The sequence below is a fragment of the Triturus cristatus genome, chromosome 8 (assembly GCF_964204655.1).
Source record: "Triturus cristatus chromosome 8, aTriCri1.1, whole genome shotgun sequence".
Lineage (NCBI taxonomy): Eukaryota > Metazoa > Chordata > Amphibia > Caudata > Salamandridae > Triturus > Triturus cristatus.
The window spans coordinates 1,427,387,125-1,427,459,213 of record NC_140591.1 but is presented as its reverse complement, the minus strand read 5'-3'; positions in this window follow the sequence as shown (position 1 = coordinate 1,427,459,213).

Sequence of the window (72,089 nt, the reverse complement as noted above, 5' to 3'; positions counted from 1 at the left end):
CACAGACACCAGTGACAAAATACTGGCATACTGGGATTAATTCTTTAGCATAAAGGGACCAATGGTAAAATACTAGTACTGGCATACTGGAGCTAATTCTTGGCATATAGGGCATCTGTGAAAAAATACTGGCATACTTGAGCAAACCCTTGGCATGTGGACACCTGTGGCAAAATGCTAGTACCAACACAATAGAGGTAATTCGTGGCATAAAGGTGGATAACCTAGCATATAGGAGTGTGGCAACCATGACCAAATGCTGGTCCTTACATACTGAGCTAATGTTTACATAAGGGTCACCTGTGGTATATTTACAGCATAAATTGTCACATTCTGCACTGGCATATTCTAGGTCATTTTTTATATATGGGGGTACCCATGGATATGTGGGTATCAATAATTTATGGGGGCGACCATGACAAAATGCTGGCCCTGTAACAATGAAGGTATTTTTGACATATTGGAGCACCTGTACCATATTTGGAAAAGCAAATGGGTTCAACTCTTGGGGGAACCCCATGTTGCAATGGTCTGGCACACCATGAAAGGATTTGAATATTTAACTAGTGCCCTTTTTGCGTATGTGGCATTTTAACAAATGTATGTGAAGATTGTGCTTTAATATGCACCATTTCACCTCCTTCTTTACAAATTCTCGGGGGGAGAAACCTCCTAGAAGAGGCCTGGCTTACTCTCTTTGCTTGCACATTACACTTCAGGGCAAGTTCTAAGCACTAGAACTTTCATCGATCAAGTCTGCACCGTCATATAGGTGATATTTAAAAATAGACATTTTTCTGTGTTATGTTATGGAAATTCAACGATATCAAATGATGTTAGGGTCATGTGGCATACCTTCCTGGAAAAAAACAGGTTCAGGGGTTGTATGATGACACTTCCTGTGATGTCATTAAGGTCATGATGTCACTTCCGCTGCCCCAGACATTTTGATGAATCGATGCCCACGGTTACATCCTGTCACAGATCAGAACCGATGTGAAAAATGCAACTTTTTGAAAAGCCCCTGACCCACCATTGTTACGAATCTCAAAACTCTTCCCCAAGCTTGGGCCCACTCAGAAAAGGAACCCCACTCACTGTACATATTTCTGACTTGTTCCGAAGGCTTTGTCCATGCACTGCCTGCGACCTTTATTTGTGCTAAGTGGCAGCACATGCACCACATGTGCCTCACGTGCAGTTATTTCCACTTTGTGATGCGACGGGGGGTGAATACGATGGCCCTTTAAGTGGGTGTGGCCATCAAGTAGGAAAGTACTTTGGGGCGCTGGCACTTCTTGAACAGCCGCCAGGCATAAAGTAGGACCTTCACATTTTGCCGAAGGCATCTTTTCACACCACCACAAATAAATGTGTCAGTGACTTGCCTCTTATTTCCTGGAATAATTGGAAATCTGACTTGGATTTTGTGGACGCAGAGTCTCCACCATAGACCTGGGCACCTCCACAGGGTCTGGGGTTTTATCTCACTTTTACAATCCTCTTAAAGTCTCTTCACCAAGGATCTGTCAGAAAAAGTGCCAGCACAGTGGCACCTTGTGAATTGACAGGTGTGAACACATAACATACATACATAAAACATAGTTACAGCTGCTGCAGTCACTGCTGAAACCTTAACTGGATAGGTGCATTGATCTAAAATTATGTTTCCATTTATTTTCTCATGTGCAAAGATGGTGGTTTACACTGGGTATGAGGTTGACAACCATGTAAACTTCTCCAAACAACAGGATTCCTGTGACTAACCATGTCATGGCTGCTCCATGGTGTCCCTGCAATCTAATTTTTTTTTAAAATCTTTTGAACTATAAGTTTATATAAATCCCCTTTCCTGACTATTTTACCTTTGAATTCAGCAGAGCTACTTTTAAATGATCTTTAAATTTATGAAGTGCTTTGAAGGAAAGAAAATAAAGACACTTTTTACCATATTCAAATTAAATTCCGCAGATGTATGTATTAGATTCTTCGCTCCATAGAACACTTCTGAAAAAATGAGATTTAACTTCCCAAGACTTGTCGGGGATGCAGAGCGCTCCATCATGTTACACTGTTCTCTTATTCAAATTAATGTAAGCCACAATGCCACGCACCTGGCAATTTAGCAACTATCTGCCTCAGCTTTGCATATAAATCCGGACAGGCTTGGCTGAATTATAGATGAAGGCTTTGGAATACAGTGTGAAAAGGCCTCTGTTTATTCTCTCCAGTATTAATGAGCTGTTGGGCCAGCCACCCTTTGGGACTCAAAGTTTGCCTTTTGGAACCCAGAGTGCTGGTCTAATAGTATCTCATTAAGTATTTCTATTCTACTTGAAACTACTGTGAATAACAGAACTCTCAGAAATGTGATAGAATAGCAATAAATTACAAACAATTCATCAGCAGTTCTTTTCACCAGGCTCTAGGGTGGTGATTACCCAACGCCCCCTGCTGTAATATAAGCTCTGGTCTCTCTGTTTGCTTTCAAGGTGCCCTGGTTGTTAAAGAGACATCTCTTAGGCAGTGACGTTCATGCTGCCTGTGCACGCCGATTTCTTACGTGTGGAGAGTTAAAGGCTTTCTTACCTCCCTTCCCCGAACCCACTACTCTGTTTTATCGGGTTCTGCGTTCTTTTCAGGTGTATGTTTTTTTACACATATTGAGCAAGCCAAGATCTTCATTAATCATCGATTATAACATGGTTATTTATTCTTAGACATGAGGACCTATTTCATTATTCTGTTTTAATGCACATTCGTCATTAGCTTCTCAGTATATCAGGTATCATGAAATGCTTCCACAATATAAATTAGTTATACCATTGTATAAAATTGCAAAAACATCGTATAAATCATAAGCCAAACACACACCTAATCAATAAGTATAAAAAGACAAGGAATGATTAATCAATAACATGAAAAGAAAAACTAGAGTGGTTTCAACAATCAAACCCGACTGTGTTCCATGCATTACTACTACAACCTAAAGCATGAAATCTCCCCTTCTGTGGGTGCTATTAGGTGTTGTATAGTCCAATATTTAGTGGTTAAGTCCTTTTTATGTCGAGCATTGAAGACCTCTTGTATATACTTTAGTATATACTTATATGTATACTTGTATGCATTCTTCTATGTGGGCCCCAATGCTTTTGTTTGTCTGTTTGCGTCCTTTAAAAATCCTTGCTTGCTAGTGGTCAATCCTTGCTCTTGTCCCTCCTCTTATGTCTTTCGTTTCGTCCCACTTGCAGCATTGACCTAATACGGTATCCTCACGCTTTTGGGGGGACTATTTTGTTTCTTTTTCCCTGCTCGTCAAAAGATCTCCTCTCCACAAAGATCTGCATGTTCTGCTTGTTAACTACTTCCAAACTACTCATTTTGCCTCTGCAGCACTGTCCTATTTCCGAGGGGCTCAGCCACTGCTCAGACCAGGCGTGCCTGGGCCAATTTCATGCTTCGATCGATTGTACACTTCAACGTTCCCCTGGGGCACAAGCAGGGACCTACTTGTGGGCTCCCATGCTCTTTGAGCACTCTCCGGTGCCCCCGGGCCAAAGCAGGCATCAACATTCGTGTGCCTTTGTGGTGCAGAGGAGTTCCCCGAGACCTGCACGTATGTCTACCTGAGTTACCAGACTGGACTATTTCCCTCACAAATGGGCAATATTTTTCCTATTTGTGCGAAAAAATACTTTATTGGCAGGTGCCTATTTTTGGGCTTAATTTAGCCGTTGTGTGCGTTTTTTCAAGCCGGGGCTGTGCCTCAGCCTCAGTGCTACAGTTTATCATTCCTGAGCTGCCAGGTTTGCTAATGGTAAAGTGGCACTGGCATTACTGGATAATGAGTAAAAAGGTCACCTCCATAGGGTATCAGATCGATAGAGAGAGGCGCAAAGGTTGCATGGCGGACCAACTATGAAATGATGATATGTCTTCATTGGATGGTCCTGTCAGACTAGAACAGATGCCCAGTGTGCATCTTACACCACTTCACTGCCAGACCCAAAACTCCATGGCAGGACATCAGACCCATCTGAATGTGGGTGAAAAACGCATTTGTTTAAAAAAATGAACATTGTTTTCCAGAAAACACTGTAGCCACCTCATTGTGCTAATAATTAAATCAGATCAGGATGCCGAAGGAGCAGGGACATAAAGCACTTTGTCCAGGATTGCACTACGTTGGTAAAGTGTGGTGAGCCAGTATTAGTCACATTTTCAGACTCTAAAACCTGCAATGTCCCCTCTGCATAACACATAGCATTTCATTTCTTGTGCAGCTGCCAATTTATCAGTGCTACTCTAGAAAACACCTTTATTTATTGGAAATGCACTCAAGGTGTAAAGCATGCGAATTCAGTCCATCTTAAAATCAACATTGATCTGAGCGGGGATGGAAAAGTGCGTCTTGCATCTCTCATTTAGGCCCCAAAAATAACTTTAAAGTGCATACGCGCTACCTACAGTGCGAGTGGCTGTGGGCACAAGCCATCTGCTTGGAGCACCTTTTGTATTTCTTGTTTGTATTCTTTTGGATGGATACCTTCTTGAGAAGCAACACATCCTTCTCCCTCCTCTCTTGTGCCCCAAGGTGAGACACTCACAGAAGGGACTATGTGAGGGACATTTCTGCAAGCCTCACCACCACCGGGAGATCTCCACAATGGGCACGATTAGGATTCGCAGGGGCACGATGGTCTCCTGAACGCCCTATTACAATTAAGGCAGTGGGACCACCATTGCCCCACCACAGCTTCCAGGGAACCTCGGTTCCTTGGTGGCTTTGCAGTGGTCAGGAGGCCCCAATAAACTTGGCGGTACCGCTGTAGTCCCGTCAAGCATATTCCGAGTTTCCTCTCCGCCACAGTTCTGATGGCGGTTCCACCTAGAGGGCCCCCTGGTGCTCCACGCCATGTGAATGCATGCAGGGGGGCACAACATGTGCCCTTTGTATGCATGCATCCCAGTTCCTCCAGTCCATGCTGTGGAGGAACTGTTTTTGGCATTCCCATTGCAGTGCCAAATCCAGGGCACCATCGTGGGAAAAAAGGCCTGCCAGACACGAGAAATACTCGTAATCAGGCGGGCGGCCCAACCACTGATTTGGAGGTGCAGTGGTGGGGCAGACCCAGTGCCGCACCGCCCAACTCGTAATTAGGCGCCAAAATATGCTCAGAGCAGCACAAAAGGCAAAACTTGACCCGGCGAGAAGAGGCAGCGCAATGGCTCTTTTTTCCATTACAAAAAGGTCAAAAGCTGTTTTTCCTTACATTCCTTATGCACCTGACGTCTGTGATACATCGAGAATCTTTTGAAATAGCCCAGCATCTTTTGAATAGCAAGTGCTCTTTAATAGTCCAGTCCAGTATTCTTTGTAGAATTGAGAATTATTAGTGACAGTTCATTATTCTTTGACACAGTTGGGATCTTTTTCTACGAGGAGCATTTTTGTGATAGTCAAGTACAGTCAGCGGCAGTCCCTCATTTTTCAGTAGTCAAACAGTCTTCTTTGTATTAATCAAGTTAAGTAATGTTTGCAATAAGAGTATAGTTTGTGATAGCCCCACATTCCCCGCAATGGAAAAGACTGCATACCATAGTGGAATAGTTTTTTTTAGGGTCATGTTGTCTGAGTAAGTCCAGTATTAATTGCAGTTGTTGAGTGCTTGTTGTGACAGCCATGTCCTGTTTGCAATGGTTCAGTGTTCTTGAACTAGTCCAGTACTATTCATAAGTCATTCTCCTGGCATTCGAGTACTGTTGGCATTAGTGGAGCACTTAATGTGCAAAAGTCGTATATTAGTTAACCATAGTCCAAGATTCTTTGTGACAGTTGGTTATTCTTCGTCATTGTCCATTACTGTTTGCAGCAGGTGGATATTGTTTGTGCTGGCTGTCCATTATTTGTGATATGTCTGCATGCTCTGGGATAGTCCAGTATTCTGGATAGGCCTGGCTCGTTGGCGACAGATGTGCATTACTTGTGATAATCTTATTTTTTTTTTTTAAACAGTCAAGTACTAGTTGCAATAGTTGTGCAGTAGCTGTAATAGCTCAATATCTTTCTTCAGTACAGAGTTTATTTGCCATAGTTATACACTTTTTATGATGTTGCAGAATTCATCAGGGCGGTCTGGAACTATTTAAGTACTCTTTGTAAAAGAGAACCCAGCTGGATAAATCATGGCTTCGATGCTTAAATTGTGTGATCATGAAGTTGCCTCCCAAGTATCCGTGTCAATGTCATATGTAGCCCACTTGGTATTGATGAAAAATAGTACTGTGCTCCTTTATTATCTAGTCCACGATCATACATTGCCCCTTTGTATCTAGTCTGTATGCCAACATTGTTAATACAATCTCCCCATTATCCCCACCCAGACTATATCCCCTTTTAGTAACTGCACTGATTTCGAATTGTAAACCTCTTATTTTTGTGTGAATATTGCTCTTTGGCATCCTTTATAATCTTGCCACGATCACACAGTTGTTTTTTCTTTAACACCCAGCTCCTATCTATTTGTTTTTATTGTCACCAAAAAGGCAAAGCTATCCACACAGTTCTATGCCACACAATACAACTCCACACATTTCCAAACCACACCACATAATTTGACACCAAATCACATAATTCAACTCAACAACACAATTACACAATACACCACATACATCCAATCCACACCTAAGAATTACACATCATGCTACAGAATTCAACAGCACACCACATAATTAAACCCCACTACACACTATTCCACAACATAAAATGCCATTCCACTCAATTCTCCTCCATAACATACAATCCCACTCCACATAATTCCACTACACTCAATACCACATAATTACTATCCACATAATTCCACTGCACAAACCACCACATAATTCCACTAGACAAATCCACTCCACACCACACAGTTCCACACCACACAATTCAACAACTAATAATTCCATTCCAACCCACATAACTCCACTACATTCCACATAGATACCCTCCATAACACATGGCCAAAAGACATTGTCATCTACAACTCCAATAGCTTTAACTCAATTAAATGTGAGACCTATTGCCTTTCCAATGCTTGTTCTGAACTGCAGCCAATCAGTCCAACAACATGCCTACGAGTTTTGATCTCCATTAGGGATTGAATTCGATGGCCTCTTCCTCGGGGGCCATCCAATTTAAAAAAAAGGTAGGCATAGTACTCACAATGTTCAATGTTGGGTGTTTCTGCATAAAAAAAGTTTTACACAATCTTTTTAGAAGAAACATTAAGAAGGGGTGGGGGGAAACCAACCCTTCACCTTTCACCCTTGCAATGCACTTGTTTAGAACATACCCTAATTTAGAAAAACATTTATTAACATGAAGGTTGCTTATAAAACAACTCTATGTTGGAGCTAAAAAAACTGAAAAGGAGAGATATCAGTATCTCAATCACAGGTATTTACTTGTATATCCTCCATTTGGATTTGCCAGCAAGAAATTATACATCACTAAAAAATAAAACGAAACCTGAATGAATGGTATGTGTTGCTACACATAACGAACACACCAAATTAGTTGAAAGAATTGTTAAAAGGAATTGGCATTTAATCAAAAACCATGATCTCACCATGGAGTAATCCCTTTTTGCATTTCACAGAAACAAGAATATCAAAGGGTGGTGCACTCATTTAGAAAAAAACATGGAGTACCCAAGACACAGTGACAAATTATGCGATTTCCATCCATTGAAGATCACCACAAATGCAGGAACTGTTCAGTGCGCCAACTAACTATCGAGGGTACAGAAGACGTGTATAATCAATCTGTTTAGTAAAGTATAGGGAACATTTTTTTTAAATGTATTGCAGTTGTAATGTAGAACAAAGTAGAAAAAACACTAAAGCACTCTAAATTCATTTTGAATTTAAATTGTAATTATTGGAAATAAATTAAATTAAATTTAAAATAAAATTTGCACCTTAAGAAAAAAGCATTTTAATGTTCATTAGTAATTATTAAAAGTAATGTATAAATTAATTAAAATGAATGCAATTATTTTTAATGAAATTCAATGTTACACTATGTCTTCAATTAAAAAAGGGTTATTAAATATTTTATAACTAAATAATAGATATTAACTTGTATGAATTTTTTAACATTAGTTTATATTGTAAACTGTTTAAAATAATCTAATTTATCATTATTTCCTACCGAGAAGTAATAAACGTACTCAAAAGTGCGAACTTACTCAAAAGTGTGAAAGGCCCTATGTACAATATGCTTACTTGCAGGGGCATTCGGCCAGCTCTCTTCAGCCATTGATCTGTTGTTGTGTCATTCACATTTTGTATCCGCACACTACAGCATACTGCATAGAGCGATGGGTCAATGGACTTCGGCCACTGAATAATTTCACTTTGAGTGACTGCATTTTGCTCTTTAACTAGGAGCACATGCATACACAAGGTAATTCCTTTTAATGCCAATGTTTTTATTTTTACTTTATAATTACTTTAGTGTTGCCTTTGTGTTTAGAGTCTGATGTGATAGCAGGATGCTTTTGATGTGAGCATAGTGCACATTCCAGCTTTGACAGTTCCTGTTTTCGACTAATTCGAAATTCTGTGTGGGGTGTCCTTTGTTTACCTGACTGCTGCTACTTCACAGCTTACCCAACTGTGTCTATTTGAAGTTGATCTTTATAAAGTTATCTTCTCTTTAGCATGCACACCATGAAGTGCATTTATAACTGCGCTCCTGTATGTCAAGCTGGTATGTATTTTAATTGACGGTTACAGTTATACTTGAAAAACAATTTAGCCTGTATGTCCTGCTTGCATGGCTTCCTGGTTTGCTTTCAATGCTCTTGTATATGTGTATATAGACATTTCACTATTATATTAGTAATTTCAGTTGTGCTGTTTATTCCAATTTGATTACCTATCTGTCTGTCTGACTATCCAACTATATTTCTGTCTACCTACCTGTCATCTATTCATCTCTCTAAATGTCTATCTATGTATCTATGTATCTATGTATCTATGTATGTATCTATGTATCTATCTATCTATCTATCTATCTATCTATCTATCTATCTATCTATCTATCTATCTATCTATCTATCTATCTATCTATCTATCTATCTATCTATCTATCTATCTATCTATCTATCTATCTAATTTTGTATGCTTTGCAGTTTTATGACTCTATGCCTTATGGTTGCCTTGTGGGAAAGTTTACACTCAGTATGATAGGCCTGAGAGAGTTTTATGTTGACAAGCCAATTTTAAATACCTATAGGCCTGACTGATGTACAGAGAAACGTTATGCCCAATGCCATACTTCTGATCTGTTTATTAAGAAACGTAATGGCAAAGCCTAGCTTACTTATTGTGAACGCCATTTGCTAAAGCAAATAAGCCTTTAACTGTGGATAATCAAAACACTCAATTACAGGCTGTAGTTAAGTATTAATACATGTCATGTGACAGAATACCATAGTAAAGAAGTGTTTTGTTATTCGTCACCCACACCCACTCTGACAAAACCTTGGGAGTAGAAGATTTTCACTGTGATGATTCTTCTTCGGGTCTATTGAGAGGAGTTGTATATGGTTTTGCCAGCTGTAGTTGTGTACGTATTTATAATTATATAACTGTATGAATGATGTTTGTCAGTTTATGTGCATTGCCTGATGGCTAGCGATTTTATGGAAACGGTGAGTGTTTTTACTTGCAGTTTGCAGGGGAATAGTCCCACTGGTTCAAAGCAGACTGAAGGTGCTTCTGGCTTTTACAGTGGTCCGTCAGCTAGGGAGTGCTGAGTTTTAGCCACGGACGAGGATAGTTCACTCAGATCTAAGTCTGTTGCCTCAGGCACACAGTTGCTCTCTTTTGTGTTGGTACAGTGGGCAAAATTCTGTTTTCGGTGACATGGGTCTTCTCTTGATCCTTCCTTGAAGTAAGTTTTTTTTGTGATTCAACACTTTATTCGGGTATACATGTCTCGAACACTGTGAAATTGTTTACCATCTGTGTGTGTCTTACTTTCTCCCTGTGTGTGCAAGATATCCGTCTTAATGTGGGTAGGAGATGGAACGAGCCCTATAATCATACCGGAAGAGATGCTTTTCTTTTCTTCTTTCTTTTAGTTATTATTTTTATATTGGAATAGTTATTTACATAAATAAATGATTGCAGGACCACATAAGAACATCAATTAAAAAGAGAAAGATAAGCACACATTTTAAAAATGACATAATTCAGATCTTTAAAACATGTGCAGAACTTCTAAGTGATGATAATTATACCCGATCCACCAAGAACCTCTCAAAAACATAACGTGCGAAAGGTAAACAAAAGGGCTCTCATTTAATTGCATGCTTAGCCCAGAGTTTCCCGCAGTTTTATAAACTTCCTATATGACCCGGATCTTAATGTATATCTTTTTTACGATTTCTTAATCCTAGCAAGTTTACATTGTAAATGCTGAAAAGTCAGAATTTCATCTGTCCTCCTACTTTGGAGTATTAAGGATCGGGCTAGTAAGACCACTATGTATATTCATTTTTTTTTCAATAAATCTGCGTTTAGTTCAGGTGAATATCCTTAAACAGCAGTCTGGGTACCCAACGTCTGCTGCACTTTCAGTTTATTAATAAAATAGATTAATTGATTTCTCCACAGAATCTGTTTAACCTTGGGCAGCTCCATACGATATGAATCCAATTCCCTCCACCAACAGTTCGCAGAAATATGCAGGTTTATCTTATCAAGAAAGTCTGGAGTTCTATATGGGAGCCATTTGGTATAGTATTGCAGCCGTCGTAAATTGGCCCCTTTCAGTAGGTAGAAATTAAATTATTGATCTGATACCAAGCTGAGGTGGAAATCTTCTTTAGAGTGAATTGTTTTCGTGCTTTCACATAAAGTTTATGTGCCCCCTGACTGAGTAAAAGAGAAGCCCAACTACTGATTATTTTGTGGACTTTAGAGTTTACCAGCTGCTCCACTAGCTCCCTTGTTTCAATTATACGTATGGGATTCAGATCCTGAAAAAATATTTAATCCTGATATAACACCATTGCAAAGTTTTTTTACTAGGCTATATTTTATTCCAATTTTTCCAATTCACACCTAAAAAATCCCCTATTTTGCCATAACCCTGACTCATCCATTTGAGCATTCCAGACTTATCTATCAAAGGGTGTTCCTCTTTAAATACATCTGATACTAATGTTGCTTCGTTGATATTGATAATCGCATAACAGAGAAACAGAGAAAACAGTTGTTGTTTACGCTTAATTTTCCATTGTAGTATTTTATATCTAACTTTTTAGGGGGTTTTCGTTAAGCGCATTAGATAAATAATGTTGTATTCTTGATGGATTAAGTCTAAAACAAATGATCAAACCTATTGAAATTTAAAGACTTGGTTGATCTATATGTAGTGTGTGCAAAGTTTGCAAAGTACTATTTTTTCAGATCAGTAGATTTTTTCAGATCAGGAAGGGCTAAACCTCCTTCATTGCCTGGTCTGACCAAAACATCTATAGCTAATCTTGATATCAGGCTTGCCCAAAGAAAAGTAGAGAACATACCTTGCATTTCTTTAAAAAATGTCACTTGTTTGGCGTTGGGAATAGCTAGAAATACAAAATTACATAAGGGTAACATCGATATATGGATAATAGCAGTTCTGCCTAATATTGAAAGGGGCAAATCATTCCATTTTGCAAACAGCCCCTTTATCTTATTATTTAAGGAGACAGAGTTTAAAATGTACAGATCATTAACATTCTGAGAAACATATATGCCAAGATACCTCTTGGGTCAAGTATTGACCAGTGGGCTTAATTCAGTTAACAGTGTATCGGAGGCAGTGTTGCAGAGCAAGACCTCTGTCTTTGATTTATTTATCTTATACCCTCCTATCAGCTGATATTCCTGAAAAATACTAAATATTTGTTTTTGAACTTCTAAGTGGGTTTTAAAAACAGAGGAATATTGTCTGCATACAACTTGATATTTGTCATTCCGGGAATCGGAGACGTCAAACTGCTAATTGAACGAACGGCTATAGCTAGGGGCTCTATAAAACAAGCACAAAGTAATGGCGACAGAGGACAACCTTGTCTCGTTCCTCTGTTAACTTTACAACTGCCAATTTTATTTGCATTAACAATGATATGCACTGAGGCTCCTTTGTAAAACTTAGAGATCATGCAGATAAATCCAATAGGAAAACCAAATTACGTTAGAATATAAAAAAGGTTATCCCAACAAACCAAATTGAAAGCCTTCTCAGCATCTAATAGCATAATCTGAAGCAGAATTTTATTTTGACTAAAGTAATCTAAGGCTTTGACAAGAAAAGTAGTGTTAAAAGATAATTGTCGCCCTGCGATAAATCCACACTTGTCTGTATGTATAATCAAGCCATTAATTAATTCTATTTGCCAGTAGTATGGCAATTGATTTATAATCTGTTTAAAAGACTTGTAGGCCTATAAGAATTAACTTCCTCCTTGTCTTTATTTTTTTCAAAAAGCTGACTACTACTGCCGTCCGGAAGGAGGAAGGTATCTCTCCACCCTGTAGAATATGATTAGCAAGTGTTAGTACTTCAGGACTTAGTACTGAGCTAAAAAAAAAAATTGTTCTGCGGGTAACCCAACTTCTCAACAAGCCTTACCATTGGCCAGATATTGCACTATATCTTCTACTTCTTTTAATGTAGCACTGGCAATCATATTCTGACTTTGATTTACATGTATTTTTGGATTAGGAGATCTTCTGAGAAAGTCCTTTAATTTTGGCTATCAATCTCTGGGCTAACTGAATAGACTGTTTCATAATATTTTTAAAAAATCCTTCTGTATTTGTTTTTCATTTGTGATAATGATTTAAAAAGTTTTATCTACCAGAGTATTAATTCTGTTCTGTGACTGTCTTTCTTTTATTTGCCAGGCTAAAAATGTACCCGAAAACTCACTCTCCTCATACACCTTTTGAAGATAAGCAGAGTTGGCCACATACACTTTAGCATAGTAATAGTCTTGCATAGCCTTTCATGCTGTCACCAATATTGCTTCATTCTTGGTAGTTTTCTCCTTTATGTATTGTTCATTTGCGTTGCTAACGGTTGATTCCAAATGTGCTCTTTGTGCATTTCAACAACATCTAGTTGCTATCAGGCACATGCATCAAGCACAAAACCGGTCGCAAACGGGCAGATTCTCAGAATCTGTCCCTTTGTGACCGGTATTTTTGCATTTGGGATGCATCATTCCAAATGCACAAATCGCTATTTAAGGAATCTCAAAATAGCGATTCCTTAAATAGCGATAGCATTTAAGTAATCCCTAATTGAGATTCCTTAAATGCAATGCATTACAGTTTTAAAAATAGCGATTTCGCTATTAGCGTGAGCAAATTACCATGAAGCTGGACTTCATGGTAATTTGCGAAAACTTAGAAAAATGCACTTATTTGCATTTTTCTAAGTTTCATGCTGCGCACACACATGCCCTTAGAGCATGTGTATGCAACATATGTGCAGAGTTAACACACATGGGTGCAATAGGGTGTCATTTTGACACCCTTGCACCATCGAAATTGCGGGAGCAATTTGCGAGTACCTACTGGTACTCGCAAATTGCTCCCGCAATCTCTAATTCATTCCTATGGGCCTAGAGGCCCATAGGAATGAATGGGAAGACATTCCTTAATTGCGACTCGCAATTTGCTAGTCGCAATTAAGGAATTTTTGGGAATCGCTATTTCTTTAGCGATTCCTACATGCATAGGGTTTTGCTATTCCTTAATTGCGATTCCTTAATAATCGCAATTAAGGAATCGCAAAACCCTATGATGATGCATGTGCCTGTATATCTTTAGTAGTTATATAGCCTCGTATAGTAACTTTAAAAGCCTTCCAGACATTTTCTGCCTTAGCTGTATTCCTGTTCAGGTGAAAAAAACGTTCTATTTCATCTTGAATTTCCTTACACCAATCTTCATCCTCGAGATTAACACTATCAAATGACCACTTAGAAGAATCTTTACCCAACCCAACTCCTGATATCTCCAAATTTACTAAAGCATAGTCAGAGAAGCTATTTTGGATATATGAGCAATCCACTAAACTTAACTTTCGAGAAGATAAAAATAGTCCAGTCAGCAGCTGTTTTGTATTTAGCTGAAAAACATGAATATTCTATTTCATTTACATATTTTGTCTGCCATATATCTACCAAGTCAAATTTTGGCATGCATTCCGCTAGCACCTTTTTCATACTAGGTTTATTCTGTTTGAGAATGAATCTAATACCGGATCCAGCAGGAGATTAAAATCACCTCCTAATATTACTGGTCCAGGAACTTTCAAAAGTGCATGATAGAGATCCGCTAGCGGAGTAGGATTATCCTCAACAGGTGCAAAGATTGTGGCTATAGTTATCCTATTATTATTAATGAAACCACTAACCAGGCCCCACCTTCCATTTTTATCGACTTGACAATATGTAGTCTGAAAAGGGAACAGTCTATTAAAAAAATTGTTATCCCTCTGTGAGCCGCACTTGCTGATGAAAAATATCTACTGTCTTCCCGCTGTCTAAACACAGAGTATGCAGGTTTCTTTCTATCCACGTAGTGTATTACCTGAATTAGTATTATAGGTGGGGCACTCCCTTTTACCCATTCTTCTATAACCTGAGCTTTTATCTTGTTAATAAGACCGTTTGTGTTCAAGGATAGGATCCTTCTGCACCTGCTTATGAGAAGCTGTCATCAGTAGAAAGTCAAAATCAAAGTGCAATGTGCCTGTATATGTGTGAGCATTTTAAGATACCTACTAATGCTTATTATAAAGTACATAGTTCAACTATTAAAGTGTCAGTACATACAACTAGAAAAGTGACCGTGCATAACAAGATAAAGTGCATGGCAATTTTAGTACTAGTATAACTTCATAAAATTTAAAAAGCATAGGAATTTTCAGCAAGCTATCTTTTCTTGCCTTATGTAATTCATATCTATAGCAATAATGTACTTGTACCAACATTTAGAAGAACTATCTCATTTTTTCCCCTGCAATCACCTTGTGCCCTAACTAAGACCCCCGTCTCTTGAACCTTGTGTAGCCCACCCCCACCCCAATTGTGGGAGAATAGCCCACACCTCCTTCCTACCCCCTTTGGAATTCTGGGTGCCATGACTCTGCACCCACTTTATGCGTTTACCCATCCTGGAGGGATCTTAGTTCTCCGGGGCCCAGTCTCCCACCCCAGATAGCATTAAATTATTGTATATTTGAATCGTGGTGCCCCTTACCCACAGAGCCAAATACATCTGAAAGAAAAGTATCTTCACAGTTGTCACCAACCTTTCATCATTCATCATTAGACTATTATAAAGAGCACGATATCTGCAGTAATAATTCTTGCGCTTTGCTATATTTTCCAATAAATTAAATTTGCCATTTGCCACAACCTTCAGCTTTGATTGTTGGACAATAAATGCCTGCGCTCCATTGGATTTGAAGGAATCTATCATTCGCACAAATTCTTGCCATCTTTTTGCTGCCACTACAGACATGTCTGAAAAGATTTTAAATTGTGGACCTTCTTGTGTTGTAAAAATGTTCTTTTCTATTGCCTTAGAAAGAATCATTTCTTTTACTCGAAAGTCGGGAAAATTTACTAAGATGGTGAGAGGATATTTCGCATTAGTAGGGCTTTGAAAGGGTACCCGGTGGGCTCTGGTGATCGTTATACTCCTGGTAATTCTGGAATTGCTTTTCTCAGTAGGGATTCAACCCATTCCCTCATCTGAGGTCCCTCAATTGCTTCCAGAACCCCTACCAGTCGTAAATTTGATCATCTATTGTAATTTTCCATGTCCTGCAATTTAGCCACTACCTTGTCCTAAAGGCTAGAAACTTGTTCCTCTACTTCGATTAAGCCCTCTGGCATTCTTCCCATTGTGTTCTCAATTTGCGATAGCCTTGCATGTAATGAAGCAATCTCCTGTGATTGTATTATCCGCAGGTCTTTAATCTCAAATAAGATCAACTCAAACATGTCTTTGACCGTTTGTCCGGGTTCCTTTTCATTTCTGTTTCCTGTGGAGGTCCCTCATTTCCTACTGTAGTGATGAACGCCAATGAGGTTGCATAGTTACCCCTTTTGTTCTGCTTTGCTGTGGAGCTGAAGCTGTTACAGCCTGATTTGTTAACTGGCCTGAGGTGTCTAGGGCTATTGCAGCAATATATGACTTTGAAAACAAAGGATACTGTTTGCAGCAAGTGGGAGTGTAAAAGGGCTTGGCAGGGGGTGACTTTTGGAGATCTCCAGTCTTCGTGTTCCTATCCGGACTGTCAATACACTCTTGAATCATAGGGGGACTTGACCTTTGTAATCGCACAGTTTCTGAGATATCTACATAGCCCTCGCTTGTTTCAGTTTCAGGCAGAGTCACTTTAATAACCGTGGGTGCCTGCTGGCGTAGTGCCTCTACGCGTAGCTCCACAGAGTTTGAAAAAAACTCTGTGGAGCTACACATAGCTCCACTCCCTTCCCGCCCCACCCCCCTCAAATGCTTTAAAAATAATAAAAAAGAAGGTACTTACCTGTGTTTCTGCCCCCTCCCCTGCCTGGCTGCTCAACTTCCTGCTCCTCGCGCCTCACGTCAGTGCCTTCTTTTCATTATTTTTAAAGTATTTGGAAGGGGGAGGGGCGGCTAAATCCGCTCCGCCACGGAGGCGGAGTTTTGCCTATCTCCGCGTTCGCCGCTGGCGGAGCGGAGTTACAGGCCCAGGGTTACTCTTGAGCACCAAGGGACTGTAGTCTATCTGCTTCCAGCAGCTGCTGCACCTTCATATCCATTCTTTGCTGTGCGTTACGCAGGGTGCGAGTGTTCTCTATGCCCCCCCTTATTACGTAGCCTTTGAAGCGGGGTAGGTAGATTAGCCGAAAGAGAACTTGTGTAGGATTGCGTTTGAGTGTGCGCATGCTGCTGCAGCCCCTTTCTCTCCACTTTTGTACAGGTTATTTGTTTTTCTTTTTCTTCTATATTTCCCCTGCAGCTTAGCTCCACAGGAAAATATCACCTTACCCTGAGGTCCTTTATATACAAAGTCCAATCCGTAATGTTTAGCCACACAATCTATATTGTGGCGATAGCCACTGTGTAGGTATAGCTAGGTCAGCGTTTTCATAGGAAATGCATTTTTGTGTTGCTAATAACTTTGGTACCGTTTGACAAATGTCCACAAAATGTTCGATAAATGTGCTCCTTTTTGCCTAGTTTGTGAATTGAAAGTGTTGGGGTGATCCATCAAGCGTGTACAGAGAGGGGTTTTTGGGGTTCCAAAACACAAAAACCCCATGCCTTTTCCACAGACTTCTTTAGGCAGGGCTACAGCAAAAACTGTTGAACAGAATTATAGCAAATGTGGTAGGAAGCTAGATCTTGGTCCACAGATTGTCCTTTTTGTGATTGGTGTAAAGCCGTTCAGTAGTTTTTGATAATTTAAGGTACAAAACTCAGACATACGACGGAACGGAGGAAAGTAATTATTACTTTCCTCCGTTCCGTCGTATGTCCGAGTTTACTACTCCCCCACCCTGCCTCTCCCCCGCCTCACCACCCCGCAGCACACCCTATGCGAGCCACCACTGAGTAATAGGTTTTTATCCTGGAATTTAGTTGTGTTGTATTGCGATTTAAATAATTCTGAGTTAGGTTTGAGGATGTTTACTTCGCTAACATCTCTTTGATTTAAGGAGGAGTCTCTGGGAGGTAGAGGGTTTTTTCTGCACCTTCTTTCCAGAATGCAGATAGTCTCTCTTTATGCAGAATTAAAATCAAAAGTAGCCAGGCAAGGCAGCCAAAAACATAACTATTACAAATGTAGGCACGGGGCGTCATCATCCCACCACTTACTAGGGTAAAGGCTAGCTGGCTGGATGGACGGATGGATGGAGGATGGATGGATGGATGGATGGATGGATGGATGGATGGATGGTTGGCTGGCTGGCTGGCAGGCTGGCTGGCTGTGGATGGATGGATGGGGATGGATGGATGGATGTGGATGGATGGATGGATGGATGGCTGGATTGCTGTGGATGGATGTGGATGTATGGATGGATGGATGTGAATGGATGGATATGGATGGATGGATGTGTATGGGTGGATGGATGAATGGCTGGGTGGCTCTGGATGGATGGATGATGGATGGATGTGAATGGATGGATGGATATGGATGGATGGCTGTGGATGGATGATGTGGATGAGTGGATGGATGGATGAATGGATGAATGGCTGGCTGGCTGTGGATCGATGGAATTTAGATGTGAAATGCATCATTTAGCGACATTGTTTGCAGAATTTCTTCAGAAAGCAACCAAATGAGTCCCGGGCTTGTTCAACTCACTTGCGCATTCAGTGCCATTCAGGTTATGGTTCAAAGTAAGGGGTATTTTATTTTTATTTTTTGGGTCCTGCCTGGTGTATAACATGTATTGGGTGTACATATATGCCACAGGGAGTCGCGTAACCAGGTGTACTGGTAACTTGTGAGAGTTTTGAACGCAAGTACATATGCAGTATATTTTTTTCCTCATGACTGACTGGACAGTGGACATGTGCATGGGAAAGCTATGTGAAAATATTATAGTGAAGTACAGATGTTGAAAATGGGGAGCGGGAGAAAAAAAGCAATCTTGAAAGTTTCAGGTTTCTCAGGGAAGCCACACTCTTCATAGGTTATAGAAATAAAGGCCAATGATATTCTAAATTTTTGGGTAGAATTATTTTTATATGTTTTGTGTGATTTGTACAGTCTGTGCCATTACAAAATCATCATTAAAGGAAAGAGCAAAATGCAGAAGTTTGAGGCTAAACCTAAGAAATCAGGGCAAGCTTTATAGATAAGGGTGAGGGAGGCAGAGCACACAATACCATATTTTTATAAATGGTCCAAGCATAATTATTGTGTGCATTGTGACCATATAGGAGCAGGATTTGTGACTCTTCATTTCAGCAAAGAATGTCATATTATGACATGTTTTATCAGACTACTTTCTAGATCATAAGATCAGCCCTAATTATGAGACATGCCTAGACGTGATACAGGGATCTTTTCCAAGGCAACTCTACTTGAAGTTTAGATATGGTACCCTCCTCATAGCAAAGTTTAATGGGAGATTGGGGACCAATACTGGTTCTAGCAAATTCTGCCCAGTTGCAATATCCTTAAGGCTACCCAAATTGTTCTTACCACCGTAAGGCGACATAAAGGAATAATCCACTTCTTATGGGGTTTGCTGTAGTCAGAGCAGAAGAATGCAAAATGAGTAAAGGTATCAGGACTTATGTTACATTTTGAAAGAAAACTAAATGAACTTAAGGCTACCAAAAAGCCTTGGCATCTGGATAGTATACTTTAAAAGGTGGGTAGTATTATTAAAGATATTATATAACAGAAGAGTATAGTAGTGGTTGACCTGATTCAGGATGATTTATGATTTAGAGGGGAATTATAACAACATTCGTCCTGAAGAAAAAGGATATACATTTGATGGGTCATTACCCCTTCCCCCTTATTTTATGTCTATTTTAGTTGCCTCCTATGTAGTTTAAAAAAAAAAAATAATTACATTTTCAATTGACAGAAATGTTAAAGTGACCCTTGTAGAAAGGAAATGTTATTTTTAATTGTTATGTGATTTTAATCCAAAATAAACAATTTAAATGAAATGACATGTTTTGTCACATCGAAGGGACATCATTCAAAAAATGGGTGGCTTCCTGGGACTCAAGGGACTGTACACACATAAAGGCTTACGATAAGCTGAGGATGTGTTGACGTTGTAAAGGAAGCAGTCATCTCACGTGCACCACACTTATAAAGTCACTAAGATGTCCTAGGCAATTCAGGTGATCATCATTTAGGATGTTCTGACCACCATCAATCAATAACAAGACACGTTATTCTGGGCGCACAGATATGCACAGATTCATACATGTTAACATGTAAATAAACAGCATTTGGTTCATTTCTCTCCAGTGGTGTTAGTGTTTTTCTTCCTGTATGACATATTATTTCTGTTGCACACTCCAGCTCTTTTAAATAAAAAGATGTCATGTGAGGCTTTACCCGAAATTCAGTGGAATTTTTCTAGTCCCTAAAAGTTGTCTTCCCTTTCACAATGAGTATTGTGGCCACAGAAAACATTGGTTCTGCAGTCAGCATAATATTAACAAAAATATTGTCTGATCTAAATATTGTGACATAAATATTGTTTCCAAAAAGAACACTTTATTTGGGTGTATATTTTCTAAACATTAACGGGAAGATATTTTTCTGAACAATATTTAGGATATGATACCTTTGTCAGACCGTATTTAGATTACAATATTCTGATTCTGCTGAAGCAGAGTTTTCTGTTGAAAATGTATCGAGTTTTAAGCTCCAGTTTTGATTATATGTTATGATTAAAATTACTAATTTATAATCGCTAATTATTAGTTTTGTTAAAAGTCTAAATTAACCAACATTACTAATGAGAGAAACTACACGTGGGAATGCATATATGTTGCTTAATAATATGTGCAATTTAATTAAATGTGTATCGCAAAAGGGCTAATTCTTTTAAGTTTGCGCTTTTAAAATAACGTGTGCTAATGCTTCTTTGTGTTGCAGACGGCTAGGTAATTACATACACATAAGGATATTAGTGGGGATTAACACTGTATAATCATTATGATGTGGTAACGTTGTTTTGTGTTTCTTTTAATTAAGATGGTCCGTTTTGGCCTAAACAAAGATGGCTGCCATTTACAGCCTGCGCTCGAGTGATTGAGATGTGACGAGAGGCCTTGCTGAACATGGTTGAAAGTCACCTGACCACAGCCTCTGTCTGATTTAAAAGTTTCCGTGAGGACAGCAGCTCCGGGCATGCTTCCAATTGCCCTTGGAAAAGAATAAAGCCACAATGAACATTGATAAATCCGCGGTGGCTCTGCTATGGTACCAAGGAAGAGCATTCATAAATGTATCGCTTGCAAACTTGAGTTTCCTTCTTCCGTGTTTTTATTTTTGTGATTTTTCCTGAGCGGAGGTTTTCCAAATGTTACCAAGTGATTGGCAGAGTAAAAAGATTAATGAAATCTTGAGACATGCAATGTATTTCAGTGATGAGATTGAGGCAAAACAGAGAAAGCTGAAAGAAAAGGCAATGTGGGCACAGGTGAAAGTTGCTGAGAGACAAGAAGCACAGTTGGCGGAACAGGCAAATAATCCAGGAAATAGGCCCAGATATGCGGGAAAAGGAAAGGGGAATCTAGAGGAGGCCAAGAAGAAGTTCCCTTGTCACAACTGTGGACAATTGGGGCATTGGAGATCCGAGTGTACCAATCCACCATTAGCGATAAATGAAAATAAACCCTTAAATCAACAGGTGCAGAACGAGGGGTGTAATCAACAGCAGCAACAGCAGAAGGTTGTCAGACAGCAGAGTCAAGAGCCAAAACCGCCCTTGCCACAGAATAGAGGGTCCCAGAAGTATAACCAGGACTCAGGATTCTACAATGATGAGCAGGTAAACAAACCGAGACGTTCTAACCTGGTACAGCAGTACTGGTTGAAGAATGAGGGGAGTGAGTCTGAAGGGGACTATTGACGGTGCCGAAGAGAGGAGGAAGAGTGCATACTTGGTGCAACTCTAGAAATAGACCAGGCAGGACCATTTGTAGATGGGAAAATAAATGGGGAGAGTGTTACTTTTTTGGTAGACACAGGAGCGACGAGATCAACTGTCAGGTCAGCAGATATTAGAAATCTTCCTCTCTCGGACGAGGCAATCCAAGTGGTTGGTGTAGCCAATACACAGATTAAGACTCGTCTTACCGAACCAGTAAGGGTAAGAATAGGGAAATTTTCAGACATGCACAGGTTTGTAGTCTGTGACACAAGTCCAGTGAACTTGTTAGGTAGGGACCTATTGTGTAAGATGAATTGTACAATTTTCTGTACTCCGGATGGAATAGCTTTTGAGACACCAGATGAGGATGTTTTGTACCGGATGACTGTAGATAATAGAGAGAGTGAGATTGTTGGTACATATGCTGTGTTTAATCCAGATGATTTGCCTCAGGAGTTGAGACACACCGTGAAAACAGCAGTTTGGGATTTTACTGGAGAAGATGTGGGATTGATGAATAATGTAGATCCAGTGAAGATTTCGGTGAAAGAGGGGATTGTTTATCCTAATATCCCACAGTACAGATTGACACCGGAGATAATTGAAGGAATAACTCCTATAATTGACAAGATGATTCAACAGGGTGTTTTGAGAGAGTTGCTGAGTAGCCCGTGTAATTCACCGATAATGGGGCTAAAGAAACCTAATGGAAAGTTCAGGATTGTGCAAGATTTGAGAAAAGTTAACAAAATTGTGGTGGCATGTTGTCCCATTGTGCCAAATCCGTCAGTGATTTTGTATCAGATTCCTCATGATGCTGAGTGGTACACAGTGATTGATTTGTGTCATGCTTTCTTTTCAATTCCATTGCATCATGACAGCCAGCCGATTTTTGCATTTCGGTTTGGACAGCGTATTTTAGCATGGTGTCGTATCCCACAGGGGTATACAGAGAGTCCTTCGATATTCAATCAGTTGTTGAAAAAATCATTGGAGAGTTTGATCATGCCTGAAAGCTCAGTACTAGTGCAGTATATCGATGACTTACTTGTGGCATCGAAGACACGTGAAGCTTGTGAAGTAGATACCATAGCTTTACTGAATCATCTGGCAGATGCAGGGTTAAAGGTATCTCCAGCCAAATTGCAATTTTGCAAGAAAGAGGTGCATTATCTTGGACACAATATTGAAAAGGGTCTGATAAAGGTGACCGATGACAGGATCAAAATTATCAGAGGAATGAGAGCCCCGATGACCCAGAGAGAAGTGAGGATGTTTCTGGGGATGGTGGGTTATTGTCGTCAGTGGATAAGTAATTTCTCCCTGATAGCAAAGCCACTGATTAAGTTGACCAAAAGTGAGGTGAGAGATCCATTGGAACTGGATGGAGAACAAATGGGAGCATTAGAAGATTTGAAGAGCAGAATGTGTGAAGCCCCTGCTTTGGGAATGCCAGACTATGAGAAAGAGTTTGAGTTGTATTGCAGTGAGACAAATGGTTGTGCACTTTCAGTGTTAATTCAGAAGCATGGACAACTGAGAAGGCCGATTGCGTACTTCTCATCGACACTTGACCCCGTAGCTGTGGGTTTGCCAGGTTGCCTGAAAGCAGTAGCTGCTACATGCAGAAGTTTGGAACAGAGTGAGGGCATAATAATGGGATATCCTGTAAGGGTATTCGTACCTCATGATGTGGCAATTCTTTTGACACGAAGCAGGACTCAATATATGTCACATAGTCGGTTGACTAAATATGAGAAAATCATTCTGGGAGCATCAAATGTGACTCTTGAGAGATGTGTGAATGTGAATCCAGCAACGTTGTTACCAGATGCTGACAATGTGAATGTTGGAGATGATGTTGATCATGATTGTTTGGATGTGCTTGACTACTGCACGAAACCAAGACCAGACATAAGAGATTTGCCATTGCCAGAGAGTGATCATGTGCTGTTTGTGGATGGATCATGTCTAAGAACTGATGATGGTGTGCTAAGTGCAGCATATGCAGTGTGCAAGGTTTCAGAAGTTATGGAAGCTTCGCCTTTGAAAGGAGTGAGATCTGCTCAAGTGGCTGAATTGGTGGCATTGACGAAAGCTTGCAAAATTGGGAAAAATCTGAGAGTGACTGTGATGACTGATAGTCAGTACGGATTTGGAGTCGTTCATAATTTTGGCCAGCTTTGGCTACAGAGAGGTTTCTTGACGTCGAGTGGGACTCCAATAAAGAATGCTGAAGTGATTGGAAAGTTGCTTGAGGCGATACAGCTGCCTAAAGAGTTAGCAGTTGTGAAGTGTGCTGCTCATGGACAAGGAGATGATTTTGTTACTCTTGGTAATCGTTTTGCCAATGACATATCACAGTATTGTGCAAAGAACAATCATTCGATTAATAGGGCACGAGAAAGGGAGATGTCTTTTTGTTCTGTGATGTTTACTAATATCCTAGAAACGTGGGATGAAGTGAAACAGTTGCAGGATGAGGCAGGAGATGAGGAAATGAGAGATTGGATCAAGGCAGGTTGTGCCCCAAGAGAGACAGATCATGTTTGGATCTATAGAGATGGTAGACCAGTCATGCCCAATTCCATGTTGTCGACAATGGCAAGAATGTATCATGGCCAGGGACATCTGGGGAGGGATGCGATGATTAGGTCATTCAAGCAAACCTGGTACAATGCAAAGTTCAGGTTGATTGCAGAGAGCATCTGTCAGAGATGTTTGATTTGTCAGCAGTTCAATACTGGAAAAAAGACAGTGGTGAGTCTAGGAACAATAGGCAGAGAAGGAGGTCCTTTTACCAGAATGCAAATAGATTTCATTGAAATGCCCCAAGTGAACAGATTGAGGTATGTTCTAGTGGTAGTCTGTTTGTTCTCAAGATGGGTGGAGGCCTATCCGACTAGGAGAAATGATGGAATAACAGTTGCAAAGCTACTGTTAAGAGAGTTGATTCCTAGGTACGGGTTCCCAGTGACAATTGAGTCTGACAGAGGTGGACACTTCTACAATGAGCTTATGGGTTTAATTTGTGAAGCATTGAGCATACAGCAGAAGCTACATTGTGCATACAGACCAGAGGCTTCTGGCGTCGTTGAACAGATGAATGGCACAATAAAAAACCGAATTGGTAAGATGTGTTTAGCCACTGGAATGAAATGGCCTGATGTCTTGCCTCTAGTGCTGATGACTATTAGGTCTACTCCAGATAGAACCACAGGTTTGAGTCCGCACGAAATATTAATGGGACGTGCGATGAGACATGCATTTGTGCCTGTCAACAAGTTGATGACAATAACTGATGACATGATTTTGGATTACTGTAAAGGCCTGGCTGACGCAGTTCATTCTGTGTTTCACCTGGTTGGAGAAGACGCTACCACACTTGAGAAGAAGCAAGCCCATGATCTGAGTCCAGGGGACTGGGTGAGGATTAAGGTGCACAGAAGAAGAAATTGCTTGGTTCCAAGGTGGGGAAGGCCAAGACAAGTCATTCTGACTACAACAACTGCAGTAAAGTGTGCTGGTGTGAAAAACTGGGTTCATGCAAGTCATACTCTAAGAGTTCCAAATCCAAAGGATGGGACTGGTAAGGAGTATTTTGAAGAGTCAGATTCCAGTGATGATGCAGAAACTGAACCAGTGAGAAGAAAAAAGAATCCTGAAAGGGGTGAAGGAGAAAGAGAGTCAGGTGATTCTTTTTTCTTTCCAAGAGAGGCTTCAAGAGAAACATTGAGAGTCTCAGAGGAGAGATCGGATTCTGTAAGAGTGCCTGAAGTTCCAACAAGCAGTAGAGAAGAAAGAAGAGAAAAGAGCAATTCCACAGAGACTACACCTGAATCAGATGAGGAGGTTGAAAATCCACTTGAGATTACACCTGAAGAAGCAGGTTCAGAAGAAGATAGAGAGGGACAGATTGCGGAAGACCCCCGAGGAGGTGTAGGGAACATTCCTGATAAGCTAGGTGAAGGGACAAGTAGACAGCAAGAAGATTGCGTGTCGGAGACCCGAGGAGGGACAGAATTAGTGAAATCTCAATCGGTGGTGGAAAAGACTGTGGAGCAAAAGAAAATTGTTGAAGAACAAGAGGCAAATGAGACAGAATCAGATGAGAGTGAGAATGAGAAATCAGAGGGTCGAGTTCTGAGAAAGAGAACTTGGATCGGAGAAAGAAATAATAAAGAAGTGAGACCAAAGAGGGTTGTAAGAGGAGATCTTTGGCCCAACAGGATAAAGAGACTGAGGTACAGACTGACACGAGCGAATTCATCGAAAGCTGAACAGGTGAACAAGGTGTCTAGTCAGAATGAAGCAAAAGGTGAAAAACAAAAGGTCTCAAAAGAACCGGAGGAGATTAAGAGAATCAGGAAACCTAACCAGGAGTATAGGTCAGCGGAATGGACGTACGTGGCACTGTCTGAAGGTGAAGAGGCAGAGAGTCAAGGAAATCCAGAGGGGACCGTACGAGAAGTGGTTGAGGAAAAAACTGTTGGAATCCTGAAAGTTATTCTGACTGACATTGGAGAAGAGTCGGATGCACCGGATGTTGTTGAAGATCTGATACAATTTGATGTTGCTGAAGAAGAAGTGAAGAGTGATGAAAATCCAAATTGAGTGAACTAAAGGAATCACTTGGAGTAAAGTGAAAAGAGAAAATCTGAAATTAGCTGTGTGAAATAATCTAGAGTTCTAAATCTCAGTTGTGGAGTAGAAGAGGCTAAGTCAAAAGACACTGCAAAGTGGTAAAATGGCTAACACAGAAAATAATCAAAGTAGATGTGCCTTTTTGAAAAGATGGTGAAGAATGTGCTGCTGCTGTACTGGATTATTAATGCTATTATGGGGTGTACTAGCTTTATTAGTTACTTTTAGAGTTACAATAGACACTTTTGGAATACATACTGAGAATGTGACCAATGTAGAGAAGAGTTCACAAAAAGTAGTTCCAACTAGAATTAGTAACATTTACATACATAAAGATAGGTCAATTCATGATTTTTCTAGTAATGTTTTTTCAAAGTTGTTGTACGAATACGTAAAGACAATGGAAGTTAGGGATTGCTACGTTTGTATGCAATTACCTGCATCGGTTTCAGAGGGTGTTACTTATCACCATTTACCAGCTACGTATGGAATTTCATGTAGTGTGCTAAGTAGTGTTTTTTATTTGTTAGGGAAAATAGATTATGGGATGTCTAACAGAGATAACATTTTTGGGCAATTGCCTATGAATAGAAAGCTGAATCCAGCTAAAGAAGCTAACATTTTTGGTGAGATTTTTGTTGAGAAAGAAGAATTAACATTAGATTATATTTTTAGAAACAATTTAACTTGCAGTTTGAAAGAAGGAGAGAAGGCTTTCCTAGACATGGTAGAGGAAAGGAGAATGAGCATGCATGAAAAGGCAGGGAAATATAAAATGAGCGAGACAATTTGGGATATTGAAATGGGAAAGGAATTGAGGAATGGGGCCAGTCCAACTTTGGCTTTAGATGCACCACAGAAGGGTAAACTATGCATTACCAGAAGGAAATCCCAATATGATAGTCATTTTGTTGGGACTAGTGAGTGTCATGATACATACTTCATTGCGACAGGATGGGGTTTTAAAGGTGGAGAAGATCCAGTTTTCCCAGGAGTGTATTATGTTTGTGGGAACAAGGCTTATTACAAGTTGCCTGACCATTGGTATGGCACGTGTTATGTTGGTCTGGTCTGGTCTTTCCAAAGATTTTTCATATAGATAGGATAGAAGATGTAGAACACATTAATTTACTAACACGTTTTAAGAGAGAAACTTGGTCAGAAATCGTAGGTGATATTTTTGGAGCTTTAATTCCAGCAGTGGGAATTTCTTTATATGCATATGGAATTCGGAAACTGTCAACAGTGGTGGATCGCTTATCGACAAGTACCGCTGGAGGGTTTCTTTTGGTAAATACGGAGATGATTGCCGTACGTGCCATGTCTATGCAAAATCGACTTGCCCTTGATATTCTATTGGCCAAGGAGGGTGGAGTTTGTGGAATGCTGAAAGTTCAACATTGTTGCACTTACATTCCTGATGAAAGCAGAGATCTAAAGGTCTATATCAAAAATATTACTGATTTGCATGGAGAATTAGTACCACTGGAAGCTGAAAGTATCTGGACTAAAATAGCTAATAAAATAGTTGCTGTTAAGAGTTTTATTGTCAAGATAGGTAGTACCATTATTGGTAAAATATTATTTCCATTGACATGCATAATTGTTGCTTTATTGATACTAAGATTGGGGTGTTTGTGTTGTAAAAACAGGGGAGGGAAAAAGAGAATAATTTGAGGAAATGCTGAAAAGAAACAAAAGAGGTCAAGGAGAGACCCACAAGAAATAGAATTAGAAGAATTGAGGGAGAGAGTCGAAGAGGGATGATGTGAGAGAGTCTGGTGTTTAATGTTGTGTCATAAAAGACATTTTCAATTTCTCCTAAAAATTGGGACTACATTTTTTTTTGGTGTTGATTTTTGTGGTGATAATATATCACCAAAGGGGGGATTGCTGGAGCAGAGTTTTCTGTTGAAAATTTATCGAGTTTTAAGCTCCAGTTTTGATTATATGTTATGATTAAAATTACTAATTTATAATCGCTAATTATTAGTTTTGTTAAAAGTCTAAATTAACCAACATTACTAATGAGAGAAACTACACGTGGGAATGCATATATGTTGCTTAATAATATGTGCAATTTAATTAAATGTGTATCGCAAAAGTACTAATTCTTTTAAGTTTGCGCTTTTAAAATAACGTGTGCTAATGCTTCTTTGTGTTGCAGACGGCTAGGTAATTACATACACATAAGGATATTAGTGGGGATTAACACTGTATAATCATTATGATGTGGTAACGTTGTTTTGTGTTTCTTTTAATTAATATGGTCCGTTTTGGCCTAAACAAAGATGGCTGCTATTTACAGCCTGCGCTCGAGTGATTGAGATGTGACGAGAGGCCTTGCTGAACATGGTTGAAAGTCACCTGACCACAGCCTCTGTCTGATTTAAAAGTTTCCGTGAGGACAGCAGCTCCGGGCATGCTTCCAATTGCCCTTGGAAATGAATAAAGCCACAATGAACATTGATAAATCTGCGGTGGCTCTGCTATGGTACCAAGGAAGAGCATTCATAAATGTATCGCTTGCAAACTCGAGTTTCCTTCTTCCGTGTTTTTATTTTTGTGATTTTTCCTGAGCGGAGGTTTTCCAAATGTTACCAAGTGACATCCTTTCCTGCTCGCTCTGCTCAGCGGCTCAACGGACATTCAGAATTTGTTTGTAACTTTATTTTCGTTAGTTTTGTTATAAATATACTAGACTAGAGAGGGTCTGTGTCATTGCATTTTGGATTTTGAGGCCACCTCTTCCTGAACCTATGCTGAGGACGGCAGCTCGAGAGACTTTACCGAGAGACCTGTCCTGACCCACTTAGCTAGAATAGGTAACTATGAGAATAATGATTTTGCTATTGATTGACCTTCATTTGAACTGATTTAGATAAACAAGCATTTGTTTGAATTCCAGTGTCGGGTGGTTATTTCTTTGTCATTTATTGAGTTTCAAATGTATTTCCTATGTTTAAAATCATGACTCAGGACAGTGGGCCCGATTCACAGAACTAACTTAAGACAAAATCCTAAACTTACTACCATTTTGGTATTCACAGAAGGCACTTACTCATTTTGGTATTCACAGAAGGCACTTACTCATTTCGGTATTCACAGAAGTTAGGAGTCCTAACTTTAGGACTCCTAAATGGCTTCTGTGAATACCGAAAGTCTTAAAATTAGGATTTTTCTCAGTTTAGTAGTAGTATAGTTAGGACTCCTAACTTTAGGACTCCTAAATGCCTTCTGTGAATACCAAAAGTCTTAAAATTAGGATTTTGCTCAATTTAGTAGTCCTAAATCTAAATTTAGGACTACTAAATTGAGAAAAATCCTAATTTTAAGACTTTCGGTATTCACAGAAGGCATTTAGGAGTCCTAAAGTTAGGAGTCCTAACTATACTACTACTAAACTGAAAAAAATCCTAATTTTAAGACTTTCGGTATTCACAGAAGGCATTTAGGAGTCCTAAAGTTAGGAGTCCTAAACTTAGGACTACTAAATTGAGAAAAATCCTAATTTTAAGACTTTCGGTATTCACAGAAGGCATTTAGGAGTCCTAAAGTTAGGAGTCCTAACTATACTACTACTAAACTGAAAAAAATCCTAATTTTAAGACTTTCGGTATTCACAGAAGGCATTTAGGAGTCCTAAAGTTAGGACTCCTAACTTCTGTGAATACCGAAATGAGTAAGTGCCTTCTGTGAATACCAAAATGGTAGTAAGTTTAGGATTTTGTCTTAAGTTAGTTCTGTGAATCGGGCCCAGTATCTTTATGGTCGCATTGACCTCGTTTTAGATGCAGATTGGTTTAGGTTTCTCTCCTGTATTCAGTGTGGGTGAGTAATAGTGTGAATTTTAGTGTGATGGGCCCTAGCGTATGATGAGTGTATGTGCGTGCGACTGTGAATTTACTCTGTCCGTGGAAGTAGGGAGAATTTATATGCGCCGATCTGCAGCAATTCCATATAGATGTAGTAGCACCCAGATAAACCTATACTGAAAAAATAACTGGATCATTTAGACCCTGTAAGGCAGCCTACTAACCCACTAGGTCTCTGGAGGTCATATGCTCAACTCCCCAGGTGAAGAACCACCTCCCCTTTATATAGACTGACCCCCACCTACCTGGTGGGAATCTTAAAGACCTTCAGGGCGATTTCTGCAGCGAGTTTCTTTGAGGGCAGAGAGGTTTACAGAATGGATGACTTGTTTGCTGCACCCACTCAGCAAACTTTTTTTTCAAGAATAAACTGAAAAAACAGGAGTTTTGTTCTTGAGAAGCAGACAATCGGTGGTCCAATGCAAAGTAAGATTTTTCTCTGCATGAGATACTTCCTTGACAAGAACCGCCACACTGGATGGTGGTCCCTTGTACGGAAATCTACTGAAGGTCTCCTGCAAAGTAAGATTTTTCTCTGCATGAGATACTTCCTTGACAAGAACCGCCACACACTGGATGGTGGTCCCTTGTACGGAAAATAACTGAAGGTCTCCCTGCCCATCATAGTTTACACATGTTACTATGATCTGGTGGCCAAAGAACCGACAGGCTGAAGGTGCAGGTTTTCCACACCTTGACTGGCGATGAACCATAAGTCTGGCAGGTGCCAGGCAGGACCTCCACAGGTTTATAGTGTCATTCAGGTCCTAACTGTATCTCACTAGACCGACAAAAGATCAGCTAAGCAGGCACTGTGTTAGTTGTGGCATGGGAGCCCAAGAATGTCTGTCTGTCCTTCTGCTAGAATTTCTTTGTGCCCTCGGTCTGTCAGTGCCTATGCCCTCTATACTCCTACAGCAGCTGGTCCTTTTCCAGATGAACACCCCTGGTTCGGTCTGCTATTCACAATATGTAGTCCCGCAATTTTCCCACAGACTCGTGATCATGTACAAATAAGAGTAAGGCCATGCCTTTAGTGGCTGAAGGAGGCTGACTGAAACATACCAATGCTTAAGGGAACTAACCTGTACCCCCCTGAGCTGTGTTTATTTTTGATCATGACAAAAAACTCTAGCAAACAGTCAAAGCTGTCTATGCAGAGACTTAAAAATGTAATTTCACTGTTCGAGTGAAAAGCAGAGAAGTCATATTCTAACGTTGCAGTATTCAGTCTAAGAGCCTTATTACAAGTTTGGCGGTCTTGGAGTGGGTTGCCATGCCTGCGCCCCTCTCCAAGACCGCCAAACTCGACCATCGGCTGCATGACAAATTATGAGTAATCTCGTGGTCTAGTGGGCAGTCCTTTGGCGTTCCCACAGCAGTGCCTATAAAAAGCTGCAGCAATGGAAGTGTGGAAGTCCGTTCCTGCACAGCATGGACTGTAAAGTCCATGCCATAAAAGAAAGGGGGTGACTGCACACAGTGGGGCACAAAATGTGCCCCCCTGCGGGCACCCAATGGCCCTGAGGCAACTTTTTCCTGAAAATCTTGGCTCTGCTCAGCTGAGTTTTTTCCTCGCTCTACCGAGCGAGGAAAATCTTACTCCACATCACCTCCGGGTGAGATTTTTCATTGCAGACGGTTGCGGATGCCTGTTACCACTCGCGCTGAGAAACCTTCAGTTTGCATTGATGAAGTTGCCACTTAAGCAGAAAATCTATTTGAGCTGCACCCTCTTGTGCAAGGTGCTATTCGCATTGATTTCCCAGCGCAGGATAAACACCCGGTGCTACAAATCAGCGCGAATGGCACGACCCAACACACTCCACTACTTGCGGAACTCCGTGTAGCACAGCAGAGTTTTTTGGTCACTTCGAGGAGTACTGTGGAGTGGAACTCTGTGAAATCCACCCAGGCCTAGTAATTACTGAACTCACACGGGGTGGCAAACTGATATCCACAATACACAACACATTTAGTAAAAAGCACCTAACAACATTCTTGCCGATACAAGCAAGTGGAAAATGGAAATTTATGTCCAAACTGGAATAAAACACTAGCCTGTCATAAGAATGTCACAAGTAACAAAACATTCAATCCTCACCCAGCTTAAGATACTGCACAGAGCCTACCTTACTTCATAATCACTGGGAAAAATAAACCTACCTCAAAAGATTGCCCAAGTTGTCACCACAGGGAAGCTTACCTTCTTTACATGCCCTGGACAGGCCCAGAGGTGGAGGACCAACAAGAGCATGTGACAATACTGTCTTGAAGAGTGCCAAAGGAGCCAAAGTCTCTCACTCCCTTTAGCATTGTAAATGTGATCTGACCCTAAGGAAAAGAGGGTGAATATGTGCTTCAGATTTGTGATTCACTGGCTATTACCAGCTGGTCCATTCCTGTGTCCATGGAAACAAGATGCAAGACAGTGATTGGTTGGAAGACGATATGCATGTCTGGGGTAGGAACAGGTGACAAATTATTAGATGACATTTGAAACTCACTGGGGTGTGGGCTACTTTGAACACTGACACAAGCGTACATTTAGGGCCTAATCACGATGTAGGGTGGAACACCGTTGCGGAATCGGGACCGACTGACCTCTGGTCGGCGGTCCCGGCTGCAGCATTACAATGCGAAAGCACATGGTGCGGATGCATACTCCCATTACTCTATGGGACCTTGTGCTGCAGCTGTAAACCGGCCGTAGCACAAGTTCCCATAGAGAATCTGTTCATCCCTGCACCGCGTGGCAGGCACCTCAGGTTGTCCGCAACACGGTGCAGGGATTAACAGGGGGGCATCACAGGTGCCCCCTCAGGCCCCAACTGGAGGCCGCAGGGGGAAGGTAAGGCCCCTCAATGTTGCTTTCCGACAGGCTTTCCAAGTCGGAAAGCCCAACGGAAACCAACAACGTAATCCCTATGGTGGAAACACCATCCATAGGGATTATGAGCAGGCTTCTGTCTGGCTAACTGGCTCCTTGAGCCCAGTGGAATCCAGCCGGAATGACCAGCCAGTTTCATTCTCGACTGCCTGCATGGTAATGCGGCGGTTGAAACTGAAATTCGCAATGAGATTCAGAAAGCCTCCAACTTGTGGTCGGAGGCTTTCCAAGTCTCATCGTAATTAGGCCCCTAGTTGTGTTCATCAGACCTGGGAGGGAATAAAACCTCCAGAGTATGGTTTTCGGGCTCCATATGGACTCATTTCTAGAACTGAATAGTCACCAGCCTCAAGTGTTTTAATACTTCATAGGCCTGGTCCGCCCAAGGATGATGTAATCAGTTTGCAAAACTTAATAAATACTGTTCCAAAACTATGTCTACAAGGTAGGGCTGGAGGTCTGCGGTCCCTCACATGCCTCCATCCATGTGTTCACAGGCATTCACAGGGGGATGTGAAATGTTTCCTGCCCTGTGTTCACATACATTCACAGGGTTTGCAAAATGTCTTCTGCCACATAAACATGTCTCCTGTTAAATTCTATTTTGCAATGTAACGTTTAGCGCATTTGTCGCATTGCAAATGAAGTCCACGCTGATGAGCAGACTTCTGCAAAAACCACCGACTGGTTGGCGACCTGGGTTTAGAACTTCTGCCCCAGTCCTCCCGGCAGGGCTGCAGACTGGATGGGATGACACTCGAGTAAGAGATGAGGCAAGGATGGAGGAGCAATCACCTCCTCAGCTCAGATGCATTCTATTTCTGGCATGCACAACACATCTACTATTATAACTGACTTATGAGCAAAAAATACAAATCAGACATAAGGAAAATGAAACATGGAAAAAGAGGCGATAACTTGAGCGGCAGAGAGCAGAAAGAAGCAGCTGTCTTTCAAAGGGAGCAGCGTGGCTGAGGGGGAGTATGTGTGTGGGTGGATTTCTGGAATCAGAACACGCTCTATGTAATGCACAGGGAAGCAATTCACAGATTCCCAATGCTATAAATGATCACTACTGTTTCTGCATCATTTAGAAGAGCAATTAAAATATTTTATGGAAATATCTTGTTTTATTATATCAAATTGCATAGGAGGAATGCCCCGGTTGTTTAAATCCCGTATGGATCTTAAATAATCATGAGGAGTACTGATAGGTTTGCTTTACACCTATCTATCTAAAATCTGTTTATGCAATAATTTAGGTAAATGTAAATAATGCTTTATACAGGAAACCTTTCAAGTTTTCATATAGGCTGTCTCGTTTCAAACAGGGCGGGGCATACATCCCACTGCATGCTGCACCGATTACTGTACCTTTATACACCAACTGCTGCTCTGGTTGCAGCTGTGGGACATTAGGTTGTGTTGGCCCTCAGTCCCTCTCCAGATCATACCTAAGCCATGGAAGAGCACACAGATGTTGGAGGGACTTGAGAATAGTAATGGGTTTACTGTTTAGTGAGTGGGTGCATGGCACTCCCTAAACCCCTCCCTAAACCTCCCCAAGCCCCTCCACACTCTTCCCCATACCCCTCCCATTTAGTAGTAAGTATGACCCTTTCTTCAGCCACGCCCCTGGCCCGTCCCATATTTACCACCAAGAAGTAAACTTACATGTGTGAGGATCACCCTACAGAAACATAGGAGAGGTGGCAGTAGATATTTACACTCATATATTTGTGAATTGCAATTTGTAGTAATTAAATAAATCTACTGTAGGTCTACTTTACGTACTACAAAATGCAGCGAGTGAAGCAGTCCCACTGTGCCTGAGTCAAACGTGGGTCAAGCTCAGAAACACAGAAGAGCTTCAAATGAGCTTGAATAAATAATTGCTTTTTCTACCGGGTGACTTTAACGATCAATCGACAGACCTTTTTCTGTAACTCCCCGCACTATGGGAGAAACTGAGGAGTGGATGGTTTTTGACTCCAGGTAAGATCTAAATATAGGGTAGGTAATACAAGCTTTGAAAACCTTGCGGTTGAAACTAATGCTCTCAAGATATGGAGGCTGGCATTGGCCCGAAGGCTGGTATTAGCCAGATGTTTGTATATATACCAGAGCTGCAGGGTTACATATCTAAAAGTCATTTTTAAAGGACTGAGGTTTCTGATGCAGCTGTCATGAGGAGCACAGAGGGAGGGCCTCAATGTCTATACAGCTTCATTAAGATGACAGCAGGCTTTGAATGCTTCATATGTAAAGCTATTATGTGGAGGCTCAAATACAATATGTAACTGGCTGGGTTGGAGATGTGATAATCTTAGTGTTAGACGGACCGGGAGGGTCGGCCGAGGACAAGGGGAGAGGTCTCCGGGGCGAGCCGTCTCCAGCGATCGTACAGACGAGTAACTTCCCCCCCACAGATGTACACCACACGAAGATAAGGTTTAACGTTCTTTATAAGCAATCTTTAGGTACGATAGAATGGTACAAGGAGGTCAGGACTCAGGGGTCCCCTCGATTCTAGTCTCTTGGTTGGGAAAGGGGGTAGCGGGACAGTCTTGTTACCAATCTGGTAGATGCGATGATATGATGGTTAGCTCACAATCCTCGAGCTCGGCGTTCTAGATGGACGGGCCGCGGCAGCGCCGGCAGGTCCCGAGATGATCGTAGGTAGTGACGGTCCGCGGCGGCGCCAGCAGGTCCCGGTGAAGGTGGTAGTTACAACGGTCCGCGGCAGCGCCAGCAGGTCCCGACGAGGATGAAGGATGCAGAAGGTTGCGGCAGCGCCAGCAGGCAGGACGATAGTTCGCAAGGCAGGGCTACGGCAGCGCCAGTAGTCCGTCAAGGATGAGTTCTTCACGGTGTCTCTCGACTCCAGGATACAACTGCTCTCCTGCTCTGGAGCTGCCCCAGTTATAGGTCTGGCGCCCTTTGATGTCCGGACCCTCGCACTTGGAGGTCGGGAGGTCCGGGATGAGGGAGTCCAGACACCCAGCAGGGGGGTGGAGCCAGCGCCCGGGGGAGCTGGGGGGCGATCGGCACCTGGCGGGGGAGAGCCATCGACACTTCTTTCTCCCATTGACCTGCCAAGTGGTCCGTTCACCTCCTGGGTGGATGGTGGTGCCGGGATGTCGGGGCCTGGCCAGGCCCAGGGTTAGGGTCGAGCTGAGGCCACGCGGCCTCGTGGTGCAGTGTCCAAGATGGCGGCCGGGCTGGGCGAGGGAGCCGGTAGTGGTTCGGCCCCATGATACAGAGATGTCCGGGGGCAGGAGTCCCGTATGAGACGGGGTGCAGGTTGCTTCTGTGGGTAACACCTGGAGGGCCGGGGCTCGGGCCCTGTCATGCGGGGAGGGAGCAAGCCCTTTATGTGGCCTGTCCAACATGCGTCCCCCCCAGCTGAAGGCGGGGAGAGTCACCCATCCTCTTGGGGACTCTCCTCGTCGAGGCGGAAAAAGCGTGACAGGCCATCCGCGTTGGCGTGGTCTTGGCCAGGTCGATGTTCCACAGTGAAGTCCATCCCCTGCAGGGAGATGGACCAACGCAATAGTTTGGGGTTTTCCCCCCGCATCTGCATTAGCCACTGCAGGGGCCGATGATCTGTTTGCACCCGGAAGTGGGTACCGAAGAGATAGGGTCGGAGCTTTTTGAGGGCCCACACCACTGCGAAGGCCTCCCTCTCGATGGTGCTCCAGCGCTGTTCTCGGGCCAGGAGGCGTCTGCTGATGAAGGCCACTGGTTGGTCAAGTCCCTCGGAGTTCAACTGGGAGAGGACCGCCCCGATGCCATGGTCGGAGGCATCTGTTTGTACGATGAATTCCCGACTGTAGTCGGGGGCCTGGAGCACAGGGGCAGTGCACATGGCGGCCTTCAGCTTCTCGAAGGCCGCTTGACAGTCTGGGGTCCAGTTGACCTTCTTCGGGTGGTTTTTGGATGTGAGTTCCGTGAGGGGCCCCACAATGCTGCCATAGTCCCTCACGAACCGCCGGTAGTAGCCGGTGAGCCCCAAGAAGGCTCGGACCTCGGTCTGCGTGACTGGAGGCTGCCAGGACTGGATGGCAGCGATCTTGAGTTGTAGAGGGGCCACCAGACCGCTTCCCACCTGGTGTCCGAGATAGGTCACGGACCCCTGACCAATTTGGCACTTGCTGGCCTTGATTGTGAGGCCGGCCCGTTGGAGGGCCTGCAGGACCTCTCGGAGGTGGTGGAGGTTGTCGGACCAGTGGCGGCTGTACACAGCGATATCGTCCAGGTAGGCGGCGCTGAACTCCTCGAGTCCCGCCAAGACCTGGTTCACCAGTCGCTGAAAAGTAGCTGGGGCATTCTTCATGCCGAATGGCATGACTTTGAAGTGGTAGTGGCCATCGGGGGTGGAAAAGGCGGATCGTTCCTGAGCCCGGGGTGTGAGACCGATCTGCCAGTAGCCCGCTGTCAGGTCGAAGATGCTGAGGTAGCGGGCAGCCCCCATGCGGTCGATCAGTTCATCCGCTCGGGGGATGGGATGAGCGTCGGTTCTGGTGACAGCATTCAAGCCCCGATAGTCGACGCAGAATCGGAGCTCAGGAGTGGTGCCGGGGGCAGCAGCTTTGGGGACCAGCACGACCGGGCTGGCCCAGGGGCTGTCCGAGGGCTCGATGACCCCGAGCGTGAGCATCTTTGACACCTCCTCTTGGATGCAGGCCCGTACCCGATCTGGTACGCGGTACGCCCGATGTCTGATAGGGGGACTGTCCCCAGTGTCCACGTCGTGCAAGCACCAGGGGGTGACCCCTGGGGTGAGGGAAAACAGGGTCGCAAACTGCAGCAGGAGGTCCCGGCAGCCTTGGCGCTGTTCCGGGGTGAGGGCATCAGAGAGTCGGACCCCGTCCACGGAACCATCTTTCTCACAAGTCTTTAGGAGATCAGGGAGAGGCTCGGAGTCTTCTTCCGCTCCACTGTCTGTAGCCATCAGGAGGCTGAGCTCCGAGCGCACAAAGTGGGGTTTGAGTCTGTTGGCGTGGAGGACCCGGAGGGGGTTCCGTGGAGATTCCATATCGATGAGATAGGTGACGGGGCTCTTGCGCTCGACCACTTTGAAGGGCCCCGTCCACTTGTCCTGCAAGGCACATGGTTCGGTGGGGGACATCACTCACACTTGTTGGCCAGGTTCGAATTCGATGGAGGAGGCATTTTGATCGTACCATTTTTTCATGTCCTCCTGACTGGCCTCAAGGTTCGCTTTCGCCATTTCTCTGAATCGCCTGGTCTGATTGCGTAGGGTCAGGAGGTACTTGAAGACGTCTGGAGGGGTCTTTAGGGGGGCCATCTCCCAACCTTCTTTGACTAGGCTGAGGGGCCCTCGCACCGGGTGTCCGTACAAGAGTTCGAAAGGGCTGAAGCCGAGGGACTTCTGGGGGACTTCTCGATATGCGAAGAGGAGGCACGGAAGTAGCACATCCCACTGGCGACGGAGGGGCTCTTCCAACCCCCCAATCATTCCCTTGAGTGTGCGGTTGAACCGCTCGACTAGTCCGTTTCCTTGAGGGTGATAGGGGGTCGTGAATCGGTAGGTGACCCCGCACTGTTGCCAGAGGGACTTCATATATTTTGAAATAAAGTTTGTGCCTCTGTCGCTGACGACTTCTCGGGGGAAGCCCACCCGGGAGAAGATCCCCATTAAGGCCCGGCCGACCACCGGGGCTGTTACAGTTCGCAGGGGAACAGCCTCGGGGTAGCGGGTGGCGTGGTCCACCAGTACCAGGATGAACCGATGTCCTTGTGCTGTACGGGGGTCCAGGGGCCCCACAATGTCTATTCCCACCCTCTCAAACGGGGTGGTGACAACTGGGAAGGGTTGCAGAGGTGCTTTAAGTTTGCGGCCGCTCTTCCCGCTGGCCTGGCACGTGGGGCAGGACCGGCAGTGGTTGAGGACGTCGTTTCTCATCTTTGGCCAGAAAAAGTGGGTCACCAGGCGACTGTAGGTTTTGTCCTGGCCCAGGTGTCCAGCCAGAGGGACATCGTGGGCCAAATTTAACAAGAAGTCTCTAAAACGGAGGGGCACCACCAGCACTCGACTGGCCCCTAACTCCGCGATTCTCTGTTCACTGTACAACAGGTCGTTGTCCCAATAGATCCAATGGGCTCCGGTGGTGTCCCCTGCGCTCTGGGCGAGGGCTTGCTGGCGGAGTCCCTCGAGGGAGGGACAGGTCTTCTGCTCTTGACGGAACTGTTCCTGGGTGGGCCCCCCTTCTTGACGCCACTGAGCCAGGTTGGGAAGGTCCTGGGGCTGAGCGAGCCCTTCGGGGGTTTGCTCTGGGGGGTCGGTATGGTCGGTGTCCTCTACTGGAGCGATCGGGGGAGGAGGGGCTGGCCATTCTGGTTCTTCTGGTCGGGGGATGGCACGGGCGGCCATGGACCGGGTGGTTACGCACGCCCAGTCCGGGAGGCCCAACATCCCCAGGTGCTCTCTTCTTTCTACGGCGGCCCACGGGGAACTCTCAAGATCATTCCCCAGGAGACAGTCCACGGGGGCATCATCTCGGACCGTCACCTTCAACATGCCGGAGACTCCTCCCCATTCGAAGGGGACGCAGGCCATCCGACATAGACTCTCCGAATTGTCGGCTGAACGGACGGGGCAGAGAATGTTCGGCAGGATCTGTTCTGGGGTCACCAGGTGACAGCGGACGGGCGTCACACTGGCCCCCGTGTCACGTAGTGCTTCGGCCCTGCGTCCATTAATGTTCACCCACTGACTATATTTTCTGGTGTTGGCGGGTAGGGGAGCCCGCGGGACCATGTCTCTTCCCCCTAGGCACGCTAGAATCATGGCGGCCGGTTCCCACTCTTGTTGTTCTTGTTCGCATTCTTCCTGTTCTTCGGAGATTTGTTCTCCCCCCAGGGCGGCGGCAGCTACCTGGCGGGGTCTCGGAGTTTGGTTCTGTGGACAGTTCGGGTCATTGGCGTAGTGGCCGACTCGCTGGCATCGGTGACACGTGACATTGGCTCGGAACCCCGGGCGCATCGGGGGGTTGCCCAGGCTGGCCGGGGGCGGGGTGCTGGCAGCGGGGGCGGCCGGGACGGTGTCTCTTCCTCGTCCCTGGCCTCCTCCTCCTCCTCCTCGGGGACGGTGCTGACCTTGGTTGTTCCGGTTCTGTTCGTGCGGCCCCCTCCGGCCTACTCGGGTGCTTTCCCACCGGTCAGCTTCGGCGGCGAGCTGCCGTGGGTCAGTCAATTTACTGTCGAGGAGGTGCTGCCGGAGCTCGACGAAGCAGTTGTTAGAGAGGTGCTCCCACACCATGAGATTAAAAAGTTGCTCGTAGGTCGTTACGTGGCTTCCCTTGATCCAACCCTCGAAGGCTCGGCTGAAATAGTTTACATATTCCACCCAAGTTGTACCCGGGATCCGGGTGCAGTCTCGGAACCTCTGGCGGTACATTTCGGGTGTGAGCCCATATCGGGTGAGGAGGGCAGCCTTCATGTGGTCGTAGGATGTCATCAGATGGTCTGGGAGCTGTAACAGGGCATCGCGGCCTTCATTGACGAACCTCCCCCATAGACCGGCTCCCCAGTCACTTCGATCGATCCGGTGGGAGGTCATGGCGATCTCGTAGGCCTTGAACCACTGTTGTATGTCGTCATCTCGGAAATACTCTCGAACGACATCCTTGGGGATGTGGACTTTCTTTTCTGTCGCTCCTGGGGTGCGCGGTTGCTCGGGCACCCCCAGTTCTTTGTTCTGCTTCCGTAGGTCTATTTCTGCCAGTTTGCGCTCGTGTTCGTACGCTAATCTCTTTTCTTCGAGCTCTCTCTGCCTCTGTTTTTCTTCCCGTTCTTCTCGGAGCCGCAGATGTTCTAGGTTCAGTTTTTGTTCGGCTAATTTTAGTTCACCGTCCATTTTGAGCCGTACCATTTCTAACTCATGTAGTCTGCTTTTTTCTCTCTCTTGGATCTCTTCCTGGGAGAGACCCGTTCTTCGCTCCTCGGGAGCCGTGGTGTTCCTCTCTGATGCTGCAATGTTTTGGTCCGGGGGTCTGGCGGCCCCGGTTTCTGCCCACGACTCAATGGCGTGCTTGAAATCGTCTTTGGTACTCAGACCGGTGGTAGCAATGCCTAGTTCAATGCAGAATTGTTTCAACTCACGATGGCTGTACTCTTCCAATTTCTCCATCTGGAATTTCTCGGTGGATCCGCTCTCTTTGGTTGTCATTGTGGTTTCGTCGTGGGGTGAGCTACTCTCTGTACGATTACGCGTTGATTCGGATCGCGCCGCTGGCCACCAATGTTAGACGGACCGGGAGGGTCGGCCGAGGACAAGGGGAGAGGTCTCCGGGGCGAGCCGTCTCCAGCGATCGTACAGACGAGTAACTTCCCCCCCACAGATGTACACCACACGAAGATAAGGTTTAACGTTCTTTATAAGCAATCTTTAGGTACGATAGAATGGTACAAGGAGGTCAGGACTCAGGGGTCCCCTCGATTCTAGTCTCTTGGTTGGGAAAGGGGGTAGCGGGACAGTCTTGTTACCAATCTGGTAGATGCGATGATATGATGGATAGCTCACAATCCTCGAGCTCGGCGTTCTAGATGGACGGGCCGCGGCAGCGCCGGCAGGTCCCGAGATGATCGTAGGTAGTGACGGTCCGCGGCGGCGCCAGCAGGTCCCGGTGAAGGTGGTAGTTACAACGGTCCGCGGCAGCGCCAGCAGGTCCCGACGAGGATGAAGGATGCAGAAGGTTGCGGCAGCGCCAGCAGGCAGGACGATAGTTCGCAAGGCAGGGCTACGGCAGCGCCAGTAGTCCGTCAAGGATGAGTTCTTCACGGTGTCTCTCGACTCCAGGATACAACTGCTCTCCTGCTCTGGAGCTGCCCCAGTTATAGGTCTGGCGCCCTTTGATGTCCGGACCCTCGCACTTGGAGGTCGGGAGGTCCGGGATGAGGGAGTCCAGACACCCAGCAGGGGGGTGGAGCCAGCGCCCGGGGGAGCTGGGGGGCGATCGGCACCTGGCGGGGGAGAGCCATCGACACTTCTTTCTCCCATTGACCTGCCAAGTGGTCCGTTCACCTCCTGGGTGGATGGTGGTGCCGGGATGTCGGGGCCTGGCCAGGCCCAGGGTTAGGGTCGAGCTGAGGCCACGCGGCCTCGTGGTGCAGTGTCCAAGATGGCGGCCGGGCCGGGAGAGGGAGCCGGTAGTGGTTCGGCCCCATGATACAGAGATGTCCGGGGGCAGGAGTCCCGTATGAGACGGGGTGCGGGTTGCTTCTGTGGGTAACACCTGGAGGGCCGGGGCTCGGGCCCTGTCATGCGGGGAGGGAGCAAGCCCTTTATGTGGCCTGTCCAACACTTAGCTAAGGTATTACTAGATTGAATAGACTTGGGAAGATGGTTGCTGAATCTCTATTCTAGAGTGACAATATATGCAGTGCTGGGTAGGGCTAGCACCATTGCAGTGGGCCCAACTGTTTAAGGTAACAGATTTGCATACACCATATGCTGAAGAAGTCCCTTTATTTGAACTATGATTGGCTCATCAAGTCTAAATAAATATGCTTTGTGAAATGGATATGAGGTGGGTACATACGCCGGGGTGACCCATATCAGATATATCACACATATCCCTGTAGAAATCAGACCCAGATTTACAAAAGTTTTGTGTCAGGTTTGCTTTACTTCTTTAATCACATGCCTGATGCAAAATACTTTTCGGTATTTATGAAGCAAGGCAGAAGCCTACCAGCATTGCCTTGTGAGAAAAAAAAGGCAATGCAGTGCCTTGGGTTAATTTGCATCAGAGAGGCCATGTATAGGTGGTGCAAGGGCATTACTATGCATCCGACCCATGGATTTTGACAGAAACACAAATCTACAAGGATGTATAAACATGGATTTGCACCAAAATCCTGCACCTCCCAGAGGCTGATGCAACGAGGAGAAATATCTTTAGTTCTCTTCGTTATTTCCTCTTTGCCCACGCGCTGCATACTACAGCACACACACACAGAGGGAATAGCATCAAAAGATTGTTTTGTGCAGGATAGCAGGATGACTTCCCTTCCTGCACACCAGCTATCCTGGCCACAACACAGATACCATTGCGCTATGGTGCAACGGTGCCTGCATTTGCACTAGGCAGCACAAAGTGCACCAGCAAATCGTGAGAGTCAGTTCTTAACTTGTGAAAGAAAGAGTACTGGTGCCCAAAGCTCTGCTTAGAAGCCGGCAGGCCGTGCAGCTATACATCGGCACACAGAATACCAAGGCTAGTAGTGTTTCATCCACTACCAGCCACTACCTGCCCCTTTTTCTCGCTCTTGCAGGTTCCCGTTTCTGTTTGTAATGGATTTGCCATCTTTATCTTTCTCCGGCTTAACGATCTGTGCGTTTTTCCCTCTCTTACACTCACTAAATAGCTGATAAGTGCCGATCCCCAAAAATAAGTTCTGTTCCCCCCACTGGCAACCACCGGCTCTAATTAAGCACTGGAGAGTGCAGACCTATGCCATTTCTCTGACGATATGAGGCTGTTCTGCTCTCTCCACGCTGCAATATTCCACTTGTTAGTAACACTGTCCCTCAGTGTTTAAGGGCCCAATTACGAGTAGCAAGGGTGCCCAAATTACCAAGTGGGAATCATCGATTCTGGCTGATAATTTTACTCGTGTTATTCTTTATTTTAATTAGCATGATGAAGCATCTACGTCCTTAATGTCTAATTTGAAGGTTTACTTTAGGCATATAGTTTCAACATGTCCTAACATGAATGGTACTTTAATGTCAGAACATAAGTCCAAGTATTAGGAGAGCTTCCGAAGAGTGTGTTCTTTTAGCTGAAAGACTTTGACTGCTCCAGGGCCACTGAGACAGAGAAGAGTGTGGGATTTGAGCTAATATTTTGGTTTCAGAAGAGTGTGTGTTTAGAATGGAGAGCATCATGTGATTTTAGATGAGTTTCAATTGTTTATATCTTTCAGGTGGGAAGTTGCACAGCCCACCGGAAATGGAAAGGTAACCATATGACACATAGGTCATAGGTAAACAGCTGAGGACTGGAGCTTGAACTCAGGGTGTTTTCTATTGGTTAGAGAGGGAAATGTTGAACTGTCAGGCAAGTGTGACAGATGTTTAATTCTGGTTGGGTGCTATCTAAATATGATTAGAACTAGGCCAATCACAAGTGTTTAGGTGTTCTTATCGGACAAGGGAAATGGACCTAATCCTCTTTATAAACCACTGCCTTTTGAAGCTAGGGAGAGAGCTATGGAGGATGTTCAGCATGCTACCAGAATTCTCCTTTGGATGCTGCTTGGAATTCTGCCAGAGGGAGGCAGAAAAGCCTGCATCTTCACACAGGCACAATGCTTCTCTCATTTAAATGGAGCATTTTGAGCCAAGGATCTGAGAGACTGGGGGCCCGATTTACAAAGGTAACTTACATAGAGTAAAATTTCAAGTGCTGAGTCCCTGCATATGCGGCTGAATCTTCGCATCGAGGGCGTAATCTCCGCACTGCGCACTCTCTGCAGTGTACAGTGCGGAGATTCCACACTCTTAACTTTAGTAAACATAAGTTCCCTTTTTGAATAGGGCCCTGGATTATTAATGAGAGTGATTGAACCATTTATATAAATGATTGTTAGAAATGGGGTTTCTGGTTGGCTGGTGTATGCACCTAAGCCAGGCATAACCCACCACTCTAGTCAGGGCAAGGGATTTACACACTGAAGATAACCCCTACTCACCCCCTTGGTAGCTTGGCAGAGCAGTCAGGCTTATCCCAGAGGCAATGTGTAAAGCGTTTGCGCAACACACTCACCCAGCAGCTACACACTAGGCACCCCACAAAAGAAACTCCCCACAAGGTTATATAAAAATAGCCTTTGTATTATCCATAAAAACACATTAGAACACAATCACATATTTTACCGTGCCACTAGGCACTTATCATGACTTTACAGGGATTACATATACCATTTGGCCAATCGGGCCATTGTCATAACACATCACTTTTAGGCTGTCCAGTAACTACTGGTGATACACTGAGTGCACATTATGAAGAACATAATTATCCACAGTACACCCGAGTTTTATCCAGCACCAACATCAGTAGTGCTCCACAAACACTTGCAGCCATGAGCACATTAGGTAAAAGCAGTAGGTATAAATCATAGCCACAGTGCGCCACAATGAACACGTATACGGTGCACACACCTTACTGCATGAGCACCAAACTCAGCGCAACACCTGTGCTCTCATTTAGGGTACCTGGTGTCCTTTTCGAAGGCTTCTGGGCCACGTGCCCACCTACACCAGGAAACATGGCAACTCTTGTCCCCGGGGGCGTCTGTCGAGGTCTCGCCCCGTTCCGGAGCACTACACCACAAGCAAGGGGGCGGGGTGCAACTCGCCGTGTCTCTATTCTTGAAAAATGCCCCGATGCTGCAAGTAAAGAGGCGGCTGCCCGCGATCCGGCGGTGCAGCCCGGACAATGCTGAGCCATCCTGACCCAGAGAGGGGGGCCTCCATCGAGGTCTCTCCCCGTTCTCCTCTGGGACCCCTCACAAGGGACAGCTACCTGCAATCGTGCAGGATCGCTGCCGTTGTCTCGGAACAACTGCGGCAGGTGCGAGAGTTGTTCACACACGGAGTGAAGTCTCAGTCGACTCTGGCTTCTCTCCGATGCACACGGAGTCCGGGAAGCTCTGACTCGATCTTGCCGCCAGCCCCGCCACAACCAGGCTCAGGAAACAAGCGGGCTCTCCTCTTCCTCACGGGAGCCCCGCCCACAACCAGGCTCGGGAAATCCGTGGGGCTGTCCTCTTCCTCACGAAGGCCCTGCCCACAACCAGGCATCCTCCGCCTGACTTCCGGCCACCACAGAGCAAAGTCTCCATCAACTTCGGCTCTCAGCCGCAGGCACACAGGATCACGGAGTGCCCACTACGCTCATGGGAAGGCGCGCTGACACGACCACCGTCTGCTTCACCTTTCCTCTTCTTCTGGACACACGGTGTAGACACGGCACTTCAGGGACAGCAGGGAGGAAAAATGAGCAGCACTCCATACGCTTTCTCTCTGCTTGCAGGAGAAAGGGGCTGCACTTCACCAGCACTCCCAGCTACCTTCGCAGAAAGTGCCTCACCTGCGCTAAGCCTCCTCAAGGCCAGGGACACACCAGCAAGGTGCCGGCTGTTAGGCCAGCACAAGGGTTCCTCAGGGGAGGGCTGCAGTCCTCTCCCAAACTCAATGGGCAGCAGGGCAGCAGTCTAGAGAGACAACGTCCCTAGGCGGTTCCTCCAGGCTTACAGCCACCTGCTGGTCACAACTCCCACGCAGTATCTTCAGTCACAAGCAAGCTTCAGTTCAACAGACATGGGGTCACAGCCCCAGTACTTATAGTCCATATGTCTTTGTTCTCCCCCTGGCACAGGGCTCTGAGGCCAGTCCAAACCAGTTTTGGGGGTACGTAAAAAATATAATTACAGTGCAAAACAACCTCCATTCAAAGTGTAAGCCCTGGCTGCAGACACACCACCGGGGGGCGGAGCCATCATTGTGGAAGGCAGGCACAGCCCTATTCAGGTGCAGGTGCTACTCCTCCCAGCACTCCAAATGCAGACCAGTCCTATTCAGGTGCCAGGGGAAACTCCTCTCACTACTCTAAATGAGTCACCCAGGCAGGGCAGGACACACCTCAACCCCCCCCAGGGACGGATGGAGTGAATACACATCCCCTCTCTCCTGTCAGTCAGAACCAGATGGTCAATACACATCCGGCAGGCACAAAGACACATAGCACACAGAAATGGGCACTTCTAAAAGTGGCATTTCTAAAATAGTAATAATAAATCTGCTTTCAGCAATAGGCAGGATTTATCACTTCTATTCCAAACATTCCAAACCTGACCATGCTACCCCTCTCAGATCAGGAATTACCACTGAAGCATATATCAGGGAATCCCCAATGCATCCCTATGAGAGGGCAGCCTCCCAGCAGTAAAAAAAGAAATAAGCTTTTTGTCACTACCACGACATGACACACAGTTAAGGCACATGTCCTACCTTTTACCTACACTGCCCCCTGCCCATAGGCCTACCTAGGGCCTACCTTAGGGGTGACTGATATGTAGTAAAAGGGGAGTTACAGACGTGGCCACCACTTTATGTGCCACGTCACAGCGGCAGTAGGCTGAGCGCACAGGCCCTGCAGTGGCAGAGGCCTGTGACAGGTTTGAAAGGCTACTTTGGTGGGTGACCCAAGCAGCGCTGCACGCCCACCAGTAGCATATATAATCTACTGGCTCTGGGTATATGAGATACCACCGTACAAGGGACTGATAGGTAAATCAAATATGCCAAACAGGTGTAGACCAATCTTACCAAGTTTACTATAGAGAGCACATGCACTTTTGCACTGATCAGCATTGATAAAATGGCCAGAGTCTTAAAACCACCAACAACAGGTCAGACAAAATACAGGAGGATGACCCTGGAAAAAGGGCAAAGTCTAACAAGGATACACCTCTGTGTCTAGAATTTCCCAAGGGATGAGGTTTGATTGTGGGATGATTACTACAGGGCTTTGCTTGTTGTTGGTTGTTAATTATTACTTATCAAATCATGAACTTCTGATTAGGAACTACGGTACAGACTAGTTAGTGTAGGGTTTTAATTTCTAGGAACTAAACAAATTAATGAACGTTTTTTTATTTAACTGACATATTTTGCAACATTTATGTTTTTTCTTGTTCTGTTTATTAATTGGTTTAGTTTGCATTATGTTTCTTGGTATAAAGATACACCAGATGATTACAAAAAGTAAAGATAAATCGCCTTTGAGATGTGGGTAGTGAATAAAACTACATATAAAACATTCTTGGCATTTACCTATTTCAAGAGAATTGTGTCCAAAGTTATTCACCTATAAACCTCTGAGTCTTTTGAAAAGTATAACGTTTTTATCAAATGATTATACAAATATACAGTGGCGTCCAACACAGGTAAGAGCAGTGGGGGTTGAGGGGGGAGGAGGTCGACAGACAACAAGATAAGTAAACCTAAATAAACAAATAAATAAAACCACTTACCTTGTGCTCGATGCGGTGAGCGCAAGCAAGGTAAGTGGTTTTATTATTTTGTTATAAAATTTAATTTTACTTATCCCATTGCGTGTAGACTTCCCCAACCCGCCCCTTGCCCCACCCCCTGACTTACCTGTGACAGCAGCCACTGCAAATATGAATTTCATGATACCTGCTTAGTTTACTAACCTCAGAATTAGAGTAAACTTCAATGACGTATTGTTCTCCTAGGTTCAGAAACTTGGCTGGGAAAAATGTATTCCAAAAAGGGCTATTTCGGGATCAAACGCATGTCACCTGAAGTGTGTAATTATGAATTATTGTCCTTATGATGGGGAATAACCATGAAGAACTGGCATCACTGAGTCTTTACCGCATGCAAATTCACAATTTTGGAGACAATTCTTCCTCCATTTTATGTCTACTCTAAGGATGCCTTAAATGGGGGCAATGTCGCCTGTGCAGGACAGGGGTAGGCGGGGGTAGGGAAAATGTCCAACATGGTGCAGACTGTGGGCTGGCATGCTCCCCTGTCCTGTATGGAAGGGTCAGGTGGTCAGACAGTGGCTGGACTCCACTCAGTTTTACCAGCCAGTATCTCCACCAAGCGAAATTGCACACGGTATTCCCAAGCCTGTTAATTACTTTAATCTATTTATCAATATTTATATAGTGGATCATACACTTTCTTAGAGACTCTAGGCACTGCACTACCTGACATTAAAATATACAGAAGGGAGGAAACATTTGGAAAAGGAACCCCCAGAGTCAATGTTGGAGAATAGAGTACATACAGCCAGATTTGTCATTGCTTCTGGTATCTTTAAGAATGGACATATCAGTGTAAGAGTGCAAAGGCTAAAATAGCATGTTTTAATAATTGCTCAAATTCAAGGTCCTGATTACCCCCCATTAAAATACGGAGGTGTCTGGCCACATTTACTGGACAGCCACCTAGTGAGGGTTGCCACAGGGGAGCTTTCGAAAGATTATTTTTGGAATATCCTGTAATAATTTCCAAATTAGGTAGATTTAGTTTTAGGGTCATGTGACTTCTAATGGCTCTCTTTGTGGGGTGATGTATATTCCTTCCAGACAGGGGACAAAAAAGCCTTGGGAGTGGGGAGGGTGTTCCTTTCATGAGTAGGGTAGCCAGGGGGTTGTACTCAGCCCTTCCTGAGCGTCAAAGGTAGCATGAGGGCTGAGCCCATCTCCCTCCTGACTTCTGAAGTTGCCTGCTCTGTCTCTGGCAAATGCAGCTTACATCTGGGCCTGCCTGCCCTTTGTTACCCAGGACAGTTTGGAGACAAACCCAGGAAAAGGGCAATCACTGACCAGAGCCAATTTAGGGGTTGCCAAAGAAAGAGGCCTCCACACACATGCTGGCACTGGGTATAAAAGTGGTACCCTCAGAATCTCTCATCAAAACACCCCTGGACCTGTGGAAGATTCAGAAGAAGGACTGCACTGCTGTTTGAAGAAGGGAGACTGGACATGCTTGTGTTGAACTCAAGATCTCAGAAGTGACTCCAAGGCTTAGTTGACTGACCTTCTGTTTGAGCTACAGGGATACAACAAGCTTCCAGAGGCCTCCCCTACAACTGCCGAGCTGACCAGCACAAACTGTACCTGCCTGAGCCTTGCTGTTAGCCTCTACTAGAGTGAGTTCTGATCCCTTTGCTGGAATGAGTCCTGATCCCTCAAAGGTGCCGTCCCAGGGCCTTGACCCTGGTTGGTGCCAAAGAGTATCCTCTACATCACAGACAGCAGAAACTGCAATCCAGGCTCTTCACAACCACAAATGATTACCCCCGTTTTCCAAAGATGTGAAAATCCAATGGCAACATGGTCTTTGCATCAGCAATGACTGCCCATATCTCCCACCAACAGAAAGGTCTGATGGAAACCTGCTCTTTATGCCTTCAAACAAAACAAACTTTCCTTTTCCTTTAACTGTAGAGGGAAAAGATCAATATCTTCAACCCCAATTGTCTGTCCAGTTATATCTGGATCACCCTGGAACCTTTAAGAACAAGCTTTTATAAGGTCTAATCTTGCCAAGTTACCAAATTTACATTTTGATTTGTACACAATGCCCCATAGGCATTATTCTCAGGGCAGTGTGCTCTATCTGATGTAATTGCTTACACCTTTCTTATTCAAAGCCCATTTCTATGCATTTATACATTTATAGAATCTTTCCAATTGTTTTAATACAAATAGTCTTGTTGTATTTATGACATCTTAGGCTGTCTGATTTCAATAGAAAAGGGGACATTTCTACATGTTACTAGTCTTGGGATCCTGTCATGCATTTGTCACTTTGTTCATCAAACATATATACATAAGGCCTAATTTCTTTTTAGGCTGAACGCCTCTACATTATTCAACAAAAATAACATTAGCAATGCATTATTTGCATTGCATTTATCCTTATTGTATTTGGTAACTTGCAGATAAATCCTTAGGCTGGAATATAGTAATCTATTCCCTTCTTTTAACTATAGTGTGAAAACACAACGAATGTCAGTAAATATCATGACATACCTTAATGGATTCTATATAGGCCTTTCTAAATTGGCTTCAATAGAAGAATTAATTCTTCAGAATCACTCGATAGAAAGATACAGGTCAATGCTGCGATGAAGAGGAAATGTATTTTATTTTTCTTGAATATTCCTATTTGTGTTCTGGGCCTCTGATATACATTTTTTTATTTTAATGAAAAAAGGGGGAGCCATACCCCTCCTTTATATCTAATTCAGGCTTATGGCTCGTCAATTTATTGATAACTCTTTATAGAAAGTCTTTCTCCAAGGGTATTTATAATTTATTTACTCATTCTCAGCACTGATTTGATATTTTTAGTGGAATGTACCTTAGTGATAAGTACGTCTTTCTCATCCGATTTCATTTACTTCTCATTGTCTTGCTTACGTCATCAATCCCTTCAGATATACTGTGAGGAAGTTAAATCAATATCAATATAGAGCTTAACAATTGTGTTTCTTTATCAAAACCCCTTTTTTTGTATATTCTTTATGATTTCCACCCTTACCATTGCAAAAATAAAATTTGGGGAAAACGTTTCTTGATTCGATGTTATTTCTGGACACTTTTTCTGTTCCTCTTAGAATTAGAGTACTGCTTTGAACTAAAGGGCACTACAAGATGGTCGCCAAGATGACAGCAAGATCGTAGAGGTCTGCTCGGTGGTTCAGGAACATGTGATTCCAATTAGGCAATTAGGAACCAATTACACTGGGGATAAAAGAGAACAGCAAGGAAGCTAACATTCAGATCCAGCCTGGAAAGTGAGCAAGACGGATGCATGCTTGAACCACCTCTTGTCCTAAGGTAAGGGACTGCAGTTTAGGAACAATAGGGGGGGGTCTCTCTTTAGCAAATTCTTAACTTGTAGCTAATAGTCCAGAGTAACATCAAATAAGGACAAACAGCACAATTGGAAAAGCTAGAAGTAGTTACAAGAGAAAGGTACTTTATTTTATTTTTGCTAAGGTCTGGCTACAATAGGATGATGAACAAAAGTAGCAATTGAACATATATTAAAAATGTATTTTAAAAAAAAAATTCTTTAAGGCATCATAATAAAATACTGGTGCATGAGGAACAGAAAAAGTGTCCAGAAATAACATTGAATCAAGAAACCCTATCCCCCCCCCCAAAAAATCGCAAAGGTAAGGGTGGAAATCATAAAGAATATACAAAAAAGGGGTTTTGATAAAGAAATACAATTGTTAAGCTCTATATTGATATTGATTTAACTTCCTCACAGTATATCTGAAGGTATTGATGACGTAAGACAATGAGAAGTAAATGAAATCGGATGAGAAAGACGTACTTATCACTAAGGTACATTCCACTAAAAATATCAAATCAGTGCTGAGAATGAGTAAACAAATTATAAATACCCTTGGAGAAAGACTTTTTTATAAAGGGTTATCAATAATTTGACGAGCCATAAGCCTGAATTAGATATAAAGGAGGGGTATGGTCCCCCCCTTTTTTCTTTAAAATCAAAAAATGTACATCAGAGGCCGAGACGCAAATAGGAATATTCAAGAAAAATAAAAGAAATTTCCTCTTCATTGCAGCATTGACCTGTATCTTTCTATCGAGTGAATATGAAGAATTAATTCTTCTATTGAAGCCAATTAAGAAAGGCCTATATAGAATCCATTAAGGTATGTCATGATATTTACTGACATTCGTTGTGTTTTCACACTATAGTTAAAAGAAGGGAATAGATTACTATATTCCAGCCTAAGGACTTATCTGCAAGTTACCAAATACAATAAGGATAAATGTAATGCAAATAACGCATTGCTAGTGGTATTTTTGTTGAATAATGTAGAGGCTTTCAGCCTAAAAAGAAATTAGGCCTTATGTATATATGTTTGATGAACAAAGTGACGAATGCATGACAGGATCCCAAGACTAGTAACATGTAGAAATGTCCGCTTTTCTATTGCAATTATACAGCCTAACATGTCATAAATACAACAAGACTATTTGTATTAAAACACTTGGAAAGATTCTATAAATGTATAAATGCATAGAAATAGACTTTGAATAAGAAAGGTGTAAGCAATTACATCAGATAGAGCACACTGCCCTGAGAATAATGCCTAAGTTGTTAAATTAAAAGAAAATGTAAGAAAATAAAGGAATTTATCTATAGATTGATTATTAATACAATGTTTATATTTTTATTTAGACTGTGTTTTAATCTTGGGAAATTATTATCCTGAAGAAGGTGACGATCTTTTCAAACACCGAAACGCCGCGGCGACAGTTTTTTCTTCATTTTATAATGTACAATGTATGTTTTATTTATTTATAAAATCTGTTTATTGGCATTTCTTATAACAGGATACACAGAACACTCTGGAACCAGAGCGTCTCACATTCGCAATAGTTTGAATGACATGTATCTAGCCAGGTGCGTATTAGCTAATAGGGATGGGGGCGTCTCCCGATTTCGTAACAGCATTGAGAGCCTCCCAACTGTAACCACTGTCATAGAATCCCCCTCAACATCCTGCCACTGGGAGGCCTCCCCAAGATGAGACGTTAGCATGTCCCCCCCTCACCTCCTGCATGTTTCCCATAAGCAGTTAGCAAACTTCGTAACAGTAAGGCAGAACATCAAATGCCTAGATGAAGCAACAGCAGCAAACTCCGGCCTATAATTTATCAACCCCTCATTCCTTCCCCTGTTCCGACCCCCCCACCTCGATGTCCCTTGTGCATGCTGTTTGTTCATCATGGTCACCTTTGCAATACGTACCCCCCGAACAACTGTACTCCCCAGTACGCCACTTCATGTCTCGCCTCCGGATTGGCCCGTACCTGGTCCCTCTCGAGGGGCGTCCCCATCGTGCTCTCGGCTAGCCACTGCGCCATCCCTGTCTAGTCGCACCAGGGCCTGCACCATTGCCTCCCACTGACTTGCTATTGGTGTCTTCCTGAGGCCTAGTGTTTCTTCCCGTAGGAGTGCCGTGCCCTCCACCTTTGCCCACACCAACATGGAACCTCGCCATGCCCGCACATGGGACCGATCAGTCGCCTTCCAGCGCTTGGTAAGTAGCCGTTTTGCCACCAACAGCCCCAGATCGATGAACCGAGCGGCGACTTTCGTGGAGGGGGTCCTGTGAAAGAGGTGTAGTAAGTGGACCGCCCATTCAAATGGTAGCCGACAAGTCGTGCACGCGCAGAGCGCTCCGTGTACCACCTGCCAGTACGGGTCCAGTATGGGACAGCTCCACAGCATGTGGACCAGGCCAACATCTAGCTCCCCGCAGCGGGGACAGCCCGCATCCACATGATGAAAATACTTGTTGACGGATTCAGGCGTTAGATACGCTCTATGCAGAATAAAGAGCTGTATTTGGCGGAAACGCATATTCCGGGGGATCCTTGTCGGACTCTGTAGCACTTTATCCCACTCCTTGTCGGTCATGGGTCGGGTCAGGTCCATCTCCCATTTACGACGCAGCGGCACCAGACTAATTGCCGCATGCGTGTGCAAGGAGGCAGCAAACCACCGAATCATGTGCCTCCCGCGCCCCATGACATGGAGGTATTGCATCGTTAGATGCTGCTCCGGTTCCTCTCTGAGGTCACCCCAGCGACTTGTCAACGTTGCCACCAGTGACCGATGACGGAGGAAGTGGCCAGGCGGCAACCCCGACTCTTCCACCAACGTGGCGAATGGGAGGAGGGCACTGTCTCAGTATAAATCCCCAAGCGTGTGAATATCTGCCGCCCGCCAGTCTGCAAGTTCAGTCGAGCTCAGTACCCTCCGCCCACTAGGGGAACCCTCTATCGGGATAGCTGGGGCATACGGTGTGTGGGCCCGGGTGAGGTAGAGAGAACGACGATAGCATTCGTAGGCCACCAACACCAGGAGGGGCACCGGTTTCGACACCTGCGCAGCCGGATGAAACAATTTGGTGACGTCAGCCAGGGATAAGGGAGGCGCCGTAGTCACCGTGTCGTCTCGCCCCTTGTCTGCCAACCACCGAGCTACCCATTGCAACTGTGCCGCTAGATAATAATGTGCAAAGCACGGCATCGCAAGTCCCCCCTGGCCGGCGGGGAGGTACAGCTTGGGTAGCGCCACTCTATGACGCGCATTGCCCCATATAAAATCCCGCAGTGATCACTCAAGGGTGGCGAAAAAGGATGCTGGTATATATATGGGCATGTTGGCAAAATAGTACAGTAGCTGGGGGAGAACCACCATTTTGATTAAGGCGATGCGCCCCGTGACCATGAGAGGAAGCGTGCCCCAGAACCGCATCTGTGCCCTGACGGCCGCCACCGCCTTGCCCAAGTTGCCCTCCACGACGTCCGCTGGCTGCCTATAGATCTGGATACCCAGATAACGAAAGGTGTCAGGCTGCCATTTCACCGGTACGCCCCCAAGATGGTAGTGCGGATCTCGTGTATCAGCCCGGAACGCATAAAGGCACGACTTGGCAGCATTCACGCGGAGACCAGAAAGAGTAGCGAATTCAGACAAGGTGCGCTCCAGTTCCATCGGGATGTGTGCCACATCTCTAACAAAGACCAGAAGGTCGTCTGCATAAAGCGACACCTGGTGCGTCGCATCGCCCAAAGGGATGCCCTCCGACAATACCCTGCGAAGCGTGGCAGCCAGAGGCGCTATAGCGAGTGCAAACAGGAGGGGTGAAAGTGGACACCCCTGTCTGGTACCACGGCCGATTGGGATGGCCTCGGAGATATATGGCCCGGTTCTCACCCTCACCACAAGGTTCCTGTAAAGGAGGGCCGCCATCTGGAGGAACCTGAGGCCCAACCCATAATGTGACAGCGCCGCCACCAGATACCCCCACTCCAGGCAGTCAAAGGCCTTTTCAAGATCTAAGACCAGACAACCCGCCCTAGGCCAGCTCTGCACCCCATCAGTGGCCACACGGAAAAACCGTCGCAGGTTGAGAGAGGTGCTACGTTTTGGTACACAACCATTTTGGTCTCCGTGCACCAACTCCGACACCGTTGGAGCCAGTTGTTCCGCTAAAGCCTTAGCTAGGATTTTATAGTCCGCATTAAGCAGGGCAAGGGGTCGGTATGATCCCAGGCTGGTAGGGTCTCGCCCAGGCTTGAGTAGGGAGACCAAAAAGGCTTCTCGCATGGAAGCGGGCAGTGTGCCTTCTTCAAGAGCCGCAAGATAAAGGTGTGTAGCTTGGGCACTAGCGACTCCCTGTAGGCCTTATAGTACTCCGCCGGGAGTCCGTCCGGCCCCGGTGCCTTTCCAGAAGCCAAAGAGGCCACCGCATCTCCTACCTCTTCCACAGTGAGGGGGCTCTCGAGTGTGTCCTGGTGCTCAGCTGGAACTGTAGGCAGGAGGGCGGCCTCCAAAAACCCATCCAGGTCTTGTGCCTGCCGGCGCCCCGTTGAACGGTACAGGGCCGTGTAGTGTACCGTCAACACTCGATGGATCTCCCGTTGTGTGTACACTAGCGTCCCATCGGGCCCACAAATAGAGTCTATCAGGACGTGTGCCGTCTCCTGCCGGAGCAGCCAGGCCAGCTACCGTCCCGCCCTGTCCGACGTAGCATGAACCCGGGCTGAGTGAGCCGCATAGTTGTGACATCTCAGGCGTTCAAGCAATTCAGCATGTCGTGCCCGGAGCCGCACCAGGCGGACCGAGTCCCGACCCCCACCCTCTCCATGTCGCTCGTATAGAAGAAGTCGAGTCTCCAAGCCAGCAAGCGACAGTGTGAGACGTCTACGGATATTCCCGGACGTACCCAAGCAGTGTCCCCTTATAGTGGATTTATGGGCATCCCACTCAGTCAATTCGCTATCCGTCGTCCCCTCATTCAGGTCGAAGAACTGCTCGATCGCCGTCCCCACAGAGGCACGGAATTCAGCGTCTTCCAGGGCTGCCGGCTGGAGTCTCCACGTGGGGATAGGGGGCCGACCTGGATCCCATCGGAGACGCAGCCTGAGAGGGTTATGATCCGAGTGGGTCCTGCCCAGATACTCCGCCTGGAATATCCGGGGAGTTAGTGAGTGAGAGCCCACTACCCTGTCGAGGCGGACATGAAGGTCATGCACCGCCGAGTAGTACGAGTAGATGCGGTCTCCGGGATGCAGGCTGCGCCACATATCAAATAATGCCCAACGTGACAGCCAGTCCGTAAGGCTCCTCGCATTCGAGACCGCCTGCGTGCTCCGGAGGGGCGGGTAGGACCTGTCTAGGTGCATATCAAGGACGGAGTTAAAGTCCCCGCCCAGTAGCCAGGGGAGACCCGCGTATGGTGCCAGCACCTCAGATAAGTAAACTAAAAACGATGGTTGCTCAACATTTGGGGCGTACAGAGAGCCTAGCAGTATGTGCTGGCCATTGAGCCTCCCACGGACCAAGGTGTACTGCCCGGCGGGGTCGACCACCGTCTCCGTACACGTAAACGGCGTGCCCGCCCTCCCTCACCCAGATCAGCGTGCCGCGGGCATGTGCGGAGTAGGTGGTCCCAAAAAGCTGGCATCTCCAGCGGGCGCGCAGTTGGCTGAGCTCAGGCTGCGTCATGTGGGTCTCCTGAAGTAGGGCGACGGCTGCCTTATGGCGTTGCAGATAGGCGAAAACAGAATAATGGCGCGCCGGCGTGTGTATGCCCCGTATGTTCCATGTGATTACGTCGGTGTCAGCCATCTAATGCAAACAAGGTATGTATGGGCCTCGGGGCCAGGGTCGGGTCGGTCCAAGGGAAGTCCCCAATTATGCATGCTATGCCGGTATGTTGCAATGAAAAATCTAACAAATGAACCTAGGCGCGCTGCTGAGTGCCTCTGAGAACAGTCAATAACAAGAACTGTGTAACTGTCAGGGCAAACCCCAAAGTGGGTATTCGTCCAAACCACAAGCCAAATGCTTATGAATGAAACTGAGCCAGGTGTAGGCTAGCGGGTGCGCGGTGTGGCTGAAACTTACGCAGGTGACTGTACCACTACAGCACCCCTGCATGTGCCTTGCGCGCCTCCTATGATGTGGATAGTGCTGAGCAGGTGCAAGCGGCCGACCTGGGGCTACCCACCCCCACCCGCTGCTGCCCTCATGTATCTGATGTGTCCCCCCCGGTACCGCACTGCCAGACACCCCGCTCACCCAGGGCCTCATGATTGGTTTGTATGCGTCGACGCAAGGGTCTACCGTTCGTGTGGCAGGGGAACAAGAGGACCCTCAGACATCGCGGCATTTAGGCCCGCTCCTGCTACCTCATGCGCCAGCATCTCCCGCGACCTCCCCACGAGTTCACATGATGTGATCAGCAGTTTGGGGTGTCACCACTGGGAGCACTTGATCATCTGAAAGTATAATAGATGGGGAGGATGATCTGCTTGTCTCAGGCTCGCTGTCTTCTCGGATTGCCGCTTCTCCTTGACTGCTCACTGACCCCAGGGTGGCCACCGCCTCCAGGGCCTCCTGACGCTCCTGTCGCATTTTTTCCAGGCTGGGCGCCACAGCAGGGCCCACCCCCACCGCCCTGTGGGCCTCCCTACGTCGCCGCCGTCTCGACCTCCTCTCCTGCTGTCCGCTAGTTCCCGGGTCCGGTGGTCTCTGGCCCCTGTGCAGACCCGTTTCCTCTAGCCAGTCCCAGACGTCTGACAGGGCGTCAAAGAAACGAGTCCCATCTTTTGTGACCACCCTGAGGCGTGACAGAAACAGCAGTGAGTATGGAATCTGCAGCTCGCGCAGCTGACGCTTCACCGCTAGATAGTTGCTCCTCCGCTTCTGGACCATTGCCCTGTAGTCCGGGAAAAACATCACTTGGCTACCACCCACCGGGATGGCCTCCAAATTCCGAGTCTCGCGGAGCACCACGTCCCTGTCTCGGTAATTGAGGAGTCGGAAGAGGACGGAACGCGGCCGGGCCCCGGGGATAGGTCTCCGCGCCGGGACCCTGTGCGCCCGCTCCACTACAAATTGTGGCAAGAGTACCCCTTGAGGGAGAATGTCCCGCAGCCGTCCTTCTACAAATTGTTCAGGTTTCCGCCCTTCCTCGCCTTCTGGAAGACCCATCACACGAACGTTGTGGCGCCGAGAGCGACCTTCTGCATCCTCGGCACGGTCCTCCAGGGTATGAACACGGTCAATCAGGTCCTGCAAGGCCATGGTGTGGCTGCGCACCACAGGTTGGACTTCCTGGAGCTCTTGGTGCTGTTGTGCAACTGAGTCCACTAACTTGCGGTGATCCGCATGCAGAAGGGTGAAGTCAACCGTGACTTTCAATGCGAGATTCCAGTGAGGCCCTGGTCTGTTCCAGGGTGGTGCCCAACCGGTCCACCGCCGCCAGCACAGCGTCCATTTTGGTCTTGAGTTTTGTCGCCTGCGGTTCCGCGCCGCCTCCAGTGCGTCCCGGCGCCGGACCGGGCTCCCCCTCGCAGTCGGGTCTCATTTGGCTTGTTCCGCAGCCGACACACGGCCAGCTGTTGTGCCGACGGCATTCGTTGTCCACTTGACAGGTAATCCCAGTCCCTGGCTCTGCACCGACGAAGCACAGAAGAGTCTATATCACACCCCCGCCGCCAACTTTGAAGAGGGGAAGGGAGGGAGCAGCTGACCCTTCACGGTGTCTTCACAATGACTGTCGCTGCCTCCACCGCACAAATGTCTGCGAGCCAACGCCTCCAGGTCCCCGTGACTGGCAGACCCGCCTCGCAGCAGCTTCACAGAACATCCGTGTCCCCTGACAGGCGACTGCCCTCCACTCCAAACTTTGTGGCCCACCTCAGCGTAGTTCGGCAGTGTACAGCCCCTGCCACTGGCATGAGCTGCCCCTGTACTGTCAGCAGGTGGGGTCACTACCCGTGCGACCACGACCACATCGCAGTCCGGGGGGTTCCACAGACTCCGCCACACCTGGGCCCGCCTCTCCGCTGCAATCAACCGGGACCTCTCTCACATCCAGCACTCCCGCCGGCTCGTCGCTGCCAGCCCCCCCTGGTCAGCTCGTAGCTCCCACACCTCCTCGGATTCGTGTCTGGTACGTGGGGATCGGAGCCCCACCAAATCAGGCCGGGACCTTCAGGACATCCGACATCTCCAATGACTGTTACCTCTGCGGGGCATTGGCAGCTCACCACTCCGCGTCCGCTGCCCGCCGCGGCGTCCTTTCCGGGTCTGCGGACCCACAGTCAGTCAGCAAGCCACTCCAAGGGCTCCAGGACGCTCTCAGCAGCACCGGGGTAGCCCGCCTCCATGTATCGGTACCCTCCGCCGGGTCCACCACTGCGTCGCAGCTCACGAGGAAGTCCACTTCGCCTCCCGGGTCTCCTCACCACGGCCCCCAGATTTTCTAACTCGCCAATTGTGAGCTCTGTGGGACGGTCCCCGATAGCATCAAAGGGCAACACACCGGACCGCCTCAGAGGCCGGCCCCGACCAGGATGTCCCTCCCATCCTCGAAGGATCGCCACAGGCACCACTCCCAGCAATGTCCCTCACTCCTCCGAATCTCCCTCACGTGTAAGGGCGGCTTCATAGGCTGGGCCCCAGATTTGCCACGTCCTATAACATCAGTCACACTTGTGAGGGCAGGTTAGAGGGTTTGCTCCTCGCATGCTCCAGCGATGTTAAGAGGCCCAGGGTGGCGACCAAACACACCAGTCTTTCATGGGACCATCGTTTGCAGCGTGTAGCGCCTCCCGCAGGTAGTCAGCAGCACCACCACGTCGATCCTGCACTCAGCGTGGCTCGCACTCGGCGCCTCGGACCAGCCAGCCTCCAGTCCCGCCGCTCCTTACCGGCACCACCTTCTATCTCCGGGGCCCCAGCAGGTCGCCGCCAGAACTTCTCCGCCTCGGAATCCGCAGCTCGTGTGGTCCAGTCGCCGCGTGGCGAGCCGCGGGCTAGAGTACCACTCGCGGCCGGCCGCAGTCCGCCGTACGCTCCGCACTCTTCACCAGCGCCAACCACAGGGGATTATATCCGAAGCTGCAAGCCGTCCCCAGCTCCAAATTTTGCCATGAGGCCGTGGCGTGCATTCATGCAGTGGTGGTGGCATCAGCAGCCCCAGTTAACACCGCTTCCAGGATAATTGGCAGGATGACGGCACCAGGTTGCTGGAGCTTCACGTTCTGGCGACCATGTTGCTAGTGCGCCACCTAGCGCCCCCATGTACAATGTATGTTTTTAATAATAAGTGATGAATAATGTTTTTAATAACTTGCGCTAACATATTTTGATGAAATACTCTGCTGATTAATAAAATAGATAATTAGAACATTCCTTTTGAACTTGTTTTGTCTTTAACTATGGGGCATTGTGTACAAATGAAAATGTAAATTTGGTATCTTGGCAAGATTAGACCTTGTAAAAGCTTGTTCTTAAAGGTTCCAGGGTGATCCAGATATAACTGGACAGATAATTGGGGTTGAAGATATTGATCTTTTTCCTCTAGAGTTAAAGGAAAAGGGAAGTTTGTTTTGTTTAAATGTGAATACCCATTCCCTTTCCAAAATAAGGGTACCTCCTACATCACCTTTCATATTCAATGATCTCCTCACAGCTCTTGCCAACGTGAACCTCCGACTGAGGCTTCTTGCATGGAACTGAACTGCATGAATATATATTCTCTCCACCGAGTTAAATCTTTTCTCTATGTCCTACCCCCACTCCATCACGTGGGCCTGACCTTGTGACTTTCACCTGGTCCAGCGCAACCAGATAATGGAAATTGGAGCTTTGTGCTTTTTGGCACAATTTTTACCTGAAACTTTAAAAAAAATCATAACTTTGGTTCTACTTATTACACCAGAGGGCAAATCAATAGGAATGGTCAGTACAGCCACCCATGGTAGGTACTACAAACCAGCTTTCATCTATGGTTTCTACAATCTACCGGCAAGGGAGTAGAATCCCATTGAAGGAGACAGCTTCACATGACACAGAATCATCTAACGTATGAGGAGTCCTCTTGGATTAGTGCTCACCTGACATACTGAAGAGTGTGTGTGTCATTCAGATGGAAAATGGTGGAAAGGGATATCATTTAGTTAGATTGGGGAGGAGGAAGGTTCAAGAAGAGTGTTTGAAGGATATAGACTGGGTCTATAAGTCCACACATGATCCTTATGGACTACCCTCAGGAGTGCAAGGCACATGGGTCAAGGTGAAAGTCTCATGATGACATATTCTGGAGAAGTATGAGGTTAGGTAAGGTTAGTAAAGGCAGGGGAAGGGAAGGTTAGGTTAGGTTAAGTTAGCTATGGGATGACATAAGGAGGGGATGGAGGTAAGAAATAGGTGGGTTCTGATCCCCACCCTCAATAGTCTCAAAGAGTGCACTTGCTCCTAGAATGTCAGAAACTGCATTTAGGCTCCTCCTATGAGTGTATTATCAGGATTTTAAATTTGATTTCTTCTGAGTGCTTTTTTTTGTTTTGTTTTTAGGACAGTGACATAGCCAGTGTTTTCCTGCACACTTTGACAGGATGTGGAATAGGTGTGGTACCAGTATGCATAACATTCCATTAATGCAACAACAATTACTTTGCTCTGTAAACAAATGTTGCATAGGTATGTAAATTGTTAAACGGTTGTTATTCTATGGTTGTAGGATTGTCCTCTGTGGGTCTTCAATATGGTGGATCTTTGGTTTCTTGTTAGTGTGGTTTATTATTGGAGAATTAGGTGTTCTGGCCGAAGTCTCTTTAGGCTTTTAACTGGCCAAACAGGGGGTTGTCAGCAGAAGTCACCTTTTCCAGCTGCCACCCTTAACCTTAGGATGACCAGGTAGTGAAAGCTCTAGGGAATGTGAAGAAAATATCTACAACATTGTCACATGAAAAAATCTGACGAGGCATGCTAGCCAATCACAGCGCAGCAAGGTGGGACCATCTTAGAACACTGCATTGGTCAGCCCAGAAAGAGCTCACCACAAAGCCCTTAAGACAAAAAATGATGGCCATCTTTGTGGAAAGGTAACAACCATACCATGCACCAGGGCAAACATAAAAAGTATATTGAGCATTTACACCTCAAAATAATTTAAACTAAAATGCACTTTTCTAAAACATAATGCAACAATTTCACACAGAAAACTGGCTGCAACAGAAAATGAAAAAAAACGCCTTCCTCCTGCTAAGATTAAAATAGTGCAAAGGAGCAAAAGGAAGTCCTCAGAAAACACGTCTCAGCAGTGGAGTAAGGATTGTATAAACATCTGCGTTTCTACACTTGGAACAATGCCACAGGCTAACCAATCAAAGACAGTCAAGGTAAGCCTTCCTAAAACACTGCAATGCTGAGCCCAGGAAAAGCAAACCACATAGCCATTTAGTCAAACAAAATTGGCTATCTTTGTGCAAACATTTGCAAAATGCCACATGCAAGTATAGCTTAGCACACACCGCATTATTAATGAAATACTGGAAGATGGCTGGGTCGTTACCCAACCACTGGCAATGCACAGTTTGAATAAACTGCAGCTTTACAGTGCACCAAGAAGAATCATACAACATTTGACTGATCCAGGAGAATATATACTATGGGGCAGATTTATATTGCACTTGCGCCACTTTTGCGCCGCCGTTGCGTCACTTTTGTGACGCAGCAGCGGCGCAAATCCTGCGCCATGGTGCGGGGTATTTACAACGTGACGCATCTGGGAGATGCGTCACGTTGTAAAGCCCTGCGCCACATGTAGGCGTTCCAGGGCAGGTGGGGGCGTTCCGGCGCAGGAACGCCTCCTAAAAGTGGCTGAGTGAAATCTACAAGATTTCACTCAGTCACTTTTAGGCCCATGCTGCGTCAAAACCCTGGGGCAGATTTATGACGACTGGCGCATCCCTGCATATCAGCAGGGATGCGCCAGTTATTATGCGCCACAGCTGCGCCACCATGGATGCGCCGCATTTATAATGCGGCGCACCATGGGGCAAAAACGGCACAGATGCGTGACGCATCTGTGCCGAAAAGTGGCGCATTGCTGGAGTTGCGTCGCATGCGCGACGCAGCTCCAGCAATGATCTGGAGGGCCCTATCTCTACAATGCTGCGTCAATCCTTATGCCTGCCTCAAGCAGGCGCAGGGTTTTGACGCAGCATGGGCCTAAAAGTGACTGAGTGAAATCTTGTAGATTTCACTCAGCCACTTTTAGGAGGCGTTCCTGCGCCGGAACGCCCCCACCTGCCCTGGAACGCCTACATGTGGCGCAGGGCTTTACAACGTGACGCATCTGGGAGATGCGTCACGTTTGTAAATACCCCGCACCATGGCGCAGGATTTGCGCCGCTGCTGCGTCACAAAAGTGACGCAACGGCGGCGTAAATGAGGCGCAAGTAAAACATAAATCTGCCCCCCTGTACCTGCTTGAAGCAGGCGTAAGGATTGACGCAGCATTGTACAGATAGGGCCCCCCAGAACATTGCTGGAGTTGCGTCGCAACTCCAGCAATGCGCCACTTTTACGGCACAGATGCGTCACGCATCTGTGCCGTTTTTGCCCCATGGTGCGCCGCATTATAAATGCGGCACATCAATGGTGGCGCAGCTGTGGCGCATAATAATTGGCGCATCCCTGCTGATATGCAGGGATGCGCCAGTTAACATAAATCTGCCCCTCAGTCTTTTTCACACTCTTTCTTACACTTACTGGTTTATGGGGTTCACCATTAAGCTATGTGTATATTTTGGACAGAGCGCCTGCATGTTTGTGTGGGGCCATTCTTCTACAAATAGCATTTCCCTAACTCCTCCTACAGGTATACTTGTTTGCTATACAGCCAAACATTGAAGCCTTTCTATATGGCAGCCAGGGTCAGATTAGAACCCCAAATCAGCCCTTGCAAAAATCTTAAAGCCAGCTTCACACTGCAGAACTGCAACTAAAATGGATCTATGGTAGCCTGGTGGGTTCATGGCAGCCCAATGTGCTCTGAAAGTGAACCCCTATCTTGCAGGCCAGAAAGAAAATGCCAGTGCAGTGGAATGGCCAATGCAACCCTCATGGCATCGTGTTTCTTCACACATGCTCAATGTCCTTTACATGTCCTTTATGTATTTAAGTTCAAGGGTCAACAGTGGTGACACTTGTTGCCACAATAACAGATTTTTTTAGCACTAATAAGTATGTCAATGTTCTGGTTGCCAAAACCACTAGGTTCTCTGTTCAATATGAATTTGTGTGCCAGTAATGTTCAACCAGATCACCACATCACAACAAGTACATTACAATTTTCATATGACAGCGCCCACAGGATTGTAGTCATAGGGGTTCAGCTGCCCAGCTGTAGGGGGGACCTAGAGTAAAGGATCCACGGGGAGACTACTGGAAAGAAGCAGACTGGGGTGAGTATGCAAGGCAACTGGTCAGACCGCTACCATCAGGTCGTCGGAAACACAAATCGTAATCTGGATGGCAGTCGGAGATGCCTGTACTGGCCTATATATGCAGTTTTTCAGCAGTCAGTCAGAGTACACGATGCATGCATCGTAATACGGTGGTTTGAGTAATTACTTTCGGCGAGACCTTTGGCAGTTCGACTGCCTCCGACAAGACCATGGAAGCTGTTCTGACCGGCATCGTAATCAGGCCCTATGTCATTGAAATCAAACTGTACCTGGTTGGTGAGCCCTTGCAAGGGCAAAACTTGTCCTGGGTTGCTTGTGTTCTGGTTTAGGGAGGGCCTAGAATGGCAGTTCAGGCTGGACTGTTCCCCCTTGAAGAAGAGTCAAGATTTATTTGCAAATGGCTGGGCATGAAGTGGCATGAGGTGCATAATGACGATAGGTTGGGATGCAACTTGAGTGATTACCAGTGGCTGAGATTTATTCAGGCGTTCCATCCATGTATTTGTTGTGTACTTCAGTGAGTCACCCTAAGTGAGACTGGCATGCCCAAATGTGGTTGCTCTGCACATTATGTCACTGAAACCAAGCTGTACCTGTCTGATGAGCCCCAACTAGGGCAAAATCGATCCTAAATTGTTTTTGTTCTGGTTCAGGGAGGGCCTTGCCTGGCAGTTAGGGATGGACTGTTCTCATTGGAGCAGGGTCAAGATTGATTTGCATATGGTAGAGTACAAACAGAGGTGGCATTGTGTGCAAAATAACGATGGACTGGGATGAGGCCTGAATGAATTTTTGTGTACTTTAGTGTGTCACCCTAACTGGGACAGGTATGCCTAGATGGTGATCCTGTGTACACTGTGCTACTGGAATCAAGCTGTACCTTGCTTATAAGCCCTAACTAGGGTAAAACCTGTCTTGAGCCCTGAGCTGCTTGTGCTTTGGTTCAGGGGGGACAAGGCACTGATGCAGGCAGGGAAGCAGATCAAACAAATTCTCCCACCCGGAGGGAGCAGCATTAGTAGCTGCTACCTGTGGGTGGCAGTAATCTCACTGCACACGGAGAGCCTGCTGGGGCCATGCAGACCTTAGGGCTTCCCCGCGTCCCAAACGAGTATGTGGTGGGTGCCCTGGCTGGGCACCCGGGCACTCACTTTTAATAGTGCGGACCCCGGGGGATGCGGTCCCTGGAGGGTAACATGGCATAGGGATGGGCGCCACGCAGCCCACCTCTTTAATGTAAAAAGACCCTAGGAGATGGGTCCCAAGGGCTTAATAAGGCCAGCAAGGCCGCGTCGACCCCTCCCCTTTATTTTAAGTACTGGCCCTAGGGGATAGAGTCCTTAAGACTTGGGGAGAGGGCCACATGCCCCTCCCTTTATTTTAAGTAGTAGCCCTGTGGGATGGGGTCACTATAGCCTAATGAGGCACGAGGAGGAGGGGCCAAATTCCCCCCTACCCTTTAAAATATATTGGCCCTGAGGGATGGGGTCCCCAGGGCCATAATAGGTTCAGAGAGGGGGGGCACACAGGCCCCCTCCGCCTTAAAAAAAAAAAAAGACCCTGAGGGATGGGGTCTACAAAGCCAGGTCATGTTGCCAACCCCCTACCGTGCAGCAGTGGCCGCAGTGTGGGGTTTGCTGCATGCAGGGTGTACCGTGTGCAGCCGGGGGTTAGGTATAATAATTAAATATTACTTTTCGTTAAATAAAACCTAGACCTTTACTGAAAAAAACAAAGGTTAAAGTAAAGTTATATTTAGGTGAAATGTTCAGTAACAACATAACATTTTAAACTCTAAAACCCACTCAAATTGGCTGCCTTTTACAATGAATGTGAATCAAAATAAATAAACTAAATCATGGAGAAATAAAATCATGCAGTAGTGCACAATATTATTTCACAAAAAATAAATAATATATTGGGAGAAGATAACTGAAAAAGTACAAATACATTCTATCAATCATTATTTAGCCAATCCAAACATGATCAACTAATGGGATACATTGATCGACGGAATAAGGGGAAGTTGTGAGCATCTTCGGAAAGATGTTTGAGTGGTAATGTATCATTACAAACAAGCTATAGATGAATTAGATTATCTCAAGTATTGAAGCACCAAATCAACGACTGGACCCTTCTATGTGCCTCATCAAATCTCCAAATAAGCCAGGCTCCCATTAGAGAGCGATTTGGATAAAATTGTACCTAATGAGTTCGTAGTCTTAAATCCACCCCCATCCTCCACCCCACGGGATGCAAGTTCCCCTGATCCCTCTCGTTAGGTCTGACAAATGTTGTACATGTCTTTATTTCAAATTTCCATGAATTGATCCCTGATGCAGAACACTGTCACAGGTTTTCTGAAGTTCTTAAGATCATATAGTAAATGTGTACTAATTTTAAACATGATTGGGAGTTAATTTACAGCTCCAGCAAACTGATTCAATAATTGCCTAAACCCCCATTTCACAGGGAAATGGTAAACAGACTGTGGATTTAAGTAACTTCTCTCCCCTTGTTTAAGGAATATGGGTCCAGATATACAAAGTAATAACCCCATTTAGCTATTTTGAAGTGTTTCTCTGAATGGCTAAGTGGGTATAGATATGATTACTTATTTTGAAGGGGCATATTTGGGGAATTAATTACAAACTTCGAATCGGTGTCCTATGAATCAATAGTTTGCAACCGTAATTCTGGTTACAAACCAGTGATCAGTTACCAAGTCTAAGTTGGGCTGGTAACGGATTCGCAGAAGCGAAGGGCTCCCCGTTGGATGCCTTTCTACGTGACAGTCATGGTGGTGACTTCTTGGGGAGTAGGTAGTGGTCCATGGAAGCACTGCCTGATCTCAATTTGGATTTTCAAAACGGAAAAACCTTTTTAAAGCAGCCCTGTTTCCTTTAAGAAAAAATACATCTCTTTTGAAATTCTTTCACAGGGATGTTGAAGGGGAAGCTAACCTGTATAATGAATATTAATTAAGCAGATCGTTCTGCGAATACCTTTGATTCCTTATTTTGTGAACAATTCTGTTAGTATATAGGTCAGTGAACAAAATAAATTCCTAGTCACATAGAAAATGCTGCCCAATTTCTTTTGTGGAGCTGAACCGGGCTTGCTCTCGTGTTTACTTGGCGTTCTCAAGATCAGCATAAGAGCTTATCATGGACTCCTCTGAAGCCTAAGTGGGCGCTAATTTGTTTACGTATGCCATTTGATTTTGAATGCTTGCCTTACAGAGGGGCACTAAATATAGATATCGATCACGAGACGGCACATAGGCCAATTTTGTCTAACTGTAGAAGGTGCAATGCCCTGCGTTTTCAACAGTGGATACACATCTTGAATTCTGTTATGGGTCTAATATGACGACGCTTTGGAAAAATCCGCGTTACATCAATTCCGTTTCTATCTACCTGCCTTGAAAAAGTCAAGATTGACGAAACACGTGTTGGCCGAGTTCTTTCTGGAGGATGTATTTTTTCCAAAATAAATCAACTTCAAACAAAAAGAAGATTGTGTCCTTTGTAGAAACTGATTATATATATATGGATTTATCCATGCTATTTGGGTGACAGTATCAATTTAGACAACTTGTGACTTTGGAATGTATTGACGCATGAAGAATTCAAACCTGTAAGGATGATATAATGTACTGTGTTGAGCCCTGAGCTGCTTGTGCTTTGGTATTCACAGAAGGCATTTAGGAGTCCTAAAGTTAGGACTCCTAACTTCTGTGAATACCGAAGTGAGTAAGTGTCTTCTGTGAATACCAAAATGAGTAAGTGCCTTCTGTGAATACGAAAATGGTAGTAAGTTTAGGATTTTGTGTTAATCCTGCCCTGTGTGAGGTCTGGATGGAGTTCTGGGTCGATCAGAATATAGTGCTAATTCATCTGTCCTTTGTCCCAAATAGATAGTATCAGGTCTGTTAGCACCAGTGCAAACAGTTACCCCTCGGTCAGGGCCAGAGTGACCGTAGCGGGCATCAGGCGTTTTCCTGGGAGGCTGTTAGGGTGGGAGCCGGTTATGCAGCAGCGGGGGTCGTTTTTTTGTTACTTTGTTCCGGTTTTGCAGCGGTGTTGCAATATCGGCCCCCAGCTGTGCTTCACACGTGTACCTGTTGTGTCCTGCGAGACACTTTCTAGTGTCTCGACAGGCATAGAGTTAGTAGCCACTCCTCTATGGGAGTGGGCACACTCACACCCCACACCCATCCATCACCGGTGTCATGAGTGATGTGACCCGGTTAATAAAAGGGCCAGAGTGCACGTGCTCGGGCCAGTTGAATAATGATAGACACTGTGTCCGCGTCAGTTCTTTAGAAGCATGTGGGCCTAGGGCCCACAACACAACAATGGCGACGAGCGGGTGAATCCCGTGTGTGCAGCCACTTTTTGAAAGGTGGTGAGGGGGCGAGCTGCCCGTGTGAGGGGCACCCCCCTGTGAATCAGCGAGCGATGGCTAATCGCCTGTGGGGCATGTGAAGAGCTCAGGCGTGAAGACGGTGACCGGGAGCCCACCCCGCACTGCCGCGAAGACCCGCGGGGCGTGCAACGTGCCCCGGGGTGAAGGCGAAGAAGTCGGGTGCCCACCCTGACCCCGTAGTGCCTACCGCTGACTGCACTTCCCCCAACGACCGAGCGCCGGATGCACCACACTGTCTGAGAGCGTAGAGAAGAGTCCCGGGGGATGTGAGAAGCTGAGCGGGTGCCCACCCCACGTCAGAAGAGCTGCAGACTGCCGCAGCAATCGAAGAGACCCACAGGAACCCACCCCGCATCTGAGGAAGGAGGTGAGCTCGGAGCGCGACTGGAAGGTGCAGCGAAGTGGAGTTGAAGCGGGAGGGCGGAGTGGCTACCCATTCCCCCGCACCCGCGAAGGAAAAGGAACTTTGCCCCACCACGGAGAAAGCGATCTCAGGTGCCGGCTTCAGTCCCCCCATGCAGTGAAGTGAACTGTGTGAGGCTGCTGCAGTGGGGGCAAAACCGTGGAAAGGAGACAGCGGGCGGTCCGTGGCCGTGCAGAGCGGCCAGCGAGAAATGAAGCCAGCCCCCCCGTCCCCGCGCAACGTGCGTGTAGCGAGGCTGCCGGCGGGTGAGAAAAGAGAGGGAGGCGGCCGTAGGCAGAGGTGCTGGCAGCAGTGGAGAGCACCTCCGAAGGTGCATGGTGTATGAGCAGCCTCCGGTGCCAGTGCCCCACCGTCCCGCAGAGAAGTGTGCGCATGAGGCCGCAAGAACAAGAGGTGCACTTACCTTGCTGCAAATGGTAGTGCTTTGTGAGGGAAGTGACTATGAACAGTACAAGTCACGAAGGCACTCTCCGAATGAAGCGTGCGTGAGGCATCGGATGCTGGGGAACTGCCTGGGCCACGTTCCATGGAAAGCAACACTGCCATTGTGTGGCCTATTAGCGGTATTACACCTGCTAAATAAAAGAAAGGACTGTGTAACACATGATGCCACAAGAAAGACTGCAACCCAAAGTCACCACACAGTGAAGACTGCCTAGTCATGCAGACACTGCAAACGGAGAGGCAGCTCCATGGGTGTATTTGGAAAAAGGGGAAGCACACTGCCAAGCAAATGCACAACAGCACAGGACCGGCTGTTTGCAGTACATGATTGAGGGACAAAAAGCACTAGCAGAAAGAAAAGCAAGGCCCGCAGCATATGCAGAGCTCCTGCGGCCAATCCAGGCTCTGGCAATGTGGACGCATCACAGGCAGCATTCATAGAGGCACACAGGTGTCTGCAGCGTGAAGGCATTGGGTGCAAAGAAGGCAACACGCGCCACAAGTCGCCCTCCATTTCTCTGCCCCCAACAACGCCTGCGAAAGCAGGACAAACAGCAGCACCATGGAACCGAGTGAGGTCCCAGATAGAAGGTCCTATAGTTAGCCCTGCAGCGCCATCTAGTGGCCATCGAGCGGCACCGCACCTACTGAACGAATGAAGTGCAACAGACCCGGGAAAGAGTGACTGAGGAGCACAGAAGATGATCAGAGAAAGGCTGTTCCAGGCTGCTGAAGGGAAGTAAAAGGGGGAGAAAGACTGGATACTGCAACAAGGAAATCCATACTGCAGTAAGAGACTGATGCATCCAGCAGAGAGCCTCAACAAGCTCCAAGTTGCCCAGCCAAGGATGCTGCCAAGGGTCCAGTGATGCCAGGAGCAACCAGAATGCAAAGCCTCCAGCCAGCTGTCCCCATCTAGGTACACAAGAAAGACTGGTGCAGAGTGCAACCCCAGTGCCTGTCTTACGCCTCCGCAAGTGAGATGAGCGCGCCACACGCCCCTAGCGGTGAACGACCATCACCGCAAGGAGAAAGAGCAGGCACAGAGGGTGCCAGAAGAGGGTGTCCTAGCAAAGATGAGCACACAGTTCGAGACAAGCGCCGCAAGCACCCAGAAGCGCGCCAGCACAGGCCCAGAAGGAAGAGAGACCTCTCCAAAGTAGCACTACTGGAATCAGCAGGGAGATCCCATACATATCCACAGCAGCAATGAAGCAAACGAAGGGCGCAGTCAGAATCTCGCCGAAGCGATGCAAACAGAGAGAGCACAGAGAAGTGGTTGCGCAGACACACAGAAGCACGAATACCCAGAAGAGGGTAGAAGAGCGCCAAGTCCGAGGTGCGCGACAAAGGCCCCCAGAAGTTTGATTGCATGGGCAGTCGCCCAGGAGAGCAAGACCTCCTCGAAGAGAAGGGGAAATGCCAAAAGGCATCAAGAAGAATCTCCATCGCCTCAACAAAGCCTAGAAGGGGCCAAACGCAGAACAGTGTCCTCCCTCACACTGTCTCACACCGGAGTCATCAGTGACCCAAGGCTGGTGAGAGGAGAGTTGCACACCACAAGTGGACAGCCACCCCTACTAGCTCACTACTGCCCGCTGAAGTCATTCCCTGGAGAGGGAACGCCCGGAGCAGGGGCGTCAAGAAGCTGCCTGAAGAAGGAGCACCCAAGATGAGCGGCTACTCACCATGCAGCTGAAAAGAGCGACTGAAGTCTCACCTGGATGGTCAAGAGACCATTGAAGTTAATAGGCCCGTTGGTTTTGTTAGAACACGGT